This window comes from Miscanthus floridulus, chromosome 8, assembly GCF_019320115.1.
Source record: "Miscanthus floridulus cultivar M001 chromosome 8, ASM1932011v1, whole genome shotgun sequence".
Taxonomy (NCBI): domain Eukaryota; kingdom Viridiplantae; phylum Streptophyta; class Magnoliopsida; order Poales; family Poaceae; genus Miscanthus; species Miscanthus floridulus.
Genome location: NC_089587.1, coordinates 202092670 through 202163899, shown reverse-complemented (window position 1 = coordinate 202163899; position 71230 = coordinate 202092670). Strand labels below are relative to the sequence as shown.

Sequence of the window (71230 nt, the reverse complement as noted above, 5' to 3'; positions counted from 1 at the left end):
GGTGCTTACATAGAATGGTTAGTTAACGAACCAATGCGGCTATTATTAAAAATCAAATATAAGGACGCACGCTTAGTAATGCTTTCTGCAAATGCAACCCACAAACCAGATAGCCTTGCATATCCTTGGAGTCTTTTCTTTTCTCCTACCGGGTAAGTCTTGCTGAGTACAATTGAGTACTCAGGGTTTTATTCCCCCTGTTGCAGGTGACAGGTGGATGCTAGAGCTGACTCTTGTGTGTGGATTCCTCCTGGTGGGCTCAGAGAGGATTTCCTTTACGCTGCGATCGTAGTTGTTATTTATAACTCTCACCAAATACTTTTATAAATGAAAGTTTCATAATCTATTGCCGTAGTCTATATATATCAATACTTCACCATGTCATTAATAGATGTTTATTTTCGCTGTAACTCTGTTCATATGTTTCTATTCCGCTGTTCAATTAAATTATTTATAACTCTGATAACATGATTTCATTCCGCTGTATATTAATAAATATTATACTCTGATATTGTATTAAAAGTGATGTAAGAAATGGTTACGAATGATGTAAGCTTTATTCTCTCATTTGTGATTCTGGTGGCAAAAATGTGGATTTTCGGGTTCTCCCCTGGGGTGTGCCCGACGGAACCAAGTAATCTAGTGTTCTCCCCTGAGTGCTTAGTGTCTAATGGAAGACAAGCACTCCTGTGAGGCATTAGATTAGGCGGTTCTGCCACAGGTGGTATCAGAGCACAAATGAGGAAACAAAGCTTCAAAACCTTTTCTAAACAAAAATTTGACAACCCATTGTTGCAAAAAGTTAGGACGTTTACATGCGATGTTATATAAGTAGCCCTATTACTATGGTTATGTATCTAGGATAGATGGCACTCTGCTGACATAGGTAGACTTAATCAAGTTTCTGCAGGTACACTGACTCGAGCATAGTCCGATAGTATCGGCTAGTTACAGGGAGAGAACGATGTGCCAAAACTCTGAGAACGGTTGCCCTATATGTTGGCAACAGTGAAAGGACGTATAGGACGTGCATTCATGCATATCCTGTTTGTGCATTGTCATGCCGTATTACTTGCAGATACGCCATCCATAGGTGTCATGCGTGTCGTATTGTGCACGTCTGACTCACTCCTGTTCTAGAGTTAGGTCTGCACTATGGCTTTGTGTTTCGCGTTCGCCCGTGGTTCACGCCGGTCGTGACCCACGTCTCCCCATACCCCTTTCTGCGCTCTTGTCGGATCCTTGCCCTGCAGCCGTACTAGTCAGTAATGGCATCGCACGTCGCTTGCCTCGAACTCATGGAATTTGGTCGATCCGCCATAGTGATATCGCGCGGGAACCCTGGTGAACCGCGCCAGGACCACTGAACGCTCCGCCTTTATAAGTAGAGCCTGGCTTAGCCATTGGTACCACCACTCGTCGCACTTTAGCTCGCTTAGCTTCTCCTTTGAGCCAGCTTTTTGCTCAGCCTTCCTTGCAACCACCGCCAAAGATGGCAGGAGCCTGGGTTAGTACCTATTGCATGAATGTTGAGGGTTTTCCCAAAATCCTGCATGCCACTCTACAAAAGCTCGGAGTCAATGATCGCCCCGAGTATGAGGGCCGTGAGTATGAGGAGCATGGCACCGAGCGGTGTGAGGTTACAGTCTACATCGGGAAGAGTGTAGAGTTCCCCGACCTCACCAAAGCCTGGAGTGTGACCGCAACCGGGTTTCGCTTCGTCGACACCTACCAGGTTGTGGCCCGCAAAGCCTTGCGGTACCTCTGCCAGATCTATGAGGAGCCCATTGCTCGTACTCCCATGCGGTTCTTTCCTCCTTTGGACAAGAATCGGCGGGCATGGAGGGCCCGCATGGAGGCTTTGCAAGGACGGGATGTGCAAGAGGACAGTCCCACCGTAGTGCACTTGACCACGTACCTGCTCGCTCTAGATGAGCAGTACGACCGTCAAGCCTTGGAGCTGAGGGCGTGCCTTCGGCGCGCCGAGGAAGCCGAGATCTTCAACCGGATGCTCCAGGTGCAGCTCGCCGAAGCGCATGCCAGCGCTGCAGCTGCTGAGAGCCGAGAGGCTACCATGGAGGAATCTCTGAAGGAGGCTGAAGATCGGCATGTCCATCAGCTGGGTGAGGCCTATCTGTTCACTAGGGCCAGGCGGAGGTCGCTGGTTGATGGAAGGCAGGATGCCCCGATTTTGGAAGGGATCCCTCTCCACCCGCCGGAAAGAAGAAGAACCGGTGTTGCAGCACCGCCAGCACCTCCACCCTCAGAAGTGTCAGAAGTAGAGCCCTTAATTCCTCTCACTCAGCCATTGCCACGAGAAGATGTAGATTAGTGGCCTTGGGATGTTGTACCTGTAGTAGTAGTGTTTTTGTTGCTGTCCCCCGTATTGTACTCTTGCCGTTGTTATCGTCCGTAGTTGTTGAGATCGTCCGACCATAGGTGAATGCTATGCCGTGAATGTGAGCCTGAATGCCTATACGTTGTACCCATATAAGGTCGTTGGAACATGCATTTTAATTATTTCGCTGTGTTTATTACGTTCATTTACTTTAAAGTCTCATTAGACGTGCTCCAAGTTTTTTAAGGGCGATGTTAAGTGAGTTACAAGAGAAGTTGTCACTCAGATACCAGCAAATCAGTCGTGATTGGATGTTATTGGACACTGTATCGACTAATTGTGGATGTCCCAACATAACACTTGAATCTCTTTAAAATAAATCCGCCGTTGGATTTGAATTCCTGTCCCTTGTTGCAAAGGGAACCTTTGTTGTTTGAATTTTTCCCTTGCGATACCCCTTACTCTGTGGTCTATGACCCCCACTGCCTTCATGGCATGTAAGTTGGTGATAGTTGCCTGGTTAAAAGCTTATGGTGCCGCGACGAAACCGAGGGCTCCATGTGGAACAGCTGCCACATGTGACGCTGCTCGGCACGCGCTGGTATCGAGGTTGTTAACCAAGTACCTTTACCAAGTTACACCGCCGTACTGTTTTGTTTTAAAGTTTTCTCCTTGAAAATGTTCGGGTGTTCAAACGGGAAATCCATAATGGGGATGCAAAAGTGTCTTTCAAGGTAAAAAGGAGATGGTTTGGAGAAAGGAAGTATGACATGATCTGGGTTTACAGAAAAGACGGATGTGGTCAGGGAAGGAAAACAAAAGAAGAGTAGTAACGGAAGGTTAGCAGTGGATAGTCGGGAGTAATTGCAAAAGTCAGAGTGGACGTCTTGTCCAAAGCCCTGTGCTTAGTTGACCGCTACGCATGTTGGGTCATTTTGCTGCGTGCCCTGCGAACGCCGTCGGTGTCGGGTCCATTATCGTCCCATTTTTGGTGTGGCCGCGGCATCGTGCAGTGCTCACCATCTTTGTGCACTGTGCGTGGCTCCTTTTCCCCAGCATCCGGTCGGCTCTCGACTCTCACGCCTTGTCCCTCGTATCGGACCCCCCCTTCCCCTCCCTCTTTTCTTCTTTTGTGAACATGGTCGCCCGCACGCCTGCTTCATCGAGCGGACCCCTCTCCTCTCCTTTATTCCCCCCCCTCCGTCGCTCACGCAGGGAGCGCAACATGTCCAATCTTATCTCCACTCCGGTGTGTTGCTCCCCACCTCCATTCTCCACTATAAATACCCTTGGTTCTTGCTCTTCTTCTTCTTCATCCCCATTCCCCTCGCGTTCTGACGCATAGCTACGAGATCCGGTCGTCACTTTGAAGTTAAGTTCGTCTGTCTGAGGTGATGGTATGATCTGAGAAGAAGGGATCCAGTTCGTCGAAGAAGTTCAAGTTCCCTTTTTGGGTAGTCAATCTTAGGGTGCACGATGTTTTACTTCTCCGTCGACTGTTTCTGGATCTGTTGGTGCTACGCCATGTTTTGGATAATCATTATCTTGTTGTTTCTCCATTGTCCTCGTCTATCTCGACTTCTGGATTAAGTCTCGGCTGTACTAATTTGCTCTTAATCATGTATCCCTAGATCCCCGTGTGGTTAGTATTCGAAGTCGTATAATCTCTGATCTATGAATGTAATCGCATTTCCCCTTTTCTGGTTCCAGTTTTGAATCTCGGGACGAGATTCTTTTTATGGGGGGTTGGTTGTAACACTCCGGTGGTTACGATCCTTTTTAGCGCCGTGATTTAGGCCTAAGTCGGATTTTCAAAACGAGTTCCTCGGAATTTTTAATTTAACGTACGTGAAGCGATAAGCGAACCTTGTGTGACTTAGTTTCGCGGACTCGAATAAATGCTTAAGTTGAATCACGCCGGACGTAGAAATAATTAGGAATGTCGAACGGTAATTCTGGCCAATCGATAACGAACGGTTCGTTCTATTAGATTAAGCATGAAAAGCAACGTTTATAAATAAAATAAAACCCATTCATAAATAGAACGATATACATACATATATATATATATATATATATATATATATATATATATATATATATATATATATATATATATATATATATATATATATATATATATATATATATATAGCTTTTGAATCAATTTAAATGCGAGTTTACAGAAATGTTGCTGTGCCTAGACGTTACAATTTGTATAAAGTAGTAAACCGTTATATATATATATATATATATATATATACATGTTACGGCAGTCACAACAAATCAAAGAACGTGTACTGTGCTTAGTTGACATGCTCCTCTGTAACCTTGTCTGATCTTTTGTCTTGTCAGCACAGCTCGCGAGCCCCACAGTCTTTGTCTCTGTTGCTGCTGTTGCCTTCATTATTGCTTCGCTGCCACGCGTACTGGAAGTTGGCCACGCGTACTGGAAGCTGTCATGTACGACTGTTCCTTGCCTCCATCCGCCTTTCCTCTCTCTACTGCGCCGATGGACCACGGCTGTCACTACCGAATCATCTCGTTCTTGACTCTGCGGCCCTCTGCCTGTCCTGGCCGCGCTGCTCCCTCGCCCCGTCCTTATCACGAGGCGCTCGACCGCTCCCTCTGTCTCCGATTCCATTACCGAGCTACCATCCACTCCCGCAGCCACCGTGACCCGCGCTCCTCCGTGCCGAGGTCACCCGCGCCTGGGCGCCGTGCCACGCGCAGCACCGCCTCGGCTCGCCGCTGTCTGAGGGCCAGCCACAGCGCCCTGGTGCGCCGCCGCCATTTTTCCCCTGCGTGCGCACCCCTCGGCTCCGCGCTGGAGCTGCAGCCGCACCTCAGCCATGACCGCGCACCACTCCACGCCGGACCGGTGGCTCCTCAGCGCTCCTCCTCCTCGCTCTCTCTCGCACGCGTTGCTCTTGCCTCCGTCCGCTCCCACTCTCTACCGAGCACCGTGGAGGCAGTTCCTTGGTCACCGGTCGTTGTGCCCGGAGCCAACCGCATCCACCAAGCCCGTGCTCCTCACGCCGAGCTACAGAGCACCACGTCGCCGTCCGCGTGCGTCCTCGGTCCCGCGCCGGAACCGCTGCTCCGTCGCGCACCCCTTTTTCCTTCCCCGCGTGTGCGCCGCCGATGCCCCTCCTCTTCCTCCACCGCCGGCCACGTGTGGCCCTGCTGCTGCCAGGCGCACCTCGGGTGCTTTGTTTCCGCACCGGCGCCTCCGTTTCTTCTTCCCCGCGCGCACGTGCACGCCGTGCCACGCTGTCGTGCGCCGAGCCGCCTTGCCCCGCCGGACTGCTGTCCCTTGGCCGCGCTGGACCGCAGTCGCCAGCGTCCTTGCTCTCCCTCCCGTGCTTCCGGTCGTAGCACGTCACCTCACCTCGCAGCCCACTGCATTGCCAGAGCCATTACCGCTCGCCTGGCCAGCGCCGTCGCAGTCGGCGGCCCGCCGCCTCGGCTCGCGTGGGTGGGCTACCAGGGCCCAGTTCGGCTTTTGCCGCGGCCAGCACGAGGCCGCGCGGGTTCCCGTGCGGCTCACCGGAGGCTCTCCGCTGCCGCCGTGTCTTCCCCGGCTCCCCTGCACCGTTGCCACCGTCGTCGGTCGTGTCTTCGGTTGTGCTCTGCTCCTGGGAAGCAAGGTGAGGAAGGGTGTAAATCCAAGAAGAAATGTTATACGGGATTTTACTGCAATAATACATGGCACATTAAACAGTACTCTGGACCTAGGATTGAGTAGTGAAAAGTGTAGGGGCTATTTCGCGTATATGCCGCGCCTTGCCTTGCGCTTGGGCCGGTCGCCGCGGTTCACACGCCGGGCCAGCTTACTGGGCCGTGCGCCCCGCCCACGCCAGCGCTCTGGGCCGCCGGCCGCGCCCCCGCTGGGCCGACCTGTCGCCCCGCCTGGGCCGCACACGCTGTGCCGCCTGGGCCGCCTTTGCGCTGGACCTGGCCGAGCTAGCCACTGGGCCGGTTTGGTGGCCGCGGGCCTTTAGTCTTATGAAGCACTTGTTAATTTTGTTGTGGAAATAGAATTGTAAAATTTGTAGTAAATTATAGAAAAATCGTAAAAATGCCAAACCAGTTTTTGTTGAATCTCTAAAATCATGATCTACCTGTTAGTGTATTTTGTTCACATAGTTTGGCAATATTTTTGGGAGCTACATAATTATTTTAAAATGCTGAATATTGTTAAAAGATGAACTTGTTGGAATTTTCCGGATAAATCGGTAATAGTGTTGACTCTAAAAAAATTTGACAGTAAACTACTAATATTATTACATACTCACTGTAAATTTTGTAGCTCAATAAGAGTTAGTTTGCTAGGTAGATAATGATGTTCTATTTTGAATAACGATTAAATCGATACAATGAAATGTAGAAATGCCGTTGGTTTAAATAACTAAAATAATTGTTGGGAAATGACGCCTTATCCGACAACGTATATATGTAGCCCAAGTATGGTCATCGTTAGAACTAGCTCGTTAACTTGAGAGGCGTAAAGCGTATTTATACGAGTCACAATTGCAGTTGATTAATTACATCTTTGCATTGCATCGCATGCATATTATATAGGTACGATGATGGATCAACGGATCGATCGAAGGGTGATTGGGGATCCGAAGATGGTGTAATGGTATTCTCTCCGGGAGATGATGCAATGGGCTTCTATCCAGTTGATGATGGATGATCTGAAGATGCAGACACTAACTTTTTAATATATCTTACCCAGGCAAGCCCCGGTGCATAACCCCTACTTTCTACAGTTTAAATTATATTTGTGCATTAAGTTTTAAGGAGTTGAATGGAACCCACTTGCATACACATCTTTATTCCTATGAGTCTTACTAGTATGACAGGATCGTGTAGATTGCTATGCTGCAGGACTCCGGTAGAAGTCGAGTGATTGCTTGTCACTCGCGAGAGATAGGAAATATATCATTGGATTACTATCACTTGGAAAATATGAAAATGGTGACCGGGCAGGGATATGGTTTGGGTATTGGTGGGTGTAAGAAGTTGTGTCGCCGCGGAGGCGGGTCATAGCTTGGTTACACCGTTTTTCCCTGTCTGGTCGGTTAAGGACCGATCGTTGCATATGACTCTGGGCAGGTCACAGACTTATTATCCCGAGCACATACTTGTGTATGGGCGCTTGGAAGACTTGTTGCTCTCTTGTCGCGGATCCGGCTCTTTCCGGACCGACTGTCAGGGTTTGTTTTTGGTGGAGGAGGTCCTTGCGCCGCACTGAGTCCGGGACTCAGGGGCGGGGGCTTGGAGTCCCAGTTTGGACGGGGACCTGGACACCCGGGACAGGAGAGTGATGGGTTGGTCCTGCTTGTGCCCGGGGTACAAGCGGGGCGTGTGTTTTCGGGGTACCCAGCTGGGGGCATTGATTCGCGAATCGCCGGGCTATCCGGTACGGCTTGTCTACGGTTTAGCATCGTAGTAAGAACTGAAAGATGAAAGATGGAAGATGGACAAAGGAAATCTGATTGCTTACCACTTGCTTGAAAGTAGCACAGGTGCTTACATAGAATGGTTAGTTAACGAACCAATGCGGCTATTATTAAAAATCAAATATAAGGACGCACGCTTAGTAATGCTTTCTGCAAATGCAACCCACAAACCAGATAGCCTTGCATATCCTTGGAGTCTTTTCTTTTCTCCTACCGGGTAAGTCTTGCTGAGTACAATTGAGTACTCAGGGTTTTATTCCCCCTGTTGCAGGTGACAGGTGGATGCTAGAGCTGACTCTTGTGTGTGGATTCCTCCTGGTGGGCTCAGAGAGGATTTCCTTTACGCTGCGATCGTAGTTGTTATTTATAACTCTCACCAAATACTTTTATAAATGAAAGTTTCATAATCTGTTGCCGTAGTCTATATATATCAATACTTCACCATGTCATTAATAGATGTTTATTTTCGCTGTAACTCTGTTCATATGTTTCTATTCCGCTGTTCAATTAAATTATTTATAACTCTGATAACATGATTTCATTCCGCTGTATATTAATAAATATTATACTCTGATATTGTATTAAAAGTGATGTAAGAAATGGTTACGAATGATGTAAGCTTTATTCTCTCATTTGTGATTCTGGTGGCAAAAATGTGGATTTTCGGGTTCTCCCCTGGGGTGTGCCCGACGGAACCAAGTAATCTAGTGTTCTCCCCTGAGTGCTTAGTGTCTAATGGAAGACAAGCACTCCTGTGAGGCATTAGATTAGGCGGTTCTGCCACAGCTAAGAAAATAGCTAAAGAGTTGATGGCTGCTCAAGTCAAGCTCTTTCAAGATGAAATGAAAAAGATGCAAGATGAGATGAGCAAGATGAAGGAAGAATTGAGCAAGAAGGTTGATGATGCAATAAGTGGCAAGAATGATACAAGTGACAAGAATGAAGCAAACAAAGATGCCGCTAGTGATATTGGAGCCGGTGAGCATGCTCATGGAAAGGGAATATATTCAAACATGAGTTGTGACTATGGACAACTCATAAAAGGTTCAACACTACATACTCCGTCCGTCAACATTGGCCAGCCACCTCACTTTGATGGAACAAGATACACCGATTGGTCTTACAAGATGAAGATGCATCTCATTGCTGCAAGACTTTGGGAAGATATGGATGTTGGTGTGATGATTCCTACCGATGAAGATAGAGAGATAACTCTAGAAGAAGTACACAATCTCCATCAAAATGCACAAGCCATAGCATTGCTGGTGTCAAGCCTAGCTCCGGATGAGTTTAGAAAAGTGAATGGAATGGAAAGTGCAAAACAAATTTAGGATACTTTGAAAGTGTTATTTGAAGGAGATAGAAGTGTGAGAAAAGGCAACATTGAGTTACTTCATGGTGAATTGGAAAGATTTGTGTTCTTGCAAAATGAAACAACACAATCCATATTTGATAGGCTCATGGCATTGGTCAACCACATAAGAGCTCTTGGAAGCACCGAATGGGATGACAACAAGGTTGCTAGAAAAATGTTGAGAACCTATAGAGCCAAGAACAACATGCTAGCATCTATGATCATGGAAAGGCCCGGTTATGATGAGATGACACCCCAAGAAGTTCTTTCAAAACTCAAGCATCATGAGTGTCTAGAAGAAGATGCAATCAATACTCACAATCAAAACCCTAATACAATGGGATACAACAAGAGTGCAGCCCTTAAAGCAACTCAACAACATGAAGGTCAAGGTTTAAGTCAAGAGAAGAAGAAGAAAGTGAAGGATGATTCCTCAAGTGGAGAAAAAGATTCTGATGTGGAGGTTGCATTTGTGATTAGAAATCTTAGAAAGTTTATGAAGAAGAAGAGCATCCGCAAGACATATGGTGATGGAAAGAGAAGCTTCAAAAAGAGATTTTGCTATGGATGTGGTCAAACCGGTCACTTCATAGCTGATTGCCCTAATGAGAAGAAGAAGCACAAGCATGACAAGGATGAAGACAAGAAGAACAAAGGCAAGAAGAGAGGTGAAGTTCATCTTGGAGAAGAATGGGAGTCAAGTGATAGTGACTCAAGTGATGATGAGAAGAAGAAGGGAGCCACAAACATCGCCATCCACCACTCTTCTTCACCGACCATGATCTTCCCCGACTCAACTTCACCACCAAAACTCTTCCCCAACTTATCTTCACCACCGAAGCTCTTCTCCAACCTCATCGACAATGACTACTACACACCAACTTGTCTCATGGCAAAAGGGGAGAAGGTACATACTACACCTGATCCCTCTAGTGATGAGTATGATAGTTGTGATGATAACATAGAAAAAATTAAAGCAACCATGATAAAGAAATTTGGTAAAAAGGCCTTCACTAAAATAAAAACACTAATGAAGAAATTAGAGAAGAAGGATAGATACTTAGAGATACAAGGAGATATAATCACTCAAGAGAGAGAGAAAACCTTGCTCTTGAAGCATCTATCACTGAGGAAAAGATGAAGGTTGAGAAGTTAACCGTAGAATTGTCTTTAGCCAATGACTCAATTGGGAAATTGACTAAGGAACATTCCTTAGTTAATGATCAAGTAGCTAACCTCAAGAATGAGAAGAGTATAGCTCAAGAAAGCCTCATAAGCTTGGAAGAAAAATACCAAAATCTTGAGCTAAACTATAGTACTCTTTGGGCTAGCACTTCAACTTCTCCTAAGGAAACCGCAAGACTCTAATGTCTCCACTAGTAATGGTTGTAAAATATGTTATAAAATTGATGTGAATGCATATACAACTAACCTTGTTGAGTTAGAGAAGAAAGACAAGGAGATTCATAGGTTGAAGATGATCTTGAAGAATGGGTGCCCAAAAGAGAAAGGAAAATATGAGGAGTGTTTGGGTGCCCAAGTTTTATGTGACTAACCCCCTAGGACTCAAATCTTTTTGGGTACCTAAAACAAAAGCTTAATTTGTCTTTGTAGGAATATTCCTTCGGTGGAACAAGTTGGGTGTTGGATAGTGGATGCACCAATCATATGACCAGAGAGAAGGACATGTTCACATCATTCCAACCAAGTCATGATCAAAGTGGGAATATTGTGTTTGGTGACAATGGAAAAGGAGAAGTCCTCGGTTTGGGTAAAATTGCTATATCAAATGATAATTCTATTTCAAATGTTTTACTTGTGAATTCGTTGAGATACAATTTGTTGTCCGTCTCACAACTTTGTGAGATGGGTTACAATTGTCTCTTTATGGATAAAGGTATGGAAGTCTATAGAAGGGAGGATTCCTCTATTGCATTTATGGGTCATTTAAAAGGGAAATTCTATCTAGTTGATTTCACATCAAAAAGAGTAAATCCCGAGACTTGTTTAATGGCAAAATCTAGCATGGGTTGGTTATGGCATCGCCGACTTGCCCATGTTGGGATGAGGAACTTGGCCAAACTTCAAAAAAGTGAACACATCCTTGGACTAACAAATGTTTCTTTTGAGAAAGATAGGATTTGTAGCGCATGCCAAGTGGGAAAACAAGTTGGAGCTAAACCTCCCATCAAGAATGTTGTGACAACTGAGAGGCCATTGGAGTTGCTTCACATGGACATATTTGAACCCATCTCTTATATAAGCATTGGTGGTAACAAATATAGTTTTGTAATTGTTGATGATTATTCTCATTTCACTTGGGTATTCTTTTTGCATGAAAAGAGTGAAGTCCAAGGTATCTTCAAGAAGTTTGCAAGAAGAGCCCAAAATGAGTTTGATGTCAAAATCAAGAGAGTTAGAAGTGACAATGGGACGGAGTTCAAGAACACCAACATTGAAGAGTTCCTTGATGAAGAAGGAATCAAGCATGAGTTTTCGGTTCCATACACTCCACAACAAAATGGTGTTGTGGAGAGGAAGAACTGAACGCTCATAGAAGCCGCAAGAGCAATGTTGGATGAGTACAAGACTCCAACCAACTATTGGGCGGAAGCGGTCAACACGGCTTGCCATGCCATCAACCGCTTATATCTTCATAAGAAAAGAGAAAAACCGCCTATGAACTTCTAATCGGTAAAAAGCCTAAGGTGCACTACTTTAGAGTTTTTGGATCCAAATATTTCATACTTAACAAGAAATCCAAAAGATCTAAGTTTGCACCAAAGGTTGATGAAGGTTTCATGCTTGGTTATGGTACTAACAAACATGGATATCATGTTTTCAATAAAACCACCGGTTTGATTGAAATCACGGTAGATGTGTCTTTTGATGAAACCGACGGCTCTCAAAAGGAGCAAGTCAATGTTGAGATTGTAGGTAATGAAGAAGCTACACACAAAGCAATCAAGAAGCTTGCCATTGGTGAAGTAAAGCCCGTCGAAGATGAAGATGAAGACCATGTTATTCATGATGATCTTGATCCAACCATTCATCATGTGTCATCCAATGAACATGGTGAAGCTTCCGCAACAAGAAATAATCAAGATGGGAGATCAAATGAAGCACAAGGTCATTCTCATAAAGATGGTGTCAACAATGAGCAAGCTCAACATCAACTCAACAATGAAGAAAGAAGTGAAGTCAACCCTCCACAAGCTCATAATTGTGATCCTCCAATCGATCATGGACATGATGATGATGATGGCCCTATCCAAAGATCAACTCAAGTGCCACATCCTAGAGTGCATCAATCCATTCAACAGGATCATCCCATTGATAACATATTGGGGAGCATTCAACGAGGGGTAACTACATGTTCCCGTTTAGCAAGTTTTTGTGAACATTACTCGTTTGTTTCTCCTTTGGAACCTCATAGGGTGGAAGAGGCACTTGATGATCTGGATTGGATGATAGCCATGCAAGAGGAGTTGAACAACTTCACTCAGAATGAAGTCTGGTCCTTGGTGGAAAGGCCCAAGCAAAATGTGATTGGAACCAAGTGGGTCTTTCACAACAAGCAAGATGAGCATGGCGTGATAACAAGGAACAAGGCAAGGTTGGTGGCTCAAGGATTCACTCAAATTGAAGGCTTGGATTTTGGGGAGACCTATGCACCAGTGGCTAGGCTAGAATCAATTCGCATTCTACTTGCCTATGCCGCTCATCATGATTTCAAGCTATATCAAATGGACGTGAAGAGTGCATTTCTCAACGGCCCCCTATCCAAGTTGGTGTATGTAGAGCAACCACCGGGCTTTGAAGAGCCCAAGTATCGAAACCATGTCTACAAGCTCAACAAGGCGCTCTATGGGCTTAAACAAGCCCCTAGAGCTTGGTATGATTGCTTAAAGGATTTCCTACTCAAACAAGGTTTTGAGATAGGAAAGGCCGATGCTACTTTGTTTACTCGCAAAGTCAATAATGATATCTTTGTTTGCCAAATATATGTCGATGACATAATATTTGGTAGTACTAATGTGGCTTTTTGTGAGGAATTTAGTAGGATAATGACAAATAGGTTCGAGATGTCCATGATGGGAGAGTTGAAGTTTTTCCTTGGATTTCAAATCAAGCAACTCAAGGATGGCATGTTCATAAGTCAAACCAAGTACACCAACGACATGTTGAAAAAGTTTAACTTGGACAAGGCCAAGCCTATCAAGACACTCATGCCAACCAATGGACATCTTGATCTTGATCAAGGAGGAAAGGATGCCAATCAAAAGGTACATTGCTCCATGATTGGATCACTTCTTTATCTTTGTGCATCTAGGCCCGATATTATGCTTAGCGTGTGCATGCGTGCAAGATTTCAAGCTAATCCGAAAGAATGTCATTTGATGGTTGTTAAGAGAATTTTTTGGTATTTAGTGCACACACCTAATCTTGGCTTGTGGTATCCTAAGGGCTCCACTTTTGAGTTACTTGGCTGTTCTGATTTGGATTATGCCGGTTGCAAAGTAACCCGAAAGAGTACTACCGGGACTTACCAATTTATTGGTCGATCTTTGGTATCTTGGAGCTCTAAGAAGCAAAACTCCATTGCTTTGTTCACCGCCGAAGCCGAGTATGTGGCGGCCGGTGCTTGCTGTGCCCAACTACTTCGGATGAAGCAAACCTTAAAGGACTTTGGATGTGAGTTAACCAAGATTCCACTTTTGTGTGACAACGAGAGTGTCATTAAGTTGGCAAACAACCCTGTAAACCACTCTCGAACAAAGCACATAGACATCCGACATCATTTTTTGAGAGACCACGAAGCCAAAAGAGATATCGCCATTCATCATGTCAGCACCAAAAAGCAATTAGCCGATATCTTCACAAAGCCCCTAGATAAGTCAAGATTTTGTGCTTTGAGGAGTGAACTAAATATCATTGATTCTCGTAACATGGCTTGATCCCTTGCACACACATTTTGTTTGATCTAGTTAGGAGAAAAGAATTAAGAAAACATTGTGTGATACTTTCAAAATCTATTTTATAATTTTCATGAGTGACTATTGCTTTGTGTTGGTTGAATGAAATCTAGTCACTTGTCAAAATGTTAGTGTCCATCATATTTTGGCCCCACATGGTAGATTGAGTGCAGGTTGAGGTGTTTTTCTGTTTTCCTGCGTCGGAAGTCCCGATGTACGCTGGAACTCCCGACGTCCGAAAGTCACGGCTCGCTCCAAGAGTCCCGACATAAGCTGGGAGTTCTGACACAGATCTGCATTTTTAACCGCGTCGCGTCATTTGTTCTCGTGTTATATGTCTTTTACCTAGCCCGGCCTATGGTTATTTCCTCTCTCTCTCCACTCACATCACCCTCACCTCTCCTCACATTGCCCTCACCTCTCCTCGCATCACCCTCACCTCCCTCATGCCACCCCTGCCCTCCCTCATGCCACCACTCGCTCCTCCTCGCACCGTCGCGCCCTGCCCACGTGAAAGCACTAGTTTGGTTTTGGTCAATTGATGAAACCCTAAGTGCTAACCTAGTTTATCCAAGTGATTATGAGATAGGTGGCACTACTCCAAGTGATGAAGAAATTGTGAAGATCATGATGATGGTGATGCCATGATGATGATCAAGCACTTGGACTTGAAAAGAAGCAAGAGAAAAACAAAAGGCTCAAGGCAAAGGTATAAATGGTAGGAGCTATTTTGTTTTGATGATCAAGACACTTAGAGAGTGTGATCACATTTAGGTTGAATAGCTGTACTATTAAGAGGGGTGAAACTCGTATCGAAATGCGGTTATCAAAGTGCCACTAGATGCTCTAACTCATTGCATATGCATTTAGGATCTAGTAGAGTGCTAACACCCTTGAAAATGTTTGTGAAAATATGCTAACACATGTGCATAAGGTGATACACTTGGTGGTTGGCATATTTGAGCAAGGGTAGGAAACTTCATCGGCGGAGTGTTCGCCCGTAGAGTGCGAACAGTCCGATGGTGCCACCGGTGCCCTAGACAGAAAAGACAGAGGTCACTGTAAGTGACCGGATGCTGGTCTCATTAGGACCGGCGCGTCTGGTCAGGTGGAGCATGAAGACGCTGGCATCAGTCTCTGACCGGATGCTGGGTCACTTAGTGACCGGACGCTGACGGGGTGCATCTAGTCCTGCTGATGAGGCAGCACACAGAAAAGACGCCGAGTGACCGGACGCTGGGTGTGTCCGATCGAGCATGACCGGACATGTCCGGTCGTGTTTTTTTGTTTCTGGATGCTTATTGGAAATGACCGGACGCTGAGGTCCAGCATCCGGTCACTTTGCAGCAGCGCGTCCGGTCATCACTTGACCGTTGGGATCGGGCGCTTAGTATTTGAAGAGAGAGGACACATGGCGTGCATCGCGCGACCGAACGCTGAGGTCCAGCGTCTGGTCAATCTGACCGGTGCGTCCGGTTGGCCCGTGTTCAGTGCAGTGAGGAGCCCAACGGCTCTATTTCATGGGGGCTTCTATTTAAGCCCCATAGCTGGCTCAAGCTCACTTTCTTGGCCATTTGCATTGACATATCAACCTTGTGAGCTTAGCCAAAGCCCTCCCACTCATCTCCATCATTGATTCATCATCTTTTGAGATTAGGAGTGAATCCAAGTGCATTGCTTGAGTGTTTGCATCTAGAGGCACTTGGTGTTTGTGTTTTGCTATGGGATTCACTTGTTACTCTTGGTGGTTGCCGCCACCTAGACGGCTTAGAGCAGCGAGGATCATCGAGCGGAGGTTGGTGATTATCTCCAGCTCCGATCGTGGTGATTGTGAGGGGTTCTTGACCTTTCCCCGATGAAGAGCCAAAAGGTACCCTAGTGGATTGCTCGTGGCTTGTGTGATCCTCATCTTGTGTTGGTTGAGCAGCACCCTATTGAGGGTTTGGCATGTGATGCTAATTAGCGCGTGAACCTCCAAGTAAGTGAATCGCCACAATGAGGAGTAGCTTGCCGGCAAGTAAGTGAACCTCGGTAAAAAATCATTGTGTTCATCATTTGATTCCAAGGTGATTGGTTTTTATTGGTATTCACTCTTGTGATTGATTGGCTCCTTCCTCGACACGACGGTATAAATAAATTGCTCACTCTCTTTATATTACCGCAAACTAGTTGTCACGCTCTTTAGTGTAGCCAATTGTGAGAGCTTGTTAGTTTGGTTAGTGTGGCTCTTTAGTTAGCCTTTGAGAGCACACTAACTTAGTATAGAGACATATAAATTGTGTGGATAGAAACTATATAAACTAGAATCGTGGTAGGTGGCTTACATTTTTAGTAGGCTAGCGCAACACTTGCTTCGTCTCATAATTGTCTAACCAGTTTGTTAAGTGTTGTTGTAGAAATTTTTAATAGACTATTCACCCCCTCTAGCCATTAGGACCTTTCACTGTAGCACCAGCCCGCTAGAGGTTCTGGCTCCCTTCTCTTCCAATTGCACTGCCGGGAGTCCTACCGGCTCTTCCGACCATCGCCCGTGCTTCGATCTTCCTCGGCTCGGTGGCATGGTGGTGAATTCGTTCGTGGTGGTGCTAGGGCTCGTGGATTTGTTCGTTAACTGTGATTTTGTTTCTCTTCGTTTCCTCTTTCCTCGATTCAAGGTACTACCGTGGTGCCCTAACCCTAATCCAATGTACCTTGCGATTTGCCTCTATTCTTTCCCCCTCTCTACTCCTTTATCCTCCTTGCATGAATGTGTGTCGTGATTTGAAGCCCCATGAATGGGATGGTCACCATGGGCGTCGGAGGTCCCAAAGACCGTCGGAGGTTCTGACCGTCGGAACTCCCGATGACAGGCCGGAACTTCCGACTGTCAGAAGTCCTGACTATGGCCGAAACTCCCAACCCTAGGGTGACCACTCCATTCATGTTTCTTCAATTCTCAATGTTCGTTCGCTTCTTGTTGTATTGTTTCTTAGTTCCACTTCGTGTTCTTCACAATCATGGATGATGGCAGTGCCTCGTGTCATAGGGAAAAGTGATCCAAGAAGAACCAAGATCGTGCCGCTATTCCCAAGCCGTCTGGCCGCACCAAAGCGGCATATCCCCGTGCTGGTGCTGGTGGTCCTCGTGCTCCTGCTGGTGGTTCCCGTGCTGCCCGTCGCCGTGATGACCAAGGCTCATCGGCTGTCGCTCCTCCTCCTACTCCTGCCTCTGTTGGGGATGTGCCGATTGTTGATGAAGAAGAGGAAGCTCTTGAGCATGCTGACCATACCATTGCTGCTCTACCGACTCACGGTCTAGGGTTTGTCTCTCAGCTTGTTCCATTCATGGGTGTTTCACCGATCATGCGGGAGCCCACCATGGCTTTGAATCCTGCTGTGGGTGGACTCCTCCTCTACTAGTGGACTATCGTCACTGGGTTAAGGACATCAGGTCCATGAGGGGAAGGAACCTTTATGCTAAGGACAAGAAGGATCTACGACTTAAGTATCGTTTCTAGCACCCATTCCATTATGACTTCTATGATTCCATTCTATATCTGAAGTTCTTGAAGAAGAGGGAGCCACCGGTCCTTCAGATGAAGTGCATTGATGCATACTCTCTTGGTAAGTACAAGGAACCCGAGCTAGAGCAGATGGTTCAGGATATACACTCAATGGGGCTGTCCTACCTGCTAGAGTTTAGGAAGCATTGGAACAATGAGCCCATCTATCAGTTTTATGTTTCCTATCATCACGAGAGAGACCCTACCGATGCTGTTGATGTTATTCATTGGACCACTGAAGGCAAGCATTATAAGGTAGACTTCATCACTTTCTCTCGCCTTCTTAGTTTGTGATGAAGACTAGGCCCGATCTTCCGAAAGGTATGATAGCATCGATTGGTGGAGACTAGACGTTCATGATCTAGGCTTCGAACCAAGGCTGATTCAGAACCCCACAACCATTACACCACTGCTTTGTTGGTTATCAACCACGCGAACGTGATTGACTTCGCCAAGAAGGCTTTCCTGCAAGCGAATCGAGAACACAAGCAAGAACGGGATGAACGCAATCTGAAATTGCAAAAAAAATATGAGGATTATGATAACAAGAAGGTGTTCAAGTCTTTATTCAAAAGGACTAATCATCACAGGCGAACAAGATCAAGAACTAGGGCCCTGGTTCACAGCAAGCAGCCTTGGCGGCACAGTTGTAGATAAACGACGTATGTTTCACGAGGAAATCAAGACCTAAATAAAACCAAAACCCTAAGGAGAGCAACGGCTGCTATTTATAGAGTCTTGGGCATCACCCCCTGGATGCACCCCCTAATGGGCCCAAACATAATACACGGTCTAACAGACCAAAAGACGGTGTCGTAGCACCCTGGCAGATTCTGGACGCTTACTTGTTTCGACGATTCCTGTTGATTCCGAAGGTATTTTGATGTGAGACCACTTGGATTGGCTTCCTTATCAAATTAGCTTTCCAACCATATTGGATCGTCGAAAATAGAGTCTGAATGCATCCTAGGTGACCAGTTTAAGGCAGACTGGTCCTGGAGGCTGAGGCAGACTCGAACTTGAGTTGCTTTGGGCCTCCACCTTGAGGATTCAAACCAAACTAGCCTCGGACCTCCTTCTTGACTTGGACACCCTTTCTGGCCTCCTACCTCTCCATACCATGCGTCAAACATGGTCATATGCATGGGTGTCGTGTCCTCATCATCCTCCCCTTCTTGATGAAAAGCCGTCCTCGACGTCGATTGTGCTTGAAACTGATCCTGCACAACATAAAGGAGAATGGGGTTGCGAAAACAAAGGGAACTAAAATAATTGTGAGAAGGAACGTGACCATGTTTCCAAGTTTCTAGCATGTCATCTCGCATAAAAATTTCAGCAAGCATGTAGACTCCATGATCTGAATGCACACGATGTATGTCAACACTATCCTACAAAAGATTAGAACTAACCAAAGACAATGCAGGAATAGATGGTCTAACAGACATAGGTAGCAACCAACAATGGTCCCCTTCTTGGAAGTGAACTTGTTTCTTTGAGGAACATGAGAAAATGTTTGTATTATTATGGCTACCCTCTAAACGAACATAACCTTGTACAACAAAAGAAGAATTCATATTACTATGAATGTATACTTGATGTATCATATATTGTCCCTTGTTGTTATATTTGCCAATAACATGATATGTGTGTTTAGAAAACCAAGGCAAATCAGCATATTTAAAAAGACTCTCCTCCAAACAATCTAGGTTACACAAAACATCAAATTCATTGTAACCCAAAGTATGTAAAGAAGACAACAGTTTGAACTCATCAGTTTTAGTAGTAATATGAATAATATGTTTATTTTCAGCACAAATGACTGGTTCCAAAACATGTAAAACTAAAGCATCATCAACCAATTCATCTTTATCACAAGGAACTTCAAGCAAATTATCATGGGATAGAGATAAATCAAGAGAGGGTTCCACTAACAATTGCTCTATGATAGCATGGTTTGTGGAAAAATTTAGTACATTAAAACAATTCTCACCTTCCGTGAGTGTAGCACCATGGGCATTACCTGTGTTCTCAGTAGTAGTAATAGGTGCATTGTGAAGTGATGGTTTTGAATTTGCATATGAGGTTGTGAGCTCCTTATTTTCTTCCATGTCATCCTCTCGCTTATGTACATTATCCTGCAGAAGGTTAGTCATAGCAAGAGGAATAACAACATACTCTTCCTCTAAATGGCGAACCTCAGCATATGAAGTCAAAACAGGAGGTGGATCAACAAAGGTTTCTCACATAAGGAGTTTCATATCATTCCAAGTTTGAGGTTTATCAGAAGGATCTAAAGACTCCCACCAAGATAAAGCAGAATGTCATAAAACACTAGCTGCATTTTTACCTTCCTCCTTGGACACATAAAATGAGTAGCAAATATGTTATCTATGGCAATTTTCCACTCCATGTACTCATCAGCACCTATACCATCATAAGTCGGTGGATACAAACAACCTGTCATTGTTAGAAGATAGCAAAAGACAACACAAAAGTATTATCCCAATCAACTACTTAGGTTGTGGACAAGGAAAAACAAGGCACTCAACTCTCAAGCGTCTTACCACAGTCTTACAAGTGTTCTTACCAAAGCAACAGGTGGTGCAATCAGTCGATGACTGTGATACCATTGTAGCTTGAGTGTAACAGTTGCAAGGCGAACCTATACTTGATTAGAAGAAAGTGGAGCTTGGACAGGCACAATATAGTAGCAAGGAATAACAATAATTTAATTTATAAACTGCAAGATTGAAAAGTAGTCCCAAGCTAGTCTATGTCGCTGGCCTAAACTCATCCTAGACCTAGTTCAAGCAAGCAATACAATACAACTCAGCACAAGGACTCAAAAGGATGCAAGCACTTCTGAACTTTTTTCACTTTCTTTTTCTTTCCTTCTTTATTTTTTTCTCTCTTTTTTTAGGTGTGGCTTTTTTCCTTCTTTTGGTTTTTGCACCTCTTTGCCTTTAACTCTTTCTTTCTTTTTTACTTAGAAAAGTTCTGCAAAAATAATTGTAAATAAAAATATCAAGAAGTTGCACTATAGCGTGATCTAAACTCTCGGCCAGCAAAGCAATATCAACAGTAGGACTGCCTAGGCGTGGACACCCTGATAAGAACTTTCCTTTAGGATTAGCGCAAGGAAAAACCAAAGAGATGCCCAACAAGGATCACAACTAACCAACAGTAGAAAATCTTGTGTGCATATTATTTCCAAAGGAGCCTATAACTGCCAATTAATGCTTTCCTTTCTTTGTAATTGTGCACAAGAATAATCCACCAGCTGCAACCGTGGAGATCAGATGAGATATCCTTTTTAAACATGGAAATAAGGACCAGGATAAAGATGTGTACTATATGTCTCTCTCAACTTGACTTATTCTTTTCCCTCAATTTGCTCACGTAACAACCAACAGGGATGCAAGATTTGGCAAAAATGAACAAACTATCACTACACTGGAAGACAAGACTTGACACTAGACCAAGAACAAGATCAAAACACAATGAACACTAAGACGCGGCGAGGGACGATAGTTCAATAAAGCAAGCTGAAATTTAAAAAATTGCAAAGGCACAACGAGGCTATAGGACAGGGAATATGTGGTGGTGTCTTTTTTTTTGGCTTTTTGTGGACGATAGGTAATGCAAAAACAGTAACAATCTAAAGGAGAAAACAAAGTTATACCCAACGGGCAACAAGGTCTCTGATACCACTTGATGAAGACTAGGCCCGATCTTCTGAAAGGTATGATAGCGTCGATTGGTGGAGACTCGACGTTCATGATCTAGGCTTCGAACCAAGGCTAATTCAGACCCCCACAACCATTATACCACTGCTCCGTTGGTTATCAACCATGCAAACACGATTGACCTCACCGAGAAGGCTTTCCTGCAAGCGAATCGAGAACACAAGTAAGAACGGGATGAACATAATCTGAAATTACAAATAAATATGAGGCTTATGATAACAAGAAGGAGTTCAAGTCTTTATTCGAAAGGACTAATCACCACAAGTGAACAAGATCAAGAGCTGGGGCCCTGGTTCACAGCAAGCAGCCTTGGTGGCACAGTTGCAGCAAAACGACGTATGTTTCACGAGGAAATCAAGAACTAAATAAAACCCAAACCCTAAGGACAGCAATGGCTGCTATTTATAGAGTCTTGGGCGTCACCCCCAGGACGCGCCCCCTAATGGGCCCAAACATGATACACAGTCCAACGGACCAAAAGACGGTGTCGCAGCACCCTGGTAGATTCTGGACACTGACTTTTTTCAATGATTCCCATTTATTCTGAAGGTATTTTGATGTGAGACCACTTGGATTCACTTCCTTATCAAATTAGCTTTCTAACCATATGTGGATCGTCGAAAATGGAGTCTGGATGCGTCCTGGGTGACCAGTTTAAGGCAGACTAGTCCTAGAGGCCGAGGCAGACTCAAACTTGAGTTGCTTTGGGCCTCCACCTCGGGGATTCGAACCAAATTAGCCTCGGACCTCCTTCTTGACTTGGACACCCTTGCTGGCCTCCTACCCCTCCATAACATGCACCAAACAAGGTCATATGTATGGATGTCATGTCCTCATCAGTTTGAGTCACACCGACCGCACTGCACCTGAGTTGACTGAGTATGATGACGTAGCTTTGGAGGAGTACCAACACATGTATCTTGATCGAAATGCAGCTGATGGACAAATAGTATTTCTAAAGCCCTACTATTACATCCTAAATAACATCCTGTGATAGATCTTGTATCCAAAGGTAGGTGACTCCACCTTCCTTCGTGATGATTATCAGAAGGTGCTTCAGCGATTTAGTGATGATTTTGAGAAGTTTTCCATCAGTCGCGATATTTGGAACAAGATACATGATGCTACTGAGGATCTGGTGAAGCATCTTCCCTATGCCCCATACATTATGCATGTCATTAAGCAAGTGTCTAGCATTCGGTTCCCATAGACACTCAGCACAATCTCCTAAAGATTTCCAACAAGACATCCATCTCTGCTGCAAGAGAACTGAGGGAGAAAGGTGATGTAGCCAAAGCAAAAGGGAAAGGTGTTTCGGGTTCTCGCTCTCGCCATGGTGCTTCACCAACTACTGCTGCTGCCCGATCTTCTAGTGCTGAGCCCCTCTCTTCTTCCTCCTCAGGTAAGAAGCCCGGCAAATTCAAGTTCCTCATGACATACATGTTTGGACAGTGTTGTGCTAGTGCTCAACATGAGCACAATATGCAAGAGCCTCTCTACCGGTTGGAACAGCACGCAGGGATTGTCTCTTCTCCTCCGCTGTCGTTTGTGCCTCCCTGTGATCCGTTGGCTCTATATGATGAGGCTTGTGCAGCATATGAAGCTGATACGACTTCTCGCCCTCATGGCAAGGGCAAGGCAACTGAAGAAGATGAGGAATACATAGAGGATGATGACGATGAAGACAACAATGGTGGTGTGGATGATGACCAAGATGAGGATGATGACTACAAGGATGAGTAGTTGGTTTTTCATGCGGCCTACCCCTTTTGGCACTTGTTGACAAAGGGGGAGTGTTAGGCTTTGATATCTTGTAATAAGTTAGTTATTTGTCATTTTGTTTCGAGACTTAAAAACCTTTATCTTATGTGAACTATTTTGTGTGGTCGCTAGCTTGTGATGGACAACTTTATATATATGTTTGTGATGAATCATTGTAGGACAAGTAATGGTTATTTATCTAACTTATTCGCATGTACTTGTTTATACTTGTGATGGTGAATAGTTTTTGGATGGCCATGTGTTGCTTCAAGTTTTTACTTTGAAATCTTGGCCATCATACTCTTTTTTACTAGTGTGAAATAACATGTCTTATTGCATTTCTTTTCACAGATATCTATTTGTTCACACACACTTATTGCACCCCACGGATTGCAAAATTTAGGGGGGAGCTTTTGTCTTGATGTATGCAAATCATGTATAGATGATTCTAATTGAAATTCAAATTCATGCATACATCAAGGGGGAGCTCTTCATAAATTTTGGGGTTCAAAAGCTTTAAAATCTTTCATTCTTATAAAAACCTAAGTTGGTTGTCATCAATTACCAAAAAAGGGGAGATAAAAAGTGCATTTGCCCCTATGTGGGTTTTGGTGTATTGATGATATCCAAATTAGAGACTAATGTGATCTTATTGAGATATGTCGTAGCTATTAGTCCCATGAAAGATTCAAAGAGTTGATAAAGATGAAATGGTATCCCTCAATTCTTGAAGTTGTAAAAGCGAACGAACTCAAAATGCTCTCCAAAGGTTTTATTTTTGTTTTTGAGTTTAGGATCCGCCGCACTATAAAGAGAGATGCAAACTTAGTTGGTCTGAGGAAGATAGAGTGCTCAAGCATATAAATAAAATCAAAAGAGAGACACTCTAGCACTCCATGAACACATAGAATATTTTTTAGTGACTATGGACGTCGGAAGTCCCGATGTGAGTCAGAACTCCCGACAGTCGGAAGTCCCGACCCAAGCTGGGAGTCCCGGCACTAGTGGTTCTATTGGCCAGCTATCTACGCACGTCAAAACTCCTAACGTACGTCAGAAGTTTCGACCATCGGAAGTCTTGACCCATGTCGAAAGTCTCGACACCTAAAGCAGTGCTGGCTGGTTGTCTAACTGCACACGTTGGAAGTCCCGACGTACGTCAGAAGTTCCGACCGTCGGAAGTCCTGATGTTTGCCGGGAGTTCCAACATTGACTTGCACATGTGGACTTCTGACCCTGTGTGAACAGTGGTTTATGTTAACGTCAGAAGTCCTGAGATCTACGTCGGAACTTTCGACATAGATATGAACGGTTAGATTTCTACTTAGAGTATAAATACCCCTCTCTTCACTTCTAACCATTACAGACTCATTCACAGCTAACCTAACTTCGTCCAAATAGCTCCTAAGCAAGAAAGGCACCTCTTTCCTCCCTCCTTTGCTCCAATCTTCAATTCCCTTAGGGTTTTGAGTGAAAGGAGAGTGGATTAAGTAAGAGAATCACTTTGGCAAGCTTGAGCACTTGATTTCTTCATCAAGCCGGTTGATTATGCGTCTATTACTCTTGGGGCTTTGCCGCTAGCCAGCTAGGCGTTGCCTAAGAGCTTCCATCTTATGGAAGAGCCTTGGGAAGTTTGTATTACCCTTTGATTTCTTAGTGGAAAGCTCAAGTGACCTTTGTGGTCGCTTTGAGAGAGGCAAGGAGGTGGAAGAGACTCTGACCTTGGTGGTCACCTCAACAACGAGGACGTAGGAGCTCCTTTGTGGGGTTGTCGAACCTCGGGATAAATCCTTATGTCCCATGTGCTTGTTGTTGTGATTGCTTGAGATTACTTGTATTTGTTTGTCTCTTTCTCTCTCTTGAACTTCATTTTAGGGTATGGACTCGATCTACGGTTCGGAGGCATTACAGCGTCAAGGGAGTGACCCAACATCTTCACCAAACCACTAGGAAGTGGGGTTGTAAGATTATTTATCCACAAAGTAAAATTTGGCACTGCTTTTGTAGTTCACGTAGGCATCAGGACTGCTGATGTTTGCGCTGGAACTTCTGACGACGTTGGGAGTTTCGACCCAAACGCTAGGACTTCCGACATTGACTGACAAATTTGAACTTAGCATTTGTAGTTAATTTTTAGATATGCCTATTCACCCCCCCAACCCCGCATTGTTAGATCCTTTTAGTGTGAGCAACATATGCCACGGAGGTGGAAATGGCTCAGAGATGTTGCAAAGCTCACACATGTGATGATGAAGGAGCTCATTGCACATGAGACATGACATTGAGTCATGTGATCAAGGTGGAGAAGATCAAGACATGACTTGGCTTAACGGACCGGTTGCAAGTGTGAAGGGAAAGTTGAGTGATGACTTGGCGCCGATGGACCGAGGCAACGGTGAAGAGCAAGTGAAGTCAAGATCGATGAACCAATATGATCACTGATAATATGAAGTGGATCATATCATTGTTGATCGAGTTGGTACATGTGTTGCATAGACATTGGAGGATATGGAATGGAATGTGCAAGGCAAAGGTATAACCTAGGGCATTTCATTTCACCAGTCATAGGTGTGTAGAGAAGTTGATGACCGAGTTTAGGATAGATGGCCATACTATCAAGAGGGGCAAACTTGTTTGCATATCGGTCATCTAGTGCCACATGAGTGACCTAACTTTGCATTGTTGCTAGGATCAAATGGCGTGGCAAATTATGTGGTTAACTCCTTAAAAATGGTTTGTGAAAAGCTAACACACATGCACAAGGTGTTGTACATTTGGTGGTGTTGGCATATTTGCAAAGGAGAAGAAGTTGGTGAATTAAAGGAGGTGTTTTTCACTATCAAACAGTGACTGGACGCTGAGTTCAAAGTGACCGAACTCAGGGTTCCAGTGTCCGGTCAATTATAAAAGAAGGTGGTGCTCTCGGGCTCGATTTGCCCTCTGATCAGACTCGAAGAAGAAAAGTGATCGGACTCTAGCTAAACACTGTTCAGCATTCGGTCCTACTGATGTGGCGGTGCATAGAGAAGAGGAGGAGGAGCGGACATACCGGTGCATTCGGTCATGGTGGATCTTGACGTGTCCGGTCATGATTTTGCCTCTCTAGAACCTTACTAGAAATGACCGGACTTAGGCGTAGCAGCGTCCGGTCATCCTCACGGTGCGTGTTCGGTCGCAACTTAACTGTTGAGATTGGGCACTCAGCATTTGAAGCTAGGGATGATGTGGCAGCCATCCGTTGACTGGACACTGGCAGGGTGCGTCCGGTCAATCTGATCAGCACGTCCGGTCATCCTGAAATCTACCCAATGAAGGGGTAACAGCTATTTTAGCCCGTGGGGCTATAAATAGAAGTGTTGGTCGACCTTTGGCCAAGAGCGGAGCACACTAGAGCCTTGGTGGCTTATGTGGTAGTGCTTGGGAGCCCTCTAACTCACTTGAGCTTGATAGTGTTCATCCGATTGAGTGAGTGAGCGATTCTAGTGCGATTGTATCGTGAGGTTGCATTGAGTGGCACTAGGTGGTTGTCTTGCAAGCCGGTGGTGCTTGTTACTCTTGGAGGTTGCCACCTCCTAGATGGCTTGGTGGTGGTCTCTGTCGAAGCCCGCAAGAAGCTTGTGCGGTGCTCCAAAGAAGAGCTTTGTGAGGGGCATTGTGCTTGCCCCGTAGGAGCCGCAAAGAGCAACTCTAGTTGAGCTTGTCATTGAGCTACCCTCACTTTTAGGGTAGGTTCTTGTGGTGCCCGACGTGCAGGCTTGGCGAGTGATGCCAATTAGCTGCCAAACCACCAAGTGAGCGGTCGACACAACGGGGACGTAGCGTGTTGGCAAGCACATGAACCTCGGGAGAAAAATCACCATGTCAACATTGTTCTTCCCATTGGTTTGCAATCCCCTTACACAAGCTTGTAATTACTTTCATATATATTGTGCTTGTGTAGTTGCTATTGTAATTAGTTAGCTTGTATAGCTCACTAGTTACCTTCTTGCTTGTGTAGCATAGAAGTAGCTCTCTTGCGTGGCTAATTTGGTTTGTGTAATCTTGTTAGTCACATTGCTTAGTTTGTGTAGCTAAGTATTTACGCTCTCTAATTTGCCATTGGTTGCCTTGTTATTGAGCATTGCTAGTAAGCTTAGGAGTTTTGTGCTTTTGCTTACTAGAATTGTGTAGGAGCTCCCCGGTGTGCAAAATACTAGTGGCATAGGTTTGTGACCTTGCTCCTAGAATTGGATAGGTGAGCTTTAGCTAGCTTAGCACCTTAGTTGCTTAATTAGGATCTTTGCAAGGTTTTAGAGAACATAGATAGAGGGGTGTAGTCTTGGCTGACTGATAGTTTTAATTTTGCACTTGTTTCGGTTAGCTGGCGTGATTAAGTTTTAGAAAGGACTATTCACCCCCCCTCTCTAGTCCACCATCTTGACCTTATAGCCACGAGCACGGTCGGCAGCCCCGTCTGCCCCACCATCGGTAGCGGTATCACGGCCGTCATCGGCTGCTTCGCGACCTCCGAAGGCGTCCCTTGAACGCCCATGTCCACTCGTCCCGCTGAGGGCACAGGCGCCACCGTGGGCGGCGCCTGACCGGCCGGCTATGCGGTCACACTAGTGTCGCTCTTGTCTAAAACAGGCGTGACACCAGCCGACGGCCGCCGCCCTGATTGGAGGGTGATGCTCTTCTTCGACGCCAGCGCCAAAGGCATCCACTGCCTGTCGACACTGCAAGGGACAAAAAACATAAGTCATGATCAAATCCGAATAAAATAGGAAAAAATAGAGGAATTGATAACTCACCTCAGCGTCGTTGGGGGGCAGATGCGTTTGGGGGACGAACCCCCCGACCCTTGCTCCGCCTCATCAAAACAAGGCCATTTTGAGCCCACCCCCTGCTCCTAGGTAGAGGGGCTCACCCCTGGCATCTCCTAGGGCACATTGGCAGAACGCCCCGCTCCCCTTGGCTCTTAGGGCACGACGGCAGAGCCGCCCGCTTTCGCTGGCACCTCGAGCACGACGGCAGAGCCGCTCGCCTCTGTTGGCTCCTAGGGCAGGGCAACAGTATGTCTCGCCTCCATCGACACTCTAGACATACCCTCCCCTCCATGGAACGGGAAGGGCCTCGATGCCTACAAGGACGAACCGATGTCTGTCAGCGTATCCTCATTCTCTAGGTTATCCCACTCGATATCATCAGCTACCGTTTCTTCTTCCTCCATCACCTCATCGTCATCACCATCGTCAGTGTCCTCCCCTCGTTCTCGTGCCCGTAGCTTCCGCTATTTCTTCTTCTTCTTGTCCACCTTCACCTTCCTCAGTCGCTCACCCTCGACATGATTCACCGCCCTCATGACCGAATCCCTCGATAGCGGCGTCGGGTGATCCGTGAGGATGAGGTCCCTTGGCTGGTCCCACCCCTCTCAAAGTTAGTCTCACAGGGTCAGGAAATCAATTAAAGAGAAGGCAAGAGAAAGGGAAACTTACGAAGACAACATAGCTTGGCTTTGGGTAGACAAAGTCGAGGGCAGCACCCACGTCATCCCGTAAAGGCTCCATCGCCTCCTTGATGCATTACGCGATCTTGAAGTTAGGGAGTATTCCCTCGGTGAGCGTCGTTCCATCGAATGACGCCTCGGGTGCCATCGCATATAGCAGGAGCACGCGAATCATCAATGGCGCCACCCTCCTCGTGTGGTAAGCCCCGATGACATCCGACCCTTTTAGGCCATTCTCCTTCAGGATGTGGATGGTAGTAATGTGGTCTTGGATCTTCTTCTTGTCCTTCTCCGGGATGCCCCACTTCCTCCACTACTCCGGGACCTCTTCGATCAGGCGCCCCATGAACTCCGGTAGAGGGGTGGCGGCGTCATTCTTGAGGTAGAACCACTACGAGTGCCACCCCTTGTTGGACGTCGAGAGCCGCATGGACGGGTACTCGCCAACCTGATTGTTTCAAAGTTGGATGCCGACGCACCCCGTCGGCATGTGCAACTCCTGCCTGCCGCCCTTCTCCCTCTTCTTCTAGAGATTAACGGCAAAGAAATACCTCCACAAGTTGAAGTGGGGGCTGATCCCCAGGAATCCTTCGCACAGCGTGACAAAAGCCGCCATGTGTTGGATCCCGTTGGGATTGAGATGCTGCAGCTCAATCTTGTAGAAGTGCAGCAGCCCCCAGAAGAATTTGTGGGTGGGTCATGAGCCCACGCTCATGGAAGTGGGCGAACGACACCATGTAGTCGTTGGGTGACAATGGCAAATCCTCATTGCTGGGCAGCAACCACTCCTCGGTCGAGGTCCGCACATGGAGAAGACCGCAACGGACGAGGCCCACCATGCGCGGGAAGGTGATGTCGGAACGGCACCATGGATCCATTGAAAGTGGGGTCGGATGGATGTGAGCTCAACAGCGGCGGATATGTGGAGGTAGGAAACCTAAGCGTTGGCGACAGCGGCGTGGCTATGGAGGTAAGGATGTAGGCGTGCGTATGAAACACGGAGGGCTAACCCTTTGGTTTTATAGGGGCGACGGGTGCGAGGAAACCAACTGCCCGCCTAGATCTCCACGCCTGCCATGACCTGTCACCACATCTTGTCGTGGGGCATGTGCACACAACCTATGGCCATCCCCTCGGAAAATGCGCCGAGCATTTCTCCTCCCCGAATGGGCCACAACCTATCACAGGTAAGAGGGATACGAAGCTAAAAATGCTCCCATGCCCCGTCTAGGCCTAGGAGTTCGAAGGTTGGCCCACCGATGGGTTCAACAACCACTCTAGGCACCCTTAGAGTGAGGGGTGCAAAGGGATGGGCTCGCTAGCAGTCAGTACCCGAGCGCATGAGCGCCGCGGGCATCTTGGCCCATGTTCGAGTCTTGGGCGGATACGATCCATGGTTTTTCCTCGAAGAAAGGCAGAGAGCCCTTAGGACCGATCGAACGGACCCGAGAACTATATGGATTGATCGCTGAGAATCTAGAGTCGGTCACCAGCTAACCCGAGCTGGACCCCCGTGAACGTTATGTCGGGGCCCCACTCGGACTAGCCCGTTAACAGCTCACCGAGCACCATGATTCGTCCATAGAGGAAAATCATGGCACCGCTCAACCCTTCCATTTTTATCAAAAAATGCTTGAGGGAAGACGATCACAAAGATGAGCTGACACTCGACCAAACCCTGCTACGGGTGGGGGCTCGAGGAAAGTTGGACTCACAAGGAGATCGAACACGCGGTCGTAGAACGATAGACCTCCGTAGAGGTCGGAATCTGGGAAGACCTTTTTTGGCCCACCAAATCTCACGGCTATACCCCCGAGGGGTCCGATCATGATGAAAGGGAATCATCGTACCCAGGACACGGCGTGGGCGACAAAACAAGGCCAACGCCCTCAGAGTCCTTCCGTTCGGAAAAGCCTCGGAAGGAGTATTCTACTCCTCCGCAGGCTCGGGGGCTACTGTCGGGGACCAATATTAGGGTACCCGAAGAGGAGCTAATGGTCATCAACATTGATTCATCCGAGAAGTCAAGAGCGCAACTACAGCGCCAACCAACCCCAAGGCGCGCGGGCTCCGCGTCACCCGACCTCTGGGGGCGGGCTCCGCCTCCCCCAACCCCTTGGGTTTGTGCTCCGTCTCATCCGACCCCTTGGGGGCGGGCTCTGTCTCGCTCGACGGGGACTCATACTGCCGCCAACCACTCCATGTCTAAGCGTATGGGCCTGGGTCAAAACTCTGACACCATGGAAGAGATCGGCACGCCCCGATGTAACCCGTGGCCATGACAGGACATACCTGAGGATTCACATCAAGAACAGCGTCTGGCGCGCCGGTGCTGTTCTGCCTAACCCTCGTACGAACGCTGACAGGCGCGTCAGTTCACCACGACGCCCGTTAGGATGGATTGTGACGCCATGACCAGCAGGTGACGCCATGCACATGGCACTAGCGACGAACAGGGCCACGACGTGGAACCGTCCCTGTTAACATCTACAGGATCAGCGGGACCCGCATGAAGGAGAAGAAGGACCCGACGATCTTAAAAGCCTTCCTCTTTCTCGTTTCTTCTCCTTTTTCTCCGTTGTAACCCACGCTTTCCTTTGACCTATAAAAGGGAAAGCAGGACGCTCCATGAATGGTGGGGGACCCGATCGATTCAGAGCCGCGCGAAACCGAACCATGAGATAAAAACACAAGAGCACGACACGAACACACGGCCGAGCAGCGATCGAGCTCTCAGTACCCGTTCACTCCTTCCACCATAGACTTGGATCATTTTTCTCTCTCGCCTGTTTGTAACCCCTACTACAAACCAAGTGCTGATAACATGAGCAGCAGCAAACTAGACGTAGGAACATTCCGTCCGAACCAGTATAAACCCTTGTGTCCTCCGAGGACACCATCCGAGCCAGACGTGCAAATACAAATTTACTCGTCGGTGGTCCGAAAACACCGACACTTTGCGAGATGGATCTTTTAAGCCTAATTAGTCCATGATTTGACAATAAAGTTCTACAGTAACACATGTGCTAATGATGGATTAATTAGCCTTAATAAATTCGTCTCGCGGTTTACTGACGGATTCTGTAATTTATTTTTTTATTAATATCCAACTGTTTGCATACACTTAAACTAAGGCTTTGTTTAGATTCAACCCTAAAGTTTTGGGGTGACACATCGCATATTACATGGGATGTCGTATGGGGTGTTTGGATACGAATAAAAAAATAAATTATAGAATCCGTAAGTGAACCACGAGACGAATTTATTAAGCCTAATTAATCCGCCATTAGCATATATGTTACTGTAGCACTTTATTGTCAAATTATGAACTAATTAGGCTTAAAAGATTCATCTTGTAAATTAATCGCAAACTGTACAATTAGTTATTTTTTAGTCTATGTTTAATACTCTATGCGACCATGTATGTGTTCAAATATTTGCTGTGACAGAGCGTAAAGTTTGGAGGTGGAAACTCAACGAGGTCTAAAGGGAAAGCGATTCCCCAACCCCTTTTCCGCGTGACGTGTGCAAAGTCTACGGCAGGGAGACATGCACGCATTGCCATTGCTTAACAAAGTCGTAGCAGCGGTAACATAAGAACAATCCCCGGCATCTCGGCATGTGCCCGGATGGGGACAGCAGCAATAACAGCAGCGAGACCAACAGCTAGCCGCGCCCCTCTCGGACGGAGCTGCTTGTAATTGTGGGGAGGTGGAGTGACAGTCACACACATAACGCCCAAGGAGCGGGTCGCCTGCGCCGCTGCCCGCTGGTAAATGATGCCTGCCTCCATCACCATGCGGTGCACGCCTCGTGGCCGGCTGGCCGGTCGGCTCCTGCCCCACCCATCATACGGCCACATCCCGCCGGGAACCCCACCGTCCGTGTCCCGGTCCAGCTACCGACAGTCAAAACCTCACCCTTGCCCACAATTTGACCGTCCCTCATGGGGTAGGGGCGGGATTACTGAACTCTACTGGTGCTGCTGCAGGTACAGTGCACGTACCGTGGCAGTTCTGTTTTTTTTTTTAAAAAAAAAACCATCGTGCTGACAGTAGCTAACACTCATACCTAGGGCATCCAAGCAAGTATTGCGTGGATTAGAGAAATCAGGATACCAGATTCCATGCACAGACAAGATGAATAACATAATCCGTGACGTTGACATGGAGAAATGACTAATAATCAGTCAAAGGGCGACACAATATGCCGCGAGGGTATATAACTACTTGTACTGCATTAAGCAATTCATGAACTGACAATATATAAAAGGCACTAGGGAACAAATCTGATTTGATCTAGTAAGTAGGAATAAGATAAGGCGATGCCTACAATGCAAGGGGCATGATTGTATAATCATTACTATATTAGAAAGCCTGATCTGCTTGCTTAGACCAATAGCTATTTTGTTTAAGCAGGATTTTGGGTGACTAACCACTGGACTTGTATTTAGACACTTAGACCTAGCATGAGATGACAAGAAGCATCTGTTTTCTTTTTCAAAACTTATATAGGCGAGGTAGCAGGGGTGGTACGGTAAGGCTGCATACTCTATATTGGATCGGCTCAGTCGCTCAGCCACATGCAGCCTGTTCGGCATTATTCCCTCATAAACGATCGTAAATTTTCAGCCGCAACAGTAATTTCTCTCACATCAAACCAGCTAGCAGTACTTCTTCACGATCCAACAACGAACAAGCTCAGCCAAACGAACAGGCTGATGATGCTTTGGGTAATGAATTTATACTCACTTCAATTTGCAAGGTCCAGACTGAGTCATGCACGTGAATTGCAGTCTATCTCCTAGTTCCTCAGTTTCTGCAGCGTTTCTGCATAAGCTGACTACGGAGTTTAATTCTTTGGTCGTGCAGAACTTCAGACCTAAACCAGCCTGCAGAACTCTCTGCTGTTTGGTTGTAGGATCAGTAACGCAGACGTATAGGAATCAAGAGTTTGCAAACCTTCACCCAAGTTACAGTCCTTACGCGTGTGGGAATCGGATACTATACCAGTACCGTGCATGAACTTCCAAGGTGTATGTATATACCAGGATTTGGTCCATGGTACTGATGCACTGAGCAGGTAGGTCAAGATACGGAGTCCTTGAACTCTGTGGCCTTTAATGGTTTGTCTCCTTCCAGAGTGTGGTCACATCTGGTTGAGGATTTTGATATCCATTCAAGGCCAGGCAGAGGCAGAGGCCATGCAACAATTTACTCAACAGTGTACACTGCTGTGCTTGCGTGCATAGCATGGTCATGGACCTATGCTGAAGCCAGGCCACGAGCCCACAGGCCACAGCGGCGCAGAAAATATTGGAATGAAGCGTCATCTGGCTAACAACTCTGCCACCACCTTAAATCCAGCAGAGGTGCAAAGCGAAACTGGGAGGCCAAGGCATGACTCGACAGGCCCACTCCATTAGACCATACAGTATCAGTATGTGAGCCAGTTGCAGCTTTCGGATACCACGTGTAACCTAGCAGTAGGCAGAAACCATAAGACTATGCCCCTGTTCGGCTTACCCCATATTCGGCTTGTTCAGCTTTTTTTTTTAGTCGGAATAGTATTTTTCTCTCACAATAATTCAGCCGAAACAGTATTTTTCAGCCAGTTTTAGCCAAATTTCAGACCAGCGAACGAGGCCTATAAGAGCAATGCCTAGCTTGAGTTATTAGCATGTTGGACAATAAGCACATGGCAAAAGTGGCGGATAGTACTTCGTCCTAAAAGTCTTGGGACATTTAAGAGTTTTAGACTATGACCAGACCATGGTGGCAACTGTGTGGGAAAGATCCAAATAGGATCGTTTTTTGCCCTTTTATATTAGTTGGACACAGCAGTGTATTCGGAAGTGCCTAATGTGCGGACAATAATGCAATTTCTAGATTCCATCAGAAGATTGTTTTCTGCAATTAGCCTAGACACTGAAACCACGGTCGTTTCCTAATTAGGATATGGAACATTTGTCTTTGAACAAGGTTCATAAATAAGAGATGACATGAAAGCAAAGGCATCTCAGGCGCACTTACAGTTATTGTGAAGCGTATCTTCGCCTTAATGCTGCACCTATCATCAGATAAGGCTGACATGATAGCCGAATAGAAAACAGGACAAGCGGCACCAAAAAGAAAACAGCACAAGCACAAAGTGCAGTCTTCTTGGGGTCATGGCAAAGCTTCAGTCAGCAGTTCAGCACTCAGCGTTTAATCATCATCGACATGTGAGAGTGGCAGCAAAGAGAATCCCTCTTTCTTTTTTACTTGTCTTTAAAGACATGCGATGATTTGATAACATGTATTTTTTGAGAACATGCACAAAAGAATGAAAAGTGAATACGCAAAGTGAGAAAGATATCAAATCTTTCCATATGAACCCCATCATGAGTTTTTAGTGAAGGGCTAGCCTCTTTACCGAGGTAAAGTGCGATAGTCGTGCAAAAAAAAACACACCAAACTGTAGAGTAATGGCTCTTTTATGCCCTCGTCAAGAAGTTCAGTTTGTCAACAGGTGGAGCAGAATGATGGTCCGTGGGTAAGTGGAAGTAAGAAACCCAGCACTGGCTATTGTCCTTGTCCCACCAGGACCGAGTAATTTAATACGTTATGCAAAACCAACGGTACCAAGGGCGGGTCTGGTGTAAGCGGTAGAGTCTTATCGCCTGTGATCGAAAGGTTCCGGGTTTAAGTCGCGGTCTCCTCGCATTACACAGGTGAAGGTAAGGCTTGACACTGACACGCATCCCCAGACCCCGCACAGAGCAGGAGCTCTCTGCACTGGGTACGCCCTTTTTTTATGCAAAACCAATGATATGAGGTATATAATGCCTAATTTGCAGAATTTTGTAAAAGCATTGAGACAAGAAACAGATGAGGTCACAAGGGATATACAAGGGGACATCCCTTGGTGTATGCTTTTCACGGACGATGTAGTGCTAGTTGATGAAAGCCGGACAGGAGTGAATCAGAAACTGGAGTTATGGCGGGAGACTTTGGAGTCCAAAGGTTTTAGACTTAGTAGAACTAAAACTGAGTATATGAGATGTGACTTCGGCACTACTACTCGGGAGGAGAAAAATGTTAGTTTGGAAGGTCAAGTAGTGCCTAGGAAGGATACCTTTCGATATTTAGGATCAATGCTACAGAGGGACGGGGATATTGATGAAGATGTTAGCCATAGAATCAAAGCAGGGTGGATGAAGTGGCGGCAAGCGTCTGGTGTCCTATGTGACAAAAGGGTACCACAGAAGCTAAAAGGCAAGTTTTATAGGACGGCGATTAGACCTGCTATGTTGTATGGTGCAGAATGTTGGCCTACGAAAAGACGACATATTCAACAGCTAAGTGTCGCGGAAATGCGTATGTTGCGTTGGATTTGCGGTCATACAAGAAGGGATCGAGTTCGGAACGATGATATACGTGAGAGATTAGGGGTAGCGCCAATTGAAGAAAAGCTTGTCCAACACCGGTTGAGATGGTTTGGACATGTGCAACGGAGACCTCCAGATGCACCGGTGCGTAGTGAAATCCTAAGTCAGGATAGTAACGTGAAAAGAGGCAGAGGAAGACCGAAGTTGACTTGGGTAGAGGCAATAAAAGGAGACTTGAAAGGATGGAATATACCCAAAGACTTAGCCTTAGATAAGAGTGCTTGGAAGACAGCTATTCATGTGCCTGAATCTTGATTGCTTCTGTTGGGTTTCAACTCTAGCCTACCCCAACTTGTTTGGGACTTAAAGGCTTTGTTGTTGTTGTTGTTGATTAAGACAAGAAACAGCAAGTAATTTCTACCTAGACTACCTAAAGTATTATCGAGAATTGGAATGGACGAATTCATTCTACAAATAGAAGCTGCTTAGGGTGAGTCAAAATTACCTACTCAACTAACCAACCAGATACATAATGAAATTAAAATAATTGTCTAACCAAATATTATATCCTGAACTTACAAGAGAGTAAATCTTATATGACAGATTTCAGTAGATCAGGATCTAACAGCAAGGAGTTGAGACTGAGTTGCTCCTTTATTCCTTCTGTTATATCCACTTTCTATAGGACATGATTGATTCGAGCATTTGCATGCGCTTCAACATTATCACAAAGCATCTACTTTGTTGCATATGCAACATGACAGTCAGTGGTAGTGAATTCCTGTCAGCATCAATCGTTTTATTAACATATCAAAGTTATCAACACATCTGGGGACAAATGTACCAGTACCAACAATGGCACAAGAATAAGAAAATGCAAATGATTCCAGATTATAAAAAAGAGCAAAGACTGACTCGTTAAAAAAAATGTACAATGTCCATTTCGTATGAGGATCTATTAAAGCATTCTAGGTACAGGTGTATCTGTGGTGGAAAAAGAATGAAAGAAATTGTTAAAAGTAGTAGACTAACCTCTTCACAGTGGAAAACCTACAAAGAAAGGAAATAAGTGAAGATATACAGCTACGGATCATCAGAAAAATTGCCTGCCTACAGCTTTCAGGTCCCATGCCACATAGGTGACCTGGCAATAGAATCATAAAATCCAGCCATAACAGTACCTCCATTGGAGACCTGTAGAAAAAATCAGTACCGAACCATCCAATGAAAATGAGCTTTAATCTTCCAGAAGTTACGATTGATGTTAGCAGTTAGCACCAATAGCAGCATAATTCATTGAGTGTGCTGACTAGCCAAGTCACTGTCCTCCTGGAACCTATAAGATATTTCCACTTCAGAAACAGTGCTTGGGAAGGATGGGCCACGAATTTTCAAGCGTTTTGGCCCAAGATCTACAGATGGAGATAGGTAACTGCAACCGATAGATTTCTGGCTGAAAGCAACTTCGTCTTGCACAATTTTTGCATCTAGCTGATCTATCCTCATTTTTAGTTTGCTTCGATTGACGAAGTTATCTGTATTTCCAGAAATGGAGTCAAGACAATGCGATTCAGCACCCAGATTGACACTTCTTGTACCACAGGATACTTCTGTTGTGTTCTTCTCTTGTCTGTCATCTGAGCGGGCTTTCTTTAACCGTCTTAAAGCCTAGCAAAACAAACAATGAGTAAGCCATTAGTAAAAGAGTAGGCGGCATGAGTTAAGGTAAATACTGAAAGTTCTGAAAAAAGGTTGTGCATTTATCTAACCATTCATTAAAAACGTCCTGTTAAGTAAATTGATTTAATTGCTAGTTCTGAGAAGTTATTGTTGTGTAAAGTCTCTCCATGTTTGATTGTTTATTATGTCTTTTATTAGGGAATTAAGCTCCTTAATCCATTGTTTAGGTTTAGTGATCATTTTGCTAATAGTTTTTAAATGAAGCTTAGAAACTAGGAGAGTCGAACGTGCAGTAGCATAGATTTTGATTAGCCAATCTCCATAGCAGGTTAGAGTCAAACCTGTTTAAGCCTGTCCACAACTTTATCATGCATAAAAAAAAACTTTGGGTACATCAAATAGGTTAAAGGATTGGTATAAAATGATGATTCTTTTATGTTAAAGATAATTATATACAACTCAGGAAATAAGGTTCCAAAAATACTAGCACAACTAAGGGCCTATTTGATTTAGCTTTGAATTTTAGATTCTAGTTCTAAAAGCTGAAGCTAAAATAATCAGGGTGTATTTTAAAAGTAGATTGTTAGAACCCAACCCTTTTTACACCACGATCCACAAGATGCATCCCACCAGCTTACAGATTTAAAGAATAAAGCTTTTAACAACCTGCAATATGCAGCTAGCTTTTAAGAATCCAAAGCTAAAACAAACAGGCCCAGAAACTGTTCCAGGTCGATTGTTTAAGTTCAATACAACATCCTGTCTCAACAACTTAATTAATTAAAATAATAATAACCCTTCATTCAAATATAGGTAACTTATGTGTTAAGGTATGCCCTACTCATGATTATTACTATTGTGGTCGTGTGGACGAGAACCCTTCACAGCAGGTTTAGCAGCAACGTATTTGCGTTCTGCAGCACAATCATAGATTCATAGAGGTGCAGGAATTCAATACTAGCAGGTAGCAAAGTGTCCAAGAAGAATAAAAAGTTGAAATAAAAAAAAGGATGTTGAAGAACAAGAAGTTGAGTTAGATAGGTCCTGCAGCTCAGAGGTGAGCTGCTTGTCAGGAAGGGCTGTAAAGTTATGGACTTGGGTTCACAAAGGAGCTGCAGCAATGACGCAACAGTGTGAAATAGCATGGCAAGGGCGGCACAGATGTGCAGGCACCAGAGTCCAATGCTAGCGGATAGCAAGATGTCCAGGAGGAACAAGAAGTCGAGATCCAACATGAACAAGAATTCTAGTTGTAGTCAGTTCACTTACAACAAACCCAGTTCTTGGATATGTTAGATTAGATTTGAGTTATATTAGTTGAGTGAGTCCATCATCATAGAAAGGGGCATGTTTTTTTTTTGGACAGAAATAGGAAGGGACATTTGATCCTGGAAATCAAGCAAACATCTTATATATTGTACCCCTAATATTCTTATAGCCGTACTTTTGTTGTGACCTATTCCAATTTCAAACCATGTTGTCTGACCTCCCTTAGTACGACAGTTAACATCACATGACCAATCCAATCATTATTTGTCAAAGTTTAACAAACATACTGCAGAGCCATCCACTCTTAAATGGAGGAGGAGCAGTTAAACTAAGCAAAATCACAAAAGTAAAAGTACCTGATTCTCAGTTAAATTTACTGTTACATCTTCTGAACATCTTTTCTCTGGAATTATGCCAGATCGTCTCTTAACTCTAAATACCTCACAGTCAGAATCATCAGTATCCTGAGCAGCCAATGCTTGATCAGTGCATAAAGGATAAACATTAATCATTCCATTCTCTGGACATGAGCTAGAGAATGTTCTTCGGTTAGAACTAGTACACTCCTGCAAAAATAAAGTTACATAAAAGTTTTAAGTTACCCAAATAATACACAGAAAAACAGAAGTAGAGAAGGCAGGCATCATACATCACTTTGTGTAGAATACTCCTGGGGTCCATGTGCAGAAGTTATTGTTGATAATGTAGGATATGGCTTATTCAGATCATATCCAAGAACATCTACCTCTGACAAGGTATGAAGTTCAGGGGATGTATCAATTAGGATCTTGCAATATGGGAAGTATTTAGCATTGTGGTCAATGCCATTGGACAAATAAGGATGCGTGCTAGAGCCATCACTTTGAGACATTTGTTTTCCTACTTCATCCAATATCCCAATTTCCTCAAACTTCTTTGATAGTTCCTCCAGTTCAAAGATGTCTTTCCTCACAAAAATAACACGATCACAGTGGCAAGAGCACTTCCTAATTTCTTCCTCTTCAAAACAAGGTAAATAAGTAAATAAGATAATCACAAATGAAGCAAATATCTGTAATCTGTAATAAGTGCAAAACGACCTTACCATGACAAAGGCAAATTGCATCGGCTCTGCAGTTACACATAATGTGAGCTATATAGCAGTCACGTTTGCATATTCCACAGAGAACTGTGGCGTCAATGTCTGCTTTATAGCGTGTACGAGCACCCATTTTCGCAAGTGACCAACGAACACGGTGTTGGAACCGCATCAACTGCACAAAGGGGGCCTTCATAGAGCTCTGTATATGTGTGTCTCCAGTTAATGCTACATCTCCGTGATCAGACATGGAAAACTCATTAGTAAAAAATGTTGTTTCTTTACAAAGAAGCTCCTCATAAGGTAATACTGGTATCCTCTTCAGAAGTGCATAACGTTGACTAGCAACTGCTCCTAGAGGAAACCATTCGCTTGTAGCAAAATTTACTGCCTCGCCACAATTGAAACCTGACATTTGTTCAATGGTTTTCAATAAATCATAAAATAAAATAGAAGATTCAAGATGTTGAATAGTTACAGAAAGTAGATGACTGCAGGTAATTGCATAAGAGATCCTACCATGGCTGAAACCAGAATGATAAGCTCGGGGAAATGTTACAACAAACTCTCCAGGTTTCTGTACGGCTCTATAGACTGGAACATGATGATCCAGCAAAATATTAGGTGGGAAGATTGTAGTCTTCCCCAAAAGAACATCAAATGCTGCACTTTCCCCTTCACCTGATAAAATTTCGTGATCATATACATGCTCACGTACCACTTTCTCAAAATCAGAAGCAGCACTTCCTGGAATACCGTACCATGTTTTTGAGGCTCCACAGTGGTGATAGTTAATACTGGCAAAATGATAATTCACATGAGAATGACAGAAGTGTCAACGAGCAGTATCGTGCAAAGAATAATGACAAAAAAAATATAGATAGTGGGAGTATTTTCATTTATGCCACCACTTGAGATGTGCATTTTATCTATACCATCAGCCTGTGTCAATGACATGTAGGATCATTCCCTAAAAAAAATGACATGTAGGATCAGACTCCACATGTCATTGACTAGCTTGGTGGTATAGATAAACAGTTCCCCTCAAGTGGCTGTATGGATAAAAATTCCCATAGATCATTCACCTGTACAGGTAATGATCTTCCACATGCCAGGCAAACATACTAAAGAGCATCCCAATATACAGCATTGGATCTGTTATTCCCTGAAAATATATGAAATATAAGTAACTGAAAAAGGCAGGATGGAAATTCATCAGTGCGATCTACTCACTGGAACTGCAGCTCTGAGAAGACGTAGTGTAGAGTTCGGCAACCGTGAGAATCTCTGGATCAAAGCACGGACAAAAATACTTTATGATACCATCATCATTGCCAGAAATGATCATAAGATCACCAGATGATCATAAAAATATCAGGGTTAGAAACCTTGACGAAGAAACAATAGAAGGAATGTGGATTTCTTGAGTAGAAGAATGTGCCCATTGTTTACCAAATACTCATACAAATTAGACAGACTACATTCACTATTTTAGACTGGTCCCTACTATGGAATGATTAAAGATAAATTCATCACGTATATCGCTTGAAGACAAGTTTTGAGCTGAGTCATAACACAGAATATCAGCAGATTATATGCAACCAATACGGCAAAATAGGTAAAGCAGTGCAAGATAAGTTTTAGGCGTTGCGTGAAATTAAGAAGCACATAAATGCCTGTAGAAACTGGGACACAAAATAAGTACCTTCAAGTTCCATTTGCTTCTCCCAAGCTGGTCATTAGAAGAAGAAGAAGAAAATGCACTACCATCGATATCACATGCATACTCAACAGACTCCATCTTGCCAAAAGCTATCTCATGCCAAAACTCCTCTTCCATATACCTTGATGGAAGACAAGCAGCACTGGAGTATCTTCGTACAAATTCTTTATTTGCCATCTTCTCGAACTCCCGAAATGTGTACTTTCTGATAATTTGTACTACCATGTTATGCACTGCAAACAATTAAAATCGCATATCATGCACTATGCAATATGAATGGCCATACAAACCTTCCACTCATGAAGAAGGCAAACTTGTCATCCTTGGACCATTCAGCAAGACGGAGAGGCTGAACTCTGGTCGTAAACTTAAGCCCACCTAATTCCTTCATTAGTACAGTGCCCGCAGGTACCGAAGCAGAGATCGGTGAAATGATCTTGCATATACCTGGGTAATTGCACATGGTCACAACAACACAATATTCACAGAAACTTAAAAATCCATGTGTGAGCATTGGTTCATCTTTTTTTTCAGCAGGCACATGGAACTCGAAAAACCATTATTTATGGCGCACACTGATGAAGATTATGAATACATACTACCGTAAACAAAGGGGCTGTATGATTAAGATCTGAGTGCATTGTTTAAAGAACAAGATTTATGGGGGCACATCTCAGAAAGGTTGCTAGCAAAAATTGCTTCCGAGATGCCAAAACATGCAAGGTGGCAATACTTAGGTATCTAAACTTCACAATTATCTCGGTAGGTCCCTACACTTGAACAATTCGCCACCTGAGATAATTTAGTAGTTTAGGGACAAAAGTGTCACCAGTGTGTAAGTATAGCAACTCTCATTGCTAATTTCTTCATGTCGTTTTCATGCAACTACATCTGTCAACCATTAGTTCTCTGTCTATCATCATTATCAACACTTGACCTTGTTACCTAGCTAGAAGACTATAATCAACAAAGGAAAAGGATACAGAGAACAACTATTACCATATTTTGCAGCCACAGGGGCAATTTTGCTGAGATAAACCATAGGATCCTCAAACTCCTGGGTTGATGGAGAAAATACAGGGCAATCTGGAATCTCATCAATCCAATCTAGGCTAGATAGATCAAACTTCTTTACTCTGTGTTTCGAGAATGGATTTCTCATGGACCCTCCCTCTCTCAGTGACGCATCACAACTCCTGCGCAATCTTGCCCCGTATGACACAGATTTCAGAGTAACTCCATCCTTCCCTGCCATTATCCTGGAGGCATTGGTCCCTTGATCTAAACACCCTGAACGCAATGACTGAAGCCACTTATACTTTGCAGTCCCCAGCTCAAGAGAACCGGTCTCCTTAATCTGAGCACACAAGAAGAAGCAATTACTCATCCTGTTAGAGCACTGTATACACATTTCATTACTAAATTATAGCTAGAAATGGCATATTGTAATGGAAGATGCCAAACTAAAGTGAAGTGGGCATAGCTTGAAAAGTTTGTCTCAGCTGATGTAAACAGAATATCACAACCCAAAAGGAAGCGTCTAATCGAACTAATGTAAATAAGTAATTATGAACATGTGTCAATTGTGCTTACTTTTCCACACCAGTCTATATGCCTAAAAGCCGGGGCTGAATTCTACAAAAGGCAAGCTCACTAAATTTGTTCCCGCAATAAAAGCCACTGTAACCAGTAGCCACGCAGGTAATACCCAGAATACACGTGGTAGCATGCTAAAAAAAGTCAAACTCTCCTGTTGATACAGAGAATCCAACAGCTGTGCACCATCTCAATCACAAAATATAGAAATGCATCCATATCCATATAGTTCAAAATTACTTCTCAGATCACCTAAAGATCAGTTCACATAAATAAAAGAGTTCATATTAAGAAGCACTAGGGTTATAGCCCGCAAATCACATCATATCAAACCTATTGTCGTAGAATAGCAGAAACACAGGCAAAAATAGCAACTGAAGTGGTCAAATCCTTTCCCGAAAATGGCCAAATCTATGGAACAGTTCGAATTAAGAAACACCTCAAAACTAACCACGAAATTAATTGTTTGCCACATTAGGCTCAGTTCTACAATAAATAAACGTTTGATTATCTGAAGCAAATTCGTCGCCCAGAAAGAAACAGGCGCGCGAATAGTAAGAGAATTACGCGACACCACGCGAAACTACGAGTTGAGCGAACTGCTACAGAACTCATGGAATCAGGCGAGCGCGGGAACTCACCAAATTAGACCCCGCATATGCAGGCACTACAGTCCAGTTTACCAAACAGTCCGGCAAATCATAATTTGAAGGGGAAATACAAAATTAAGGAAGGATTAGAACAGATTTCGACTACAAACCGCCGGAATTGCAGGGTTAGTTTATTATAAAAAAAAACACTCCCGATTCGAGGTGAATAGAATCGTATGACTCAAAACAAGCAAAATAATACTAATAATCAGAAGAAGAAAAAAAATCCTGGTAAAAACATGAGCCGAATCCACAAGGCCAAGCCAATTCTGACGAATCAAACAGTTCCCGAAATTTCACTGCGCAAATCCCATAGAAAACGACGAGACCGCGTCCTCTCAAACAAACCAACCACCCACAGTGTGGGTGCACCCGCTCACCAATTCACGATTAGCAATCCACAGAACCTCAGATCGCTCACCGTCTCATCTCGCCGCAGCTTCCAGGCCCGAGACCTCCTCAAACGGGGACCCACATTCCCCTGCGGTGGCCGCTACCGGCGTCCCCGCGGGCTCCGATCCGCGCCCGCCCCTGCGAGTCCGATCCGCCGCGTCTCGAACGTACGGAAGCGACTCCCGAACTCCGCCGCGGCGTAGACTGCGGAGCCTGCGTAGGCTTCGGGGCCAAGGCGAAGGAGGAAGCGCCCGCGGCGGTGCTCCGGCGAGCGGCGGAGGAGCGAAGGAGCGACGAGGAGGCAGCAGGAGGAAAGACCGAAAGAGGCGGACGGAGGGATGAAAGGAGAGGAAAGGAAAAGTGCGGGTGGTATTTAATAAGCGATAACTACCTGTACCGCCGGACGCGGATAGCGCTTGGACCTCGCTGATCCAACCGCGCCACAAGCTAATATGCGGATTATGGGGTAGTTGGGGTGGCAGGCCGTCGTCACGGGGCCGTCTTCTTCCCCAGCACCAATTACTGCTCTGCCCTCCATCAGGTAATGTATGGTGTACAAGTTGTTGGACTGTCCGAGTATGGCTCCAGAAGTGTCAGCGATTGTCTTGTGACATAACCATACGGCCAGCGCAATGCGATTTTTTTACCATTATAAAATTGTTAGAGATTTGCCGCTAAAGAGATGTGATTTACAGTGCACATCCTGTGATTTACCAATATGGCATGTTCGCTGATTGGTGCTGGTGCTGGTTTGGGCTAGTTGGTGCTGGTTTTTTGTGAGAGGAAAATACTGTTGGCTGGCTGGTTTTTGTTGGTTGAAACCAACAAGCGATAAAGCTATTAGGTGTAGGGCTCTAACCTTCCAGCTGGAACTGCTAGATTCGAGAACATTAGGTAATTATTAGGTTGCCGGGGCAGATTAGCACGGAGAGAGCAGAGAGCCCTGTTAACGTCATTTGTTCACTAGAGTAGACGGGATTAATAATGAGACCGTGTGAAATCGCCTGTTTTAAGCACAGGCAGGCGACTTTTCAGACTGGGATAAAAGATGAAGCGAAGCATCTTGTTACCTCCCCCAGCACGTTGTTCTTTTTTCCCACATGCTCGTTATTTGAGTTTGAGAGAAGCTTTTGGTCGATTTCGTTCTTTACGTTTTTTTCGTGGTGCGCGCGCGCCGATGATGCCTTTTACACACAACTGGCGAAGCACATTTCGGCGGAGCAGCATCACGGCCGCCCTGGCCGAAAACCGGCTTGTCGGCAGCGAATCCGCGCGTCCATTGCCATCACGTTTGGGAATTCGTGATACCTGCCTTTTACACAATATTCGTGATTCCTGCTCGTTTGGATGAATTACCGTGGCAGCTGCACAACGGCACAAGCGAGGCAGGCAGCAAACTGACCAAATTCACCTGCGCTGTAAAGCTCGAGGCAGGCAGCAAACTGAGGCCTGGTTTAGTTCCACCCCAATTTCCAAAAAGTTGCTACAGTACCTGTCACATCGAATGTTTGCGGCCTTTGCATGGAGCATTAAATGTAGACGAAAAGAAAAACTAATTGCACAGTTTGGTGGGAAATTGCGAGACGAACGTTTTAAGCCTAATTAGTCCATGTTTGAACACTATTTGCCAAATAAAAACGAACATGCTACAGTAGACCCAAAATCCAAATTCATGGAACTAAACAAGGCCTGACCAAACTCACCGCTGTAAAGCACGGCGGCCTTGATTAGAGGAAAGTACCGCACCACAGAGCAGCTGCTTGGAGTAGGGATTGTCCCTGTAAATGCGTGTTTAGTTCGTGAATTTTGGGAATTTGGCTACGGTAACACTTTCGTTTTTATTTGGCAATTAGTGTTCAATCATGGACTAATTAGACTCAAAACGTTCGTCTCGTAATTTCTAACCAAACTGTGCAATTAGTTTTTTTTTCACCTACATTTAATGCTCTATGCACATATCGCAAAATTCGATGTGATAGCTACTGTAGCACTTTTTGAAAATCTTTTCGAAACTAAACAGGCACTAAGGAAAGATTCCATGCTTTGAATAAGGGGAGATGACGTGGAAGCAAATAATTGAAGTGGGGGAGCAAAGTGGCATCTCTGCCCCGACCCCGCTTGATATGTTGTTTTTCCTTTCACTTTACTTTTGGCCAGCTCCTACTCTGTCAAGTTGCATTGGCCAGCCCAGCCATATAGAGCAGAAAATTATAGGAAAAATGGTGTTCTTGCCCCTTACATAGATATGCAATTGTGATTTTGTCCTCGTTTTTCTAACTTTGTGATTTTGCCCTTAACTGTTCACAAGTCAACGCGATTTTGCCCCTGGTCAATGCGAATTTGCCCCTGTTTTTACCGTTGACCAGGGGCAAAATCGCGTTGACTTGTGAACAGTTAAGGGCAAAATCACAAAGTTAGAAAAACAAGGGCAAAATCATAATTTCACAACAAAGTAGGGGCAAGAACACAAATAACATGTTTGGTTCTCCAGTGCAGGGACTAAAAGTTTTAGTCCACTTTAGTCCATGAACTAAAAGTGGACTAAATTGGTGTTTGGTTTCTTAAACTAAAATGGACTAAAATGGTAAGAGGATAATAAATGAGAGGTATGGGTGTTCCCAACACATTTTAGTCCATTTTAGTTCAGTTTTGTGGACTAAAGGACTAAAAGATTTTAGTCCACTTTTAGTCAAAATGTTTGGCTGTTTAGTCCAACTAAAGTGCAGATTTTAGTCCATGAGAACCAAACACTCTCTTAATACTCCAAAAGGTAGCTTTTGACGTTAATGGCGTAGTTCATTCACCCTGTTCGTTTGGACTTGTTTGATTTATAAGTCGTACTTTTTCTACCAACAAATAGTATTTTTCTCTCACACCAAATTAACTAATAGCATTTTCAGTCATGGCTTATTAGCCAAATAAACCCAAACTAACAGGGCGATTGACTTTGAGTTCAATCTAACCTTGCCCTATATACGCACATGTTCTAATCATCCGTGATGTTAGCTCCTAGGCTCACCTCATCCACATGTACGAAAACGCTGCAGATAGGAAGACTGTTTCAGGTAGGACCGGCTGTCGATGCTTTGCCAAGAGACCCTGCAGGAGAGCCGCACGCAAGAACTGACCGGGATTCCAGGTTATATTTACGGCCCCTTCGTTGGTTGGTTTTGGACAGAATTTATTAGCTATGATAAAGTGTTTTTCTCTCATAATAAACCAGTATCAGCTAGGTTTATCAGTTAAAAAAAACTAACGAACGTGCTGCCGATTGCCGAACAGTCTCTCCCTAGTCTAACAGTGCTTTGCACCTGGGGCTGGCGACCAGAACAGCTGAATACCTGAAACAACTTGGTCAGAGTAGTTGCGTCTTGATTTAACCAAAAGATAATTGTGATGGTGAGTTCATCCCACTAACGACTGTGAGGTTTGGTCGCTCGCAAGAGCAGATGGTTCTTTCCAAAACCAAAGTCCCAAGGTGGCTGCACCTGCTAGCACTGTTCCCCGTTAGCTCCGCTCCGGGGCAAAAGCCTCCGCCGCGCAGATATCGCCTGGTGTTTCCGAAGTGCCGTCGCTCTCTGCGCGCTCCGCCGGACAGCGACGTGGCGGGCCTGGCTCTAGCTCTCCGTGTTCTCGCTCTCGCGCGGGTCGCAAAACGAGCAGCGAATCGGGATGCCGGAATTAGCAAGGGGAATCAGGCGAGGCGGAGGGAGAAAGGGAACGGTGATCGGTTGCATTGGGCGCTCGCTCGCGCCACCCAATCACCGACGGACAGCGCGCTTGTCGCTTGCTAGCCCGTTTCGTTAGGTTCGTCGGCTTTGACCGACCGGGCGCGGCCGGCTCCGGGCTCCGCTGTCACCGCACCGAACCGAACCCGTCCACGTAGTGCCCGGATCGCTCGTCATCTCCTGGATCGGCCGATGATGAGTGAGCCCGGCTGACTCTGGCTGGGGAATAATCGCTTCGTTCCACACGTGACTGAGGCGACTCGTCGTTGCGCTGAACAGTAAAAGGCAGGGTACAGGCCACATGGGAGGACACGACACGAGAAGTTCTGGCGACGAGCTAGCGGCAGACGTCCGGGCGCGGCCGGTAGCCGGTCGCGTCCATGTCCGACCTGCCCGGAGTGGAGTGATGCCGCCTTTTTCAATGTTCCTGTCCATGCACACCAGCAACGAGCTAGTAGCTTCCTGTTCCTGCCGGTCATCGTCGTGCGAGAAAACACAGGTAGGAAACGAGGAATGGTCCGCACGGTGGCACTTGAGCGATCTGGTCTCGCACGCTATTTTGATGAGAAGTTTGTGGCGTGAGGATAAGGAGCTGGTTTGGACTCCCTCTCGCCTAACACTCGTCTTGTCTTCATGGACCTCAGGATGTACAAATAATCCATAAAAAAATAGGATGTGCTACCACACTACCACGCCGGAAAGTATCCAATAATTCGGCACAATAACAGGAGAAAAGAGTTCCCTCAAAAAAATAACAGGAGAAAAGAACTCAATAACTCTCCCTGGTCATGTTGTCTCTCGACGCCCGCGAGGGATGGCTCGCCTTTTTCCACTTTGAGCTGATTGAGATCGCCATGCAGAAAAGCTGCCTTGCGCGGCCTCGCCTGTTGCTGCCGTCGCTGTCCTGTTCCTATCGCTGTTCGTCAGCTGCGGCAAGCATCGGGCGCGGCCTGACGAGCTCGGACGATTGCGCTGCAGCGCGAAGCATTGGACACGTCACGCTTGGGACTGTTGGAGATCTCGCAGTTGCACAGAGCAAAAGCGAAGCGAATGTGCCACAGCGAAGTGTGCAGTAGGATTGCAGGAAAGGGAAAGGTGATGTAGCAGAGGACAAGCTCGCATTGGCGACCGCAGAATCTCAGGACCATTCGCTGCGAAAGCGACCGACCGTAGGCAAAGTGCCAACGCCACCACGGCTACCTGTTCCGCCGGCGCGTTGGTAAGTTGTCCAACTGCCCAACAGCCCAAAGGCATGTATCGAGCGATCTGAGAGCTAGGAAGGCCTAAGTTGGGCTGGATCTCCTATCGGGCCTCGGTCAGGTCCGTCAAGATTCTGGATCAGGCCTTGTTGAAACTTGAGCTATGATTCATCTCTCTCCATTTCCTTCTCTGATAAAAAAAAACATCGGAATCGGATGATATACAGGCCATAATAAGCACGTCAGGCTTTGGTCTATTTGTGAGGGTAGGAGGCATGCAAGTCAATGTCCACGACGGTAAGGTAAAATGTTCTCTGATGAAATGTGTTTACCTCGTCAAATCATGATCAGTGCCACTACATACATGCATAGAGATCGTGCACTAACTGTGCTGCAGTAACTCTACACGAATCGGAATAGTAACATGACTGTTTGCGAGAAAACCCAGGGATCCTAACTCCTATCCTAGGTGGAAACATTCAACCAGCAGCTCTTAATGGCCGGCACAAAAAGGAGGAGAAAGATGCGGAAGACGAGCAGAAAAGACGCAGGAGCAAGTTAGTTTTCTGGCGATCGTGGTGGTGAGTGCTGGTACTATGCACGCTAGCGTTTTTTTTAAGGAATTCGAAATTCCATTAATCAACCATCTCATGCTTGCACTATGCACGCTAGCGTTACATGGCAGTACAACGCTAAAACCAGGCCATGTGTTTGATCGACCCATCATCCGCTCCCTCTAGACAACGAGTCCTATGTCCTATGAACACAACAGCTGCGGCCGGTACAAGGGCGAGGGACATAATAGGAGTACGTGTCTGCGTGACCGAACGCGTGATTTGAAAGAACGTAACCGATCAGGTCACAAGACACCAATTCCGCCAGTTGTCACGCTCCTGTCTGTTGTTGGATCGCCCCAACATAACGCAAATACCGAATCCCGTGATTAATCATTCACACCGCTGAAAATCATGTTAGACAGAAACATAATAGCCTGTTCGGTTGGCTGGTTCGTATCGTTGCTGGTTCGTGAATAAGTACTGCTGGCTGATTTGTGTGAGAGAAAAATACTGTTCTGGCTGAAAATTTACGATCGTTTACGACAAGCCACAGCCAAACGAACAGGCTGATCCTAGTGCTAATCCAAATCTATCTGTATCTCTATCACTGCCACTATCACTATCACTGTCTATATCTATTCTATTTCTAATATTATAAACAGCAAAGGGCTTTCATCTCGCTTTTTTTATTTTCCAAATTCCAAATTGCTCTTATGTCCTTTAATACTAGAATAATACCCCGCGCGTTGCTGCTGAAATTACGGATTAGTGGATTGCGTGGCATGATGACGTGGACAAACAAAATACTTATATGTCTTGCTGACGTGGACATTACAATTGTATGAGCTAGTGGGTTTTAATTGTGTGTGATAGTGCATTGCCTAGTTGGACAGCTTGCATGCTGAGATATGTGACTTGCTGACGTGGACATTACAATTGCATGGGACTTGCTGACGTGGACATTACAATTGTATGGGCTAGTGAATTTTTAATTATGTGTGATAGTGGTTGCCTAATTAGATAGCTTGCATGTTGAGAGGAATAGGCAGTGGAGTTTGACTTTATAAGAGTATTAAGATAAGATATGACCTAAATTCGTGACCCGTCCCGTTGGAACAAATCGCATCCAAAACGTTTTAGGTTCCGTGCAACTCGCGGTCACATTTTACTAGTAGTGTCAATGATTCAATTATATTAGCATTACTACTCCAAAAACATATTCGGTTCCGTGCAACTTGCGATCACGTTTACTTGTAGTGTCAATGATTCGATTATGCTATTAGCATTGCAAGTAGTAAAGTACTAGTATACTAATAATAAGCATTTTATTAGCTGCCACCCAAGGAATCAAAGAATCATAACGCATTCATCCCTGCTAGAGTGCTAGTCCCTGCACCTAGCTTTACAACCTGCATATGGATCAACAACAACAACAAAAAAAACGAATCGAATTACTACAATACCAGACCAACCGATCATCCCTAACAATTGTGCCAATAGTTTTCGCAGCAGACCCTGGGCCTCTTTTTTTGTTGTTGTTGTTGTAAAACCTCAGCTGCTTGACACGTCAGCCCGTCCCCTGGCGCCGGCGCAGGCCTTGCGTCCCCGGCGGCGGCCGCGGGCGCGTGGCCTCATGACGACGGTCTTGGAGTCGCCCCAGGCCGAGAAGGACTCCCTCTCCTCGTCCGAGTTGTCGCACTCCGGGAACGGCCCGTCCGCGTACCGCACGGCGTCGTAGCACACCGTGTACGTCATCTGCCGCGCCCTGAAGGCGCGCATGGCCGCGCGCTTCTGCGGCGTCATGACGGCGTAGTCGGCCGTCATGAGCCCGAGGAGGTCCTGGTGAGCGTGGCGGCGCGGGACGCGGAGCACCGGGTCGGCGCGGGAGCCGACGATGGCCAGCTCGGAGAAGTCGGACGCGAACGGCGCGTACTTGTAGTTGACCTTGTACTTGCCCCCGTCCGTGGCCCACGCGGAGCCGTCCCAGATGGTGGCGTACACCGCCATCGGCTTCGCCGGGAAGTCGCCGCCCATGTCCGGGTGCCGGATCACCTCCCGGATCGGCGTGTCGTCGATGTAGAAGCTGCATGAATTGAAGACGCAGTCAATAACACCACCGATTAATGTAGGGGGAGTGTGTAGTGTACGTGTGTACTGGAAGTTTTCTGGTGAATGTGATACGTACATGATGTGGGTTGGAGCCCAGAGGACGGAGTAGCTGTGGGCCTCGAGGGTGGGGTCGAAGGGGAGGAGGTAGCGCTCCTCCCGGCCGTGGCTGGTGCTGCCGTTGCCGTAGACGTTGGTCTGCACGCGCCACTGCCCGCCCCACCGGCTGCCCAGGAACTCGAAGTCCAGCTCGTCGTGCGTCTTCTCGTACAGGTCTCCATTAGACAGCTGCAGCATCAAAAAAGGATGGTACAAGCATTATACACTGATGATGCCCTATGAGTACAGCCGTAAGGAAGTCGACATGGCAATTCAAAACTTCATCATGTAGTACCTTTTTCAGACAACGAACACTATTTTTCTTCCACGACAAATTAGTCAACGATATTTTTAGCCGGAAACATGGCAATAATCACTGCAATCACTGGCGTGTGAATAGTAGTAGTAGTAAAACCTAACCAAACATAGAGGACTACCGATTCAGTAGCATTAACTATTTTTTGGTGCGCTTAATTAATCAATCATCAGGGGGACGTGAATGACCGAAGAGGAACATTTATTCCCGGGCCCAGGCGGCGCAGCCTTTCTGCAGTCTGTTCGGCTGGGTCGAAGTGGATTATTACTGCTAATTGATTTGATGTGAGAAAAATACTGTTCTGACGATTTAGCGAACAGGCTGCTGGGCTGAAAAGTCCAAGCAGCTCATGTGGGACGCCCTGTAGCGTGCTCTGCGGCGCAGGACATGGGCGTAGCACCGGCAACTTGCTACGGCTCGCCGGCGGTTGCTGAATCCGTGTTGACACGCCATGTGACCAAGCACGAACCAACGGTTCGAAAGAGCGGCGGCGGGGATACATACGCTACTATAGTAAAGAAAAAAGGTCCCCTTGGGCAGGAATGTTCCGAGATGGAATCGAATCCAAATGTTGCAGCATCGATTGAGAAGGAACACTCACGTAGAAGGCGACGACGACGCCGGCCGTGTAGTCCTTGGGCAGCTTGATGGACGCGCTGAAGAAGCCGTGGAGGTAGTAGTCCGAAGAGACGAACCCGGAACCTGTGCGGAACGAGCAGTAGGCCAGTAGCTTATCAGAGACAGTATGAACGGCGAAAACAGAGTGTGGAAGACTCATGTCGTCCTCCGCACAAGCTACGAAGAGAAAGGTGCAGGAAGGATTAAAACTCTCTGCAAGAAGATGATGCCCCACGTACCTGACCGGCGGTCGAGCAGGAGGCGGACGCTCCTGTCGTCTGAGGAGCGGAAAAGGTTGCCGTCACCGAACAGCGGTGAGAACCGCTCCTCGAAGGCCACGGTTGGCACGTCGAAGGCGGAGGCGGCTACGACAGATAAGCACGCCCACGTCGCGGCGACGAGCAAGCCCGTCAGCGAGACCCTCGCCTTCGCCGCCATGGCTGGCCGTACAGCAGAGCTTCTGCGCTGCCCTCAGCCTCCGGCCTCGGTTTCCTCCTCGCCCTCCTCCTCCTCCTCCTCCTCCTCCTCCTCCTCTCTCTCTCCCCCACTTCCTCGCTTGTGCACCGTCGGGCGGCGGCTTTCGATCAGGAGCCAAACCCCGACGCGTTTCTTGCCCTGGGCTGATGGCTAACGATCTTGGCTTGCTTTATACGCGGTCATGCTACACTGGCCGGAGCCCGGAGCCGGGGCAAGGGGGATAGATACGCGACGCGGCTGCGTCATGCGCGGACGTTGGGAGCCGCCTTTTCCGCCGCACCCACAGCCCATGCTACCGTGGACTCGGTTAGTGCGGCGTGGGCCCCCCGTGGCCCCGGGAGCCCTCCAGGCGGCCAGGCCTCCACTACTGTGGAATGTGGATGTGCAAGGAAAGATAACAGTCAGGACGGAGCAGCCAACAACATTACAGGAGCGACTGAGCGAGGAGGAGTTCTGTCACTGTGCTGTGCACCGGCTTGGCACGGAAAAGGAGCGGGAACGTGGTAGGTAACGGGCGATTAATAAGTAAGCAACAGCTAAGCTTTGCTGGTGACGGGGCAATGCATGCATCATCATGCATGGTCCTAGACGCCGGGGGGTTGCCCGTTGCCTTGTCCTGTTTCTTGCCACTCAAAAGACAGCAACGCAGTGCATTACTAATCTGTTTTCGCGCGCGGCGAAATGGCTGCAGCTGGAGTTTAATGTTAGGAGACTTTGGGATGACGACGTGCTTGGTTGGTTTGTGGACGTGGGATGGGGATGGACGCTTTGCGGAGGGTGGTTTTACGAGCCATTACTCGCGCCTGGTGAGAGATTTATCACAGGGAGGGCGACGTACGTGAGGCTAGCCGGAACAGTTGGGCTGGAGCCGTCCAGGTATGGTTTGACCGTGTGTATTTATTTGTTCCGTGTCGCGTGGCCACCGGTCGTCCAGTCCTGACCTGTGGCGTGGCGTCGGATAGGCGTGTGTGTGCGCCCCCCACCGTGCCCGCTGCTTCCACCTCCACCGCCAGTGTGGCGCGTACCCCTACATGCATGGTGTCCAACGAGGCACCAGCTGTACAGAAGAACGCAACGCAACGTCCTCCTCTCCTTATTGGCCGTTTGTCCGGTTGCGTCCTGCGCCAGTGCTCCTCCAGCGGCATTGTGGCATCCAAGGCGGTAGCTAGCTCCTTCTCCAGGCTCCAGTCTGACGATAGCTAACGTGATCAACCTAATATAAGTGCATAACCAATGATAGTGTGCCATTATAATATTGCTACGTACTTTATCTCGGAGCTGAGCTACTGTTGCGTATCTGCCAACCAACAAAAAAGGATCACGCACGCGTCAATGACTATAACAAAATAATACTGGTACTAGTAGCAGCAGCATAGAGTACTATAGCTCACACAGCAGCGTTAGCGTTAGAGTATTGTACTCGCACAACAGCGCCGCCCGGACCGAAAGTGGCAAGGCGGTATTCACAAACCATAAAGAATAATGGCCGCGCGCAAAGCCGCACGCGACAGGATTAAGGGCGTCCTCAATGCCAAATAAAGAACACTGCAGTGAAGAGTTACGTGAGTAATAAAATTCTTTATAGACTAGCTATTTTGAAATCTTTAGGACGCCCTAACGTGCAATGCCCCGACACGACAGGGCAGTGGCGGGCCCCTTTTTTCATGTGCGCCGCACCCCAAGAACAAGGCACACATGCTCGTGCCTGCGCGCCGCGTCAAAGCTCCCGTGGCTTGGAAACAGGCCGCTACAGCTACAGGCCGCCGCGCGCTCGCGCTCGCGCTCGGGGTGTCACGCTCACCCGCCAGCCAGCAGCGGCCACCCACCACACCAGCCACCTGTTCCCTTGGCCGTTTCGGCGCCATCCGCCGGCTGGCGGATGCAGATGCAGCGGGCAGTGGCCGAAGGCGCGCGCTGTTCGGCCTGTGACTCTGTGAGAGGCGCCGTGTCGTCCTGGGACGCGCGCCTGTTGCGTCCTGGCGTACGTGAACCGATGGAAAACGTGAAACTGTTGCCTTGTCAACGAGAGCCGCGCGTGCGCTAATTGTTGGGTTTCACGGGCGCGCATAGGGACTAGGGAGCTAGAAAAGGTCCTGTCTGCGCCAGAACACAACAGTTCCATTTCGATTAGGAGGATCTTGCACGGGACCGGCCGTCTGGACTCACGTCAGCCGCATTCGTACATGAACGCCACAATTTGCTGACATATACTATCAGCGACGACGTCCGCGCGCTAGGCGACGACACGAACAATGCATGCAGGCGCCGTAATGTTCCTGAATCCAGGTGGTTAACCTAATAAGAAGCCAGAAACCACAGTGCTTCTGGTATTTAGTTTAGGGAATCGACGAAACAATACACCATACTTTTCTTTCTACCCGGACCCTGCCCCCGGGGGACTCCAGGTCTCGTTTTGACCTAAAGCAGCGCCGACGTCTTCCACCTCCGCTGGTCCCCCTCCTTTCCCCTCCGGTATCTCGCGCGGAGGCGAGAGGGAGTGGTGATCCATTGTTTTTATAAGTTTTTCTAATAGATCGAGTTTTTAGGGTTATGGTCTCTCTATGTCAAATTTGTTGGTATTAGGGATTTATCTTCTCCTCTCTGGCGACGCTAATAGGGGAGGGTGGAATTGTTTTCTCCATGGCGGCTCCGGTGAAGATGAGGGCGACAACTACGGTGTCAGCAACTTTACCGGCTTGACGACATGGAGACCTTTTTTTTCCGGACGACGACATCAAGATGGAGATGATATCGTTGCCATGAAATAATTTTCTCCGGTCTCTTCTTCATTTTGTCGTGGTTAGATCTGGCCACGATGAAGGACTAGGAAGAATAATTTTTAGATCAGTCTTCCTCATTCTTCGGTGGCAGCCAGGAGAAGAAGAAGGAAGACACCAGAAAGGAGTTCTCAACTCCGCCTACATAGATGTTGGCCGTCATTCGTTGGGCATCTGTTCTCGGGTCTTTTGCCGAGTGTTTGTCTGTCCGGTCATCCATACTTCAAAGCGTCGTATAGGTTTGGTTTTGAGATCTGGAGCTATTCACAGTGTGGGTACAATTTAGATGAAAATCAGTTTCTGGATATTTATGTAATCCAGAGTTCTTGTAACGTATTGATATACCCAGCTATTGTCTAATATAATTCTTCTTTCGTAAAAAAATACAGCAATTTTTTACGTGAAAGAATGGAAGCATTGAGGCGCCACAGCTACATACGGGAAATTCACATCGGCATCCAACAGTCAACACCTCGTGCCAGTGGCAGTCTGATACATCGGGGCACACACATAGTTTTTTTTTTTTTTTTGCAGAACACACACAGGTGATTGGTGTGGTGGAGCCGGAAGTCCTGTGCGCCAACAGTGCCAACGCCCAACTGGCAACGGCCGAGGGAAAGCTCGAAACAGGGCCCCGCGTCGCAGAACCGTGGCTGGTATAGGCCGGATTCCGGGCACACCATCCGTCTCCATGGGCCCTCACAGCACCGTATGGGCTTAGGATCACACCATATGGGCCTTGTCATTAGAAAGACGGCCCGGCCGGGATGGAAGAGACCGGATCCTCCTCGTGAGTTCCGGAAGCCAGCCACGAGCGACCACCGACGCGGAGGATACTCGTGGTCCAAGTCCAACTCGCCGGGCAGGCTGGGCTAACTGGCTAACCTTAACCACCAAGGCACTCCAAGGCCCGCTTCTCCCACCCGACATAAATACCCTCCCATCCACGGATCCACCCTACAAGGCTCAGCGCATCAGACCAGTTTCCAATCAATCACCCAAGTTCTCCCCAAATCTGCTCCTCGTCTCCCGTCTCGCGGTTTCCTCGGACGCCTCCGGCAAGTCGCTCGACAGCAATTCCGCCCGCGCAAGGTATCATCAACTCAGTTCACCACTCCGATCTACGTCTGATTTAGATGCCACTCCAATGCGATTGGATTATGTTTACTACCTCGATCTACGTCTGATTTAGATGTTACTCCGATGCGATTGGATTATGTTTATGCGGTTTGCACTGCCCTGGAATCTAGGGTTTCGGGTGATTTGATCGATCGCGATCTGTGATTTCGTTGCGCCTTGTGTATGCTTGGAGTAATCTAGGCTTGTATGCGGCGTCGCGGCGTCGGCGCTTGCGGTTTAATCGCGCGATCTGACGCGGTTGCTTTGTCGAGGCTGGGGTCTGTTAGGTTGTGATTTTAGAATCAAATAAATCTGTTCCTTACCGTAGGTGTTTCCTACATGTTCTGTCCAGTGCTATATTCACATTGTTTTGACATTTGATTTTTGCTGATCAGTCCTGGCAAAAATATATCTATAGACCGTGTGATATGGCTCCTTTGTTCTATGGGTGCTTTATTTTCCTGAATAACAGTAATGCGAGACTAGTCTATGGGTGCTTTATTTAATGCGAGACTAGTTATTTGATCATGGTGCAGTTCCTAGTGATTAGGAACAGCAATTTGGTAGCTCTGTTCATTCAGCATTGCCTCTACGATCCTATTATTGACTAGTTATTTGATCATGGTGCAGTTCCTAGTGATTAGGAACATCAATTTGGTAGCTCTGTTCATTCAGCATTGGTTTATACGATCCTATCATTTTACTTCTGAATGAATTTATTATGTGCAAATGAAGCTTGTTTAAGTTATTACAGTGCAATACACTGCTGTATAATATCAATAACAAACTGCTATTACTAATCCATGCCTAGATTCATAATAATCCATTATTCTACTTGAAAATGATCTAGGCCTTTTTACGTGGTCCTACATATCCTTCCACTGACTTGCTGTTCGTTTTTTTTTTGTAATCCCTCACTGGGATGCAGAACGGTTCATCTGTATTAATGATATTTTTGCATGTATATAAGTCTATAGTTCTCATTATTCATGTGGCTATGGTAGCCTGTAAAATATATTGTAATAGCATATTAGTCAGCCATACATCTGTTCCAACTTGCTCAATTGCAAATCATATCTTCACTTAAAACACATGTTTGCAAGCTTTCTGACATTTTTCTATCTGTTTGATTGAAACAGATGCAGATCTTTGTTAAGACCCTGACCGGCAAGACCATCACTCTCGAGGTTGAGAGTTCAGACACCATCGACAATGTTAAAGCCAAGATCCAGGACAAGGAGGGCATCCCCCCGGACCAGCAGAGGCTCATCTTTGCTGGCAAACAGCTAGAGGATGGCCGCACCCTGGCTGACTACAATATTCAGAAGGAGTCTACCCTCCATCTTGTCCTGCGCTTGAGGGGTGGCATGCAGATCTTTGTTAAAACTCTTACGGGCAAGACAATTACACTGGAGGTTGAGAGCTCTGACACCATCGACAATGTCAAGGCCAAGATTCAGGATAAGGAGGGCATTCCCCCGGATCAGCAGAGGCTCATCTTTGCTGGAAAGCAGCTAGAGGATGGTCGCACCCTGGCTGACTACAACATCCAGAAGGAGTCTACCCTCCACCTTGTCTTGCGCCTGAGGGGTGGCATGCAGATCTTTGTCAAGACATTAACTGGCAAGACAATCACACTGGAGGTTGAGAGTTTTGACACTATCGACAATGTCAAGGCCAAGATTCATGATAAGGAGGGTATTCCGCCGGACCAGCAGAGGCTCATCTTTGCTGGCAAGCAGCTCGAGGATGGCCGCACCCTGGCTGACTATAATATCCAGAAGGAGTCTACCCTGCATCTGGTCTTACGCCTCCGAGGAGGGATGCAGATCTTTGTGAAGACACTTACTGGGAAGACTATCACACTTGAGGTTGAGAGCTCTGACACAATTGACAATGTCAAGGCGAAGATCCAGGATAAGGAGGGCATCCCACCTGACCAACAGAGGCTCATCTTTGCTGGGAAGCAGCTGGAGGATGGGCGCACATTGGCTGATTACAATATCCAGAAGGAATCCACCCTTCATCTTGTCCTGCGTCTCAGAGGAGGGATGCAGATCTTCGTCAAGACCTTGACTGGCAAGACCATCACACTTGAGGTGGAGAGCTCTAACACAATTGACAATGTCAAGGCGAAAATTCAGGACAAGGAGGGCATCCCACCGGACCAGCAGCGGCTCATCTTTGCTGGGAAGCAGCTGGAGGATGGGCGCACCTTGGCTGACTACAACATCCAGAAGGAATCCACTCTTCATCTTGTCCTGCGTCTTAGGGGTGGCATGCAAATCTTTGTCAAGACGCTGACTGGCAAGACAATCACGTTGGAAGTGGAGAGCTCTGACACCATTGACAATGTGAAGGCCAAGATCCAGGACAAGGAAGGGATTCCTCCAGATCAGCAGAGGCTCATCTTTGCTGGGAAGCAGCTTGAGGACGGGCGCACCTTGGCAGATTACAACATCCAGAAGGAATCCACTCTTCATCTCGTCCTGCGCCTCCGTGGTGGCCGTGTTAACTGAGGTAGTAGGAATGTGTCCTGCTGCAAAGTTATTAAAATTCTATGTGTAGTGTGGACAGACATATCCAGTTCTACTAAGTGGTTCGTCATGTAAACTTTCTATATCCAGTTCTACTAAGTGTTTCGTCGTGTAAACTTTCTATATAACCTGTTGTGTAAACTTTATATGTACCTGTTGCGTTCGTACTTATCTCTTCAGATGTAACTTATGTAAAATCATGCTCCTCGGATGCTTTAGCTTTTGTGTTGATTATTTTGGTCTCTGAAACTCTTTTCTGACGAGGGTATGCTACCGTTTGAGTGAGGGAGTGTAGCTACTATTGCTACAATTTTAACAAATTAGTATATGCATTTGGCTGGGGCCTGTCTGTTCTTCGCGTTTGAGGACTGGACTAATGATGTGCTTATAAGATTTATTTTGTTTGAAACAGACATTTAGAAAAAAAAACCCTGAAGGCAGTTGATTTAGGATGCTCAGCATTTGCGTTAGTTGACTTATGTGATGGGACCACACGGACCACTAGTAACTGTAGGGGATTAATAAAAGTTACATTGATCAGAAAGCAGGTTATATTGATCAGTATATGTTTGAAAGCAGGGAATTTAGGATGCTCAATAAAAGTTACATTGATCTATCTATGTTTGAAAGCAGGTTATTATATTGATCAGTATATGTCTGAAAGCAGGTTATTATATTGATCAGTATATGTCTGAAAGCAGGGAATTTAGGAAAGGGGATGGAGAGTGCTTTGTCTGCAAGCCTGCTGAAGAGAGGGAATTCCAGTTCGTGGCAGCGCCGGCGTGGTCGTTTCCTCTTCTTACATCTCACTTGGCTGTCCTGCCTGCTGGACAGTTATCTTGTCCACGATGCACGTCATGTGCTGTGGAACGTGGTAGGAGAATGGTCAGTTGGCCACTGCCGCGCGAGTTTTTGCTTTCCTGTTTCCTCTAGTATCAAGCTGCTAGCTGCAGGCAAAAAAGATGAGATATTTGTTTCTGGCAGCCTGTTCGTTGGTTGGTTTTTGAGCTGATAAAGCCAGTTAGTGTTGATTTATTGTGAGAAAAAACACTGTTAACTGACTGATAAGTCCTAACTGAAACAACGAACGAACAAGCCGTTGATGTCGAGTGCCAGACGTTCACCAAACCAGTCGAATCTAATTTAGGTTAGAGTTAAATAATGTGCCACACTGACTGACTGACAGCTGACAGCCCCCCTTAACGATCGACCCGAGGCATGCATTTTGTCCCTCTATAGCCGGTAGGACAAGGGTCAGAGATTTTTTGGTGCTAGTCGTTGGACTAGGAAGTACTCCGTAGGAACCAACATTCGTGGATTCAAATGCTGGCGTCTCTTGTTCGATGTCGGCGTAGCCGTTTGGCCGGCCAAAATTTCAGCGTAGCGCGTGGGCCTTTGCAAGGCTGTTTTTAGTTCCACCTCAAAATCCCAAAAAGTGCTATAGTACCTGTCACATCGAATGTTTACGGCTCATGTATGGAGCATTAAATGTAGACGAAAAAAAACTAATTACACAGTTTGGTGAGAAATTACGAGACGAACGTTTTGAGCCTAATTAGTTCACGTCTGAACACTAATTGCCAAATAAAAACGAAAATGCTACAGTAGCCTGAAATTCCAACTTTCTGGAACTAAGCACGCGCCAACTCATCAAGTGCATTTCGTATGTAAAATCTACATCTGCATGACTGCATCAGCACTTGCAGTAAACGTGGGTTGAAGAGTTTCGTCGACTTAACTTTAATATTCTGTGCCACAGCTGCTAGATTCACACGCACTTGGCACTCCTACAGTCTTCTTGACTTGAAAACCTGCTGCCGGACATTTACGCATATCCATATTCTGACGGTGTTGCTGATTTGAAGGGATCCCGGAGTCCATACCATGCAGCCTGTTCGTTTCGGCTTATTCGTTCATATCTGGCTTATAATCCATAGCTTAAACAGTGTTTTCCTCTCACATCAAACCAGCCAACAGTACTTTTAGCCATGGCTTATAAGCCAATTCAGCCGAAAAGAACAGGTTGTTGGTCCGGACTCCGGATTCCGATGCCGTGGTTAGAGGTTGAGTGCCAATGGAAATATGGAATCAAGCGCTTCGCATGTGCTTAGCACAAGAACAGTATAGACAAACCGGATATCGATCTCACGCCGTTCCCAGCCAATCATCGGGCGCATTGCATCTCCCCCCTCTTGGCAACTATGGGCCCATTTGGTAGAGCCCCGGCTCTAGTCAAAACAGTTTTAGTTGTGGCTTCACCTGTGGAGCAGATTTACATGAGGAGTTGAATCTGTTTTTTAGACCGTTTGACAAAACGGGTTCTCCTTATGATGAAAAGGAACCCTTTTTTCTTTTTTTCTCTCCTTTTATTTCTTTTTATTTATTCTTTTTCTCACTATCTTATCTCTACCTTATCACCCTACACACGGATAGGCCTCGCGTAGGTCGTTGCTCCCATGTAACTCTTTCCCTTGCGTCGGCTTCGTCACGCCTCCTCGTGTCGAGGCCACAGCTCCTGGCGCTTCCCGAGCAGCACGCATCGCCCTAGCCCTGCCCCCGCATCTCGCCGCCCACGTGCCCCACAACCTCCACGGCTGCGCGCCTCACCAGCACCGTCGCCTCGCGCTGCCCGGGCGGGGCCCTGCTCCTGGTTCCAGCGGATCTGGCGCCGGTGTCCAGCAGACGCACCACTGCCGCCCTCGCAGACGCGCCGGGGGCAAAGGAGACCCATGGCCGCGATGGAACCCGCTACCGCTAGAGGAAGCCGGAAGAAACCACAAATTTTAGCTGATACTCTCTCTCCTTCCTTGTCTCAGTAGAAATTCTGGGGCTTCTTTTTAAGATCTGAGCAGGTCAGAGACGTTTGACAAGTGGAACCGAAAAACAGATTCAGGAGCCGGCCAAGAATATGGGCGTGATTGGTTGCCCAAACCGGACCGTCATTTGGCCCATCCCGCATCCTTTCGTGCATTCGCCTGTGTTTGGTTGCCCTACTCACATATTTCTCCTGCTTCCTCCCGTGCAGATTCGATCGTCCATCTCAGACGGCGCCGTCTTTTCGATCCCCACTTCCCTCTCGATGCAGGCTCGCTCGGTGCTTGGCGGGAACCTTCGCGCCGAGCGTGGGAGATAAGGCCATCCGGGCCATAAAGCGCGCGCGGGGGTCTCGGCTAGGGTTACCGCCCTCACTCTTCGCCTCTCCTTCCACCATAGCTCCGGTGTGAACTCCTGTCTTGCTCCCCCTCGACCTCGGTAGCCCTACCGAGGCGACCCTCGCCGGTGGATTTCTCTCGGCCCTCCGGCGCTTGGATGATATATATGCCACCTGCGCTCTTCCCCTCCTCTTTCTTCAGTGTCGATTTTGTTGATTTGTTGGTGGTTTTTGCTTGAAATGCTAAGAAATCAGGGTTCTTGGTTTGACATCCTCAGATCTGTACGATGCTATACCTGATTTACCTGTTTCTAGCTCAGATCTATACATGATGCTTCGTATTTGGTTTATACCTCATGTTTTGTGTAGATCTTGTATATGCTGATGCCTATTTTGTTGTACAAATTGAGCAAAGTGCCTAGAGGTCAATGATGTGGATTGTGTAACAGTATACGCTGGAGGAGCACCCTTTGGTGTGGTAGCCGCGTCTTTCATAGTTTAATTTGTCTGATTTTTTGCTTGCTAAGCAGTACACACCCATGTTGCATGCTCCCTTTCTAATGTTGCCCTCCATCCTGTTGGTAGACATGGCATTTGAAGCTAGGCGAAGGGCTGCCGCTGCTGTGGTTGTTGCAGTGGCTACTTGGGTTTTCATGTGGTTTAGGAGGAGAGTTGAAGATTCACGCTCAGCCCTATGGTCCCTTGGCTGAGAGGGACAAACAGAGGATGAACAACCTTAGATACATCTATAAATCTGATGATGTGCACTATGTCAACCTTCTTAGAATGAGGAGGGCCCATTTTTTTCCAACTTTGTGACCTTTTTCGTAGTAGAGAGCTTGTCACTGACAGCATACATGCATCTGTTGAAGAACAAGTAGCCATGTTCTTGCATATTGTTGGTCACAATGAGAGGTTTCGGATGGTTGATCTTACTTTCAGAAGGTCCACAGAGACAATTAGTAGGTTCTTCCAGAAGGTGTTATATGCGGTAGGAGAGCTGAGGAATGAATTAATTGTCCCTCCTGCTACCAATGTCCATCCTAGGATCCTTGGGAGCAGAAGGTGGTACCCCTATTTCAAGGTTGGTATCCATAACTTGTCGTACATAGGTCTCATGCATATTAGTTTGGTATCAATGTTCACTTGCACTTATGTTTTTTTTCAATTAGGACTGCATAGGAGCAATTGATGGTACTCATGTATTAGCTAGAGTGCCTGTGAAGATGCAAGCTGCCTTTAGAGGCAGGAAGCACACCATCACACAAAATGTGTTGGCAGCCGTGGACTTTGACCTCAGATTCATCTATGTGCTTGTTGGTTGGGAGGGATCTGCACATGATGCTCTTATCTTGTCTGATGCTCTTGAAAGAGATGATGGCCTTAGAGTGCCACCAGGTATCATCCAAACCAAAAAAAACCTTTGACATTTTGCTTACTCCTAAATGAAACTACTAAAACATATTTCTATCTGCTAATTTTTAGGCAAATTCTATCTTGTCGATGCTGGCTATGCAGTGAGGCCTGGTTTTTTGCCACCATTTCATGCCACAAGGTACCATTTGAGGGAGTTTGGTTCAAACCGACCTCAAAATTAAAGAGAGCTTTTTAATCTAAGGCATTCGTCTCTTAGAGTAACAGTTGAGAGAGCTTTTGGGGCTCTAAAGAATAGATTCAGGATATTGGACAACAAACCTTTCCACCCATACAAGACCCAAGTTAAGCTTGTTCTTGCCTGTTGTATTCTTCACAATTGGATCCTCAGGCATGGGCAGGATGAGCATGTGCCTGCTGAATCCACATGGACACCTAACATCAATGACAATGCCTCACAACCAGATCATGTCCCTGACAATGGTACCTGGGCACAACAGAGGGAAGCATGGGCTGCACAGATGTGGCAAAACAGGGGGAATTCTAGGGTGTAGTGGCATGGTGTGTGTACTGTTTAGTAGAATTGGAGAAACTTGTATTTTAACTGAGACCTATGGCACTTTGCAATGATGTAATACCTATTCCTTTTCTGCCTATTTGATCTATTGAACTTGTATTTCATACCATGCAATTTGTTTTCCTTACGTACTGGTTGTTCAATGTTATGGTGGTTGTAGATAGGAAATGGACAATATGCCTGACCAGGTTGTTAACATTGGTGGTGAGGACAATGTGGTGGAACAAGGTGGGGTAGTTGCTGCTGATGATGGCAACCAAGCAGCCCCTCAGCCCAATGGCCCTATGCACTAGAGTCCTGTCTAGTCTGGGTTCATGCTTAGGAGGTTCCATGATTTGGTTGGGCAGGGGGTCAAAACTGAGAAAGGGTTCAAGGAGGTACATGTTAGGTAGGTTGCACTCATGGTCTCTGAGTTTGCTAGGTCAATGTGACCACCCAGTAGATTTACAATCACCTGAGAAAGTGGAGGCAAAGGTGGGTTAAGGTTGTTAGGCTCAAGGATTTGAGTGGTGCTCTATGGGATGAGGACCAGCACATGATAGTACTTGATGATGAACACCTACTTGGCCACACCAAGGTTAGAAACTATTTAGATAACACCTTAGCTATCCCTTTTCTTTTCTTTTGCTCCCCTATGTCTAATAGTTACATCTGTTTCACTAACTAGGACCATCCTGCTGATGCTAAGTTCTTGAACACACCAATAGAGAACTATGTTCAGATGGAGGCCATCTTTGGTGGTAACCAGGCAACAGGCAGGTATGCAATGGGCTCAAATGAGCCTCTGGGTACTCCAACCGACATTGGCCAAGGTGATATTGATACCGTTGATGACAACACTAACTTAGGTGGCATAGAGGCTAATTCTGGAAAGGGTACTCCTTTTGGTATGGAAGGCTCTAAGGGTTCTGATGCCAAGAGCCAGGATGAAAGGGGTGGCAAGAGAAGGAAGCTTGCCCCAGAGGAAATAGACCTCATGAATGGAATGATCAAGGCTGTGGAGTCTGTAGGAGATGCCCTGAAGACTCCACATCATAATAAGGTGCATCAGAATCTTTATGGCTATGTTATGGACTGCCCTGGGTACTCACAAGAGGCACTCATGTTTGCCCTGGTTTACCTACTGAAGAACAAGGCTAAGGTACTTTGCTTTGTTCAGATGACAGAGGCTCATAGGATCCTATGGCTTAGGACCTACCTAAGCACAACCTACTTTGCTTAGATGCATACTAGCTGGCCTCTCCACTTTTGCATATAGCCATGCTAACTGTCTTATGCTGTAGGAAGTATTTTGATGTGTAGCACTTACCTCAACTGATGCTACAAAGAACCATTTGCCACCTAACCAAGGCTGCACCTAGTCTAGAATAGCATAGGAGCCATGGTGATGGATGTGAGGCTTTGTTGATCTATGTGGTGTAGACATTAACAAAGGATGATGGATTGTCACTTAGTTGATCTGAGCCCTATGCTATTCTTATGTTTTCTCATGTCTTTCATCAAACCGTGTGATCAAACTGTGTTGATCTGAGCATTGTTTCTTCTATCTTCTGCTTCTGCTTCTCATGGCTATAATCAAACCATGTGAGACATCCATGCCCAAGCAACAACTGGACAATTCTGATGATCTGATGGCTGGGCTGGATGCCTCACATGGTTTCATGACTATCATGATCTTGGTTTTCTACTATCTGTTTGAGGTTTGCTGTTGTCTATATTTCTTAAGCTCCAAGTTCAAGGTCAAATAAAAGGCAATTAAATCTTAGGCAAATCGATTGAACTACCGCTCATCTTATCAACATCTTATACTTGCTTTATGTGTTTTTAAGGGGCAAATGGCTTGGTATGTTGTGTACCATGGAAGAGTTCCTAGGGTATATGCAACCTGGGCTAGATGCAATGTCTAGGTAACTGGTTTTAAAAACAACAGCTACAAGAGCTTCCCTAACAAAGAAGAGGCAGAAGCATCATACTTAGAGTTCATGGGTTGTGAAGATGATAAAGTTTTTGTCAATCCTCCACCAAAGGTGCTCAGGAACAAACCGATGTTTTTTGTTGTGGCTATGGGGTAGTGTTTTCTATTGCTGGTGCTCCTGTGGTTCGTTCTTGCTTGTTGCTACAACTGTCTGTGATGCTCAAAATGCCATGTCTTGGTATGTTGCCTATCGGGGAAAGGAGCCTGAGGTCTATGCCCTAAAATGCCTCCTTGCAGTGCTTCGGGCAACCAATCAAGTCCTATGTTGTTTCTAGTTCCATGACAGAATGAGGTGACTGCAGCTTTGTTATTCTTGTCAAGCCTATGATGATAACTAAACCACCATGTGTACTGGATTACAAATACCTGATGACCTTGAGCTTGTGAGGCACTGGAACTTTGGTCTTATTCTATTTGGTTTTCATGTTTGTTTGTTACCATTGCTATGTGTTGCCTTCTGTGTTTCTTATGCTCCAAGCTCAAGGTCAACCAATGAAGAACTGTTATCTGAGGCCAATATGTTAACCACTGTCTGTTCATACATGGGTGGCTTTCCCTCTATTATCTGAGCTCATCTTTTAAATTGTTAAACGTGGGAAGAACTGCCTCTTACCATTGATGTTGTATTATTTTGTAATATCTCTTATGCTCCCAGGTTATAGTTGATGATGATACAAATTGATCTGAGGCAATGTTTGTGTTCACATGCTTGTTGTCGGTGTTTTGTACAAGCACCGACAAGTAAATTTATAGTAATACGCGTTAGGCTCGGATGGTGCGCTAAAGGACACAAGATTTATACTGGTTCGGGCTGAATATCCCTGCGTCCAGTTTGTTGCTACTCATGTTATTAGCACCGTGAATGGTTCATAGTAGGGGATATAAATGATTGAGAGAGGGATAGGTCCCAAGTCTCTGATGGAAGGGTCGAAAGGAGGCTAAGAGCTTGGTAGCAGCTTGACTGTGTGTGTGTCTTGCGTCGTTCGGTCTCTCCCTCTGTGGGAGGAAGCGCATCCCCTTTTATAGATGAAGGGGTGGCTTTACAAGGGTGAGGGCTTAGGATGCGTACTCTACCTAGTCTTGTGGCTCACGTTTACCTAGCCTGGTTTCTCATTCTAATGGGTGCAAAAGGATGATAAGCGCCTACAATACTGTCGATGCCCCTGTAGAATGTCAGGATAGTTACAGAATACTGCCCTGCGCAGGGTATGGGCTATAGTACAGTGGTTGTGACTTATGAACCTCACCCAGCCTTGCTCCGCACGCCTTCTAGCTCCTATGAGTCTCTGTCGGAGGGACATGGGGTCGGGGTCTAGAGTAGCGCCGTGGGCAAGGTCCTTTGATTTGGTGGACCCGAGGGGTCGGGAAGCGGGCGTCGCTCCCTTGGGTCCATAACGTGGTGGCAGCATGTCCGTCATTCATGGAGATCACAAATCCTTTTCTAGAGTGTAGTAGTTGTCGTATATCTTTGTCGGGTTCCGTGTCCCAGAGCTGAAGGCGGTGCCTACAACTCTACAGGGCGAGGAGCACGCGCCTACAATACCTTTTGGGCTCTGCGGCGCCCGAAAGGGTCTAAAGCACCTGTCCAGTTGTTCCCTAGCAGTACCTTTCCTATGGGGCACAGGGTATGGTCCTTGAAGCCGTGGTTGACCCGAACGTCTTGTCTTGCTCTGTACCCATCATCATGAGGGAATGGGAGAGAAGTTATCAGGTAAGATGAAACCAGTCTTTGGACATCGAATGGGGCGAGGTTCATCCTTGGTCGTCGTGCGAGGCAGAGTCCAGTCCTTATCCCTTAGGCATGACCGAGCCCACCCCTCAGGGGTCGGGCGAGGCAGAGTCTATCCCTCAACCCTCAGGCGAGGCGGAGCTATCCCAAAGGCGTCGAGTGAGGCGAAGACTAGCCTTCAGCCCTCGGGCGAGGCGGAGCTGTCCCGAAGGCATCAGGTGGAACAAAGGCTAGCCCTTAGCCCTCAAGCGAGGCGAGGCTAGCCCAAAGACGTCGGGTGAGGCGGAGACTAGCCCTTAGCCCTCGGGTGAGGTGGGGCTGGCCCAAAGGCATCGGGTGAGATAGAACCAAACTTCCGTCATTCGGGCAAGGAACGCAGCGGCGCCCTTGTCTGTCCAGAAGTTTTTAACGTTCGATGGTTATTGGTTCCACCTCCTGGGGTACCCCAGTATTAGGTCCTCGACAGTAGCCCCCAAGCCTCCGGGTGATTCGGATATAATCGCCTGGGGGTGTTCTTGATTTTGTCGGAGTACTTTGATGGAGGGTGCGCGCGAGCACACCCGATGGGTGTAGCCCCTGAGCCCTCGGGTGATTCGAGTAGGGTCACCCGAAGGGTTGTATCGGACCTTTCATGGGTAAGGCTGAAGGAATTAGTTTTTCGTCAACTGGATATTTTTTTCCAAAGGGGTCATGGTATCCCATTCGCGGGGATCTCATTCAGGGCTGACCTAACTGGGGCTTGACCATGGATCGAGACCCCAGTAATGCTTACGCCCTTGATTTTGGATCATTCGCGGACCCGTCCTCAGTTGGGCCGGTCGCCGAGCTTCTGGGCCCTAGGTGGGCCAAAGAGAAAAAATCTTCGTGACCTATGTTCCCCAGGTGGGAAGAGAGTCCGGATTTACCTGGGGAAGGCAAACCATCCACCATGATTTTCGATGGGAGAGGATAGGGACTGCGAGCGCGTGTCTCGTGACGTGACGCGGCGGTGCGCGTGGTAGGCCCGGAGATCGAGGCGGACGGTTGCCCTTCTCGCGTCCATCGCCCCTATAAAACCACGGGGTTCGCCCCCAAGGTTTCGTATTTCGCCCCCTTGCCTTTGCGTCTGAAACATCCGCCGCCAATCGCCCTAGCCTCCTGCGCCCGCACCGCCATCATTGACTGGCTTGCATCCGTGTTGCAGCCACCATCAAGCTTGCGCCCGCCTCGTAGCCGCCGTTGAGCTCGCACCCACCTTTCTCCCCAATTGCTTTAATGGAGTTGTGGGGTAGATCTGGCATCACCTCTCGGTGTTTGGAGGGCCTCGTCCACCGTGGCGTTCTCCGTCCACTGTCCGCTGTCTAGGAGTGGCTGCTGCCTGGTGACGAGCATGAGCCAGCGCCGCCCGAAGGGTATGTCGTGTCTTTCGCCATCTTCCATGAGCGGGGATTTGCCGTACGCACGCATAGATTCCTTCAGGGGCTGCTAGATTATTATGAGGTGGAGCTGCAGCATCTAACTCCCAATGTGGTTCAACATATGGCGATGTTTGTTGCCCTATGCGAGGGCTTCCTGGGGATTGATCCCCATTTTGATCTGTGGCGGTATTTCTTCACCGTCAGTTTGTCGAAGAGGCGGATCGGGGGGAAGGAGGTGAATATGCCGATGGGATGTGCCAGCGTTCATCTACGCCATAGCCGGTCGAGGGGTTACCCATTCATGCGTCTAGCGACCTCTAACAAGGGATGGCACTCACGGTGGTTTTATGTTAGGGATGATGTGAGTGCCACCCTACCGAGGTACACCGGGCGCCTTATTGAAGAGGCTCCGGAGTCATGGACTTGGGGCGTCCAGCTCAAAGACAAGAAGCACCTTTCCAACCTTCTTTCCGCCCTCCAAGCCCTAAAGGAATGGGGCGTAAGGGGGGCAGGGATTATTGGCGCCTATCATGCAAGGAGGGTGGTGCCGCTGATGACGTGCGTGCTTCCCCTGCATCGGATGATGCCCGGGATGTCGTTCGAGGGGACGGTGCTTGTTGACGAGGCGCTCCCTTTCTCGGAAGTGGCGCAACGCATTAAGGAGGCGTCGGAGCCGACGAAGGATTCCGCAGGCGGCATCCTCAACATTGTGTATCCGGTGCCTAGACATCCCCTAATGCGGCTGGAACATGGGTTCTTCGAATTCGTAAGCCTTCTTCTCCCGTGCTCTTTCTTTTTCCTGAATCTCCATATTTTTGATACTCGCTTTTGCGACGTTGGGACCAGCCAGGGGGGCTAGTCTTCAAAGACAGTCCGATTCTACTGCCAAGGAACAAGGCCCTGGTGGCAACGAATCGCCTTGCGGCTGAGCGGGATAAGAAGGCAAGGGAGCAGATGAAGGAGGAGAGATGACTGAAGCAGGAAGCATGGGATCAGGGAGAGGACGTGAGCAGTGATGATGACGACGACGATGATGACGAGGTAGCCATCGACGTGGATTGGGGCGT

General features: G+C 46.6%; 3 protein-coding genes across 6 annotated transcripts; 1 reads left to right on the top strand and 2 right to left on the bottom strand.

The window, feature by feature from the left end:
• Positions 1-36911: 36911 nt before the first annotated feature.
• Positions 36912-44778, bottom strand: LOC136477926 (lysine-specific demethylase JMJ706-like). 4 transcript variants are annotated; one of them, XR_010764150.1, is made up of 12 exons: positions 44456-44777; positions 42788-43145; positions 42079-42235; positions 41771-41993; positions 41299-41352; positions 41151-41230; positions 40585-40862; positions 40072-40473; positions 39637-39986; positions 39344-39553; positions 37220-37706; positions 36912-37088 (listed from the first exon to the last, which is right to left on the bottom strand). XR_010764150.1 is itself a non-coding variant. In XM_066476198.1 (12 exons), exons 2-12 carry the CDS (start codon positions 43041-43043, stop codon positions 37332-37334), a joined length of 2307 nt encoding a protein of 768 aa, XP_066332295.1. In that variant the 5' UTR covers positions 43044-43145; positions 44456-44778; the 3' UTR covers positions 36912-37331. The 4 variants fall into 4 exon arrangements, 3 of the variants coding, with proteins under 3 accessions (XP_066332295.1, XP_066332293.1, XP_066332294.1); XM_066476198.1 differs by having other exon boundaries at positions 36912-37706; positions 40585-40705; positions 40784-40862; positions 44456-44778; XM_066476196.1 differs by having other exon boundaries at positions 36912-37706.
• Positions 44779-51257: 6479 nt separating this feature from the next.
• LOC136474611 (probable xyloglucan endotransglucosylase/hydrolase protein 30) lies at positions 51258-53637 on the bottom strand. The gene is made up of 4 exons (XM_066472169.1): positions 53290-53637; positions 53034-53134; positions 52097-52305; positions 51258-51994 (listed from the first exon to the last, which is right to left on the bottom strand). Exons 1-4 carry the CDS (start codon positions 53486-53488, stop codon positions 51463-51465), a joined length of 1041 nt encoding a protein of 346 aa, XP_066328266.1. The 5' UTR covers positions 53489-53637; the 3' UTR covers positions 51258-51462.
• A 3618-nt stretch (positions 53638-57255) lies between these two features.
• On the top strand, positions 57256-60131 carry LOC136474609 (polyubiquitin-like). Its single transcript, XM_066472168.1, has 2 exons — positions 57256-57396; positions 58563-60131. Exon 2 carries the CDS (start codon positions 58563-58565, stop codon positions 59940-59942), a length of 1380 nt encoding a protein of 459 aa, XP_066328265.1. The 5' UTR covers positions 57256-57396; the 3' UTR covers positions 59943-60131.
• Positions 60132-71230: the final 11099 nt, after the last annotated feature.

What these genes read in the sequence shown, in the direction of transcription:
- LOC136477926 (XM_066476196.1), bottom strand. Translation starts at nt 43,043, where the DNA reads ATGGCAGGGAAGGATGGAGTTACTCTGAAATCTGTGTCATACGGGGCA. An exon ending in GAAGCAAATGGAACTTGAAG is followed by an intron (nt 41,353 to 41,770) that starts GTACTTATTTTG and finishes GCTTTGATCCAG; the next exon opens with AGATTCTCACGGTTGCCGAA. An exon ending in TCATTCTGGTTTCAGCCATG is followed by an intron (nt 40,474 to 40,584) that starts GTAGGATCTCTT and finishes AACAAATGTCAG; the next exon opens with GTTTCAATTGTGGCGAGGCA.
- LOC136474611 (XM_066472169.1), bottom strand. Translation starts at nt 53,488, where the DNA reads ATGGCGGCGAAGGCGAGGGTCTCGCTGACGGGCTTGCTCGTCGCCGCG. An exon ending in CCTGCTCGACCGCCGGTCAG is followed by an intron (nt 53,135 to 53,289) that starts GTACGTGGGGCA and finishes CGTTCCGCACAG; the next exon opens with GTTCCGGGTTCGTCTCTTCG. An exon ending in TGGGCTCCAACCCACATCAT is followed by an intron (nt 51,995 to 52,096) that starts GTACGTATCACA and finishes CAATTCATGCAG; the next exon opens with CTTCTACATCGACGACACGC.
- LOC136474609 (XM_066472168.1), top strand. Translation starts at nt 58,563, where the DNA reads ATGCAGATCTTTGTTAAGACCCTGACCGGCAAGACCATCACTCTCGAG.